At 32.5% G+C, this 72,089-nt stretch overlaps 1 pseudogene; it reads left to right on the top strand.

Moving 5' to 3' along the window:
• The first annotated feature begins 26,135 nt into the window (after window positions 1-26,135).
• Window positions 26,136-35,023, top strand: LOC109452397 (protein PET100 homolog, mitochondrial; annotated as a pseudogene).
• The last annotated feature ends 37,066 nt before the right edge of the window (window positions 35,024-72,089 follow it).

The raw sequence follows: 72,089 nt of genomic DNA, 5'->3' as shown, positions 1-72,089 counted from the left end.
TTCTCAAATTCACTACACCTCCTTACAAGGAAAAGAAAGTGAGCCTGCTTCACTCCACTCCCCGTGAGACCTGCATGGGACAGGCGGCTATGCCAGTGGTTAAAGAATTCCTTTTCGAATCATTTTATAGAGGGCAAAACAATGTTTAGAAAAAAAGCATAAAAATAATAATAATAATAATAGCATTATTTTCTATGCAATGTGCCTTCAATTGTGGCATTTTGATTTTAACAGGTTGATTTTTTTTTATGTAAGTTAAGATATAATAGGACAGGAACTGAGTTTTTGTCAGGAAGAGAAATCTCATGATCCTACAATAGCTAATGTATGAATTAGGCACTCAATACTTTATGTGCCCTTGAATAAATTAAAGAATGCATAGTGAAATTTATGTAAATTCTACATGTGGTCTTTAAAAGCAGTGTGCTTGGTTCTAATTTGAAAAGGTATATGCACCACTATGTTCATTACAGCATTATTTACAATTGCCAAGATATGGAAGCAAAGTAAGTGTTCACTGGTAGATAAATGAATAAAGAAAATGTGGCACCATATGCAATGGAATATTACTCAGGCATAAAAAGAATGAAATCTGGTCAGTTTTGACAACATGGATAGACCTAAGGGGTATTATGCTAAGTAAAATAAGTTAGACAGGGTGTTACTATAAGTGAAATAAATCAGATAGAGAAACACAAATATCACATGATTTCACTTATACTCATACTTGGAATCCAAAAAACAAAAGAAACAAATAAAATAGAAACAAACTCATAGATACAGAAAACAAATTGATGGTCACCAGATGGGAGGAGGGTTTGGGAGATGGGTGAAAAAGTGAAAGGGATTAAGAAGTACAAATTGCCAGTTATAAAAATAGTCATGGGGATGGAAAGTACAGCATAGGGAACATAGTCAAAAATATATATATATTTTTTTAATTTATTGGGGTGACAATTGTTAGTAAAATTACATAGATTTCAGGTGTACAATTCTGTATTACATCATCTATAAATTCCATTGTGTGTTCATCACCCAGAGTCAGTTATTTTAATACGTACATATGGTACCAGGTGGGTACTAGGTTTACTGGGGTGATCACTTTGTAAATTATATAAATGTCTAATCAATAGGTTGTACAACTGAAACTAATATAATATTGTATGTCAACTGTAATTGGAAAACAAATTAAGTTTTAAAAATCAATGGTTAAAAAAATATAAATAAATAAATAAATAAAATTGTGAGTTTGGTATTTATTAAACAGTATTCCTATTCAGCTGCCAGTTGTAAAATTTGAAGTTCAATTAGCTATGTTTTTAAAATTGCATTCCTACTAAACTTCTTACCTACCCATAAGATTCATCAATTAATGATTTCATCATGAATTTATTATTTATATAGTCTTGTAATTCATGTATTCTTTAGTACTCACTTTATTTAATTTAGCTTGTGAGTGTATTTGCATTTAAGAAATACATATTTCAAACAAGATGTTTGCCTTTTAAATTTGAAGACAAGATGTTTATTTAAAGCTCTAAGAAAGGAAAAAAATAAAACTTACACATGTTGTATCTGTACCCACATGATAGACCCGTCATAGATGTTTGGAATTTCATATATATATATATATATATATATATATATATATATATCCCCTAACATTATGGTTTATATTAACATATAATTATAATATTTGGCATTATTTTTTTCTTAGTATGTATTAAATATATTTGTGCACATTGGAAAAAGTTAGATTTTATTTATAAGGCCATTCTTATGTGTGTCTCAGTTAGTAATTGCCTTTAAATTTCCAGTGCTGTAGTATGAATCCCTTCATACTAAAGACTAATATGCCAAACATCTTATACTCTTCACAATCAATAAAGTCTGTATTTCAGATATCAGGTCAGCAACTGTCTGTACAACTTCTGCTTTGATGTCTGGCACAAGCTGCCGAAACCCGTATAGTGCAGTCATAGTTAGAACTTCTCAGCTTCTAAAAAAATCTCCCTCATTTATATTGTAATACTCTCTCTAGCTGTACTAATGCCAGGTGAAACAAAGATGAGTTTCAGTTTTTATAATTATTCGTTTAACTTTCCAAACACCTTTTCTATTAAAGTGCAGTTTGAAAATAGTTTCTTAAATGATTGCCTTTAATTTGATATTCATAGGCTTAGCATTCAAGTGAGCATTTTGCTTTAGATAACTGTAAATAAGTAAAGCAAATGTTAAAAAAAAATAAGAAAGAATTAGCTAATACACAATTGACTAATCATTGCATTCTGTAAATATATGCCAATCCACAGAATATTTTGAAAATACGAAATTCAGATGAATACATGATAAAAATCATTTGAGTTATTTCCCTTTGTTTTCTTTACTGCAGTAGCAATAATTATCTGCATGTCACAGGCATAGCATTTATTTCCTTTTTCTGCCATCATGGCAAACTTAAGGCTGAATTTCATAAATAAGAAATCAACCTGACAAGTGCAGGGCAGTCTCTTCTAAAGGTAGGTAAAGATGTAGGATGTAAGTGCCACATTCTTTCTAACACAAATAGTTGGTTCCATCTTCAGGGACACATATAACCATCAGAGGTTAGGGTGTATAAATTACTGTCACAAGGAAAAGCAGGAGAATATTAATTATTTCAAATAAACTGTGAGACAGATGGAATCATTAAAACTTCAAGAATTGGCCAAATATTATTAATCCATATGGTATTCATTATATCACAAATGATCATACCAGATTCCTTTTGGTATTATTAGATGTGTTGAGCAAAACTCTAAAGTTTTCAACAAATTTCCCTATGAAGAAATCTGTCAGAGTTGTAATGAAGTAACTTAAGTAACAAAGAGGTGATATAGTATCTGTAGCTGAGTTCAGAATTTGTTATCTGTCACTGTATTTTCGGAAAAGATATATATTGTCTTCCTATGTATGAAGTTCCACATCTAGGAGTAAAAGAGACAATAGAAATATTAATCCAGATAATACAGAAAAGGGTTTATTTCTTTCTCTTCTTCCAGTTTTATAGAGAGAGAGAGCCATTGTTTGGTTTCAAAAAAGTAATTGTTGTCATGTTGGTATGTTAGTGCTATAGGATAAGACAAATCAGAGTAATTAGAAGTAATTATTTCTATGGATTTTGTGTAGGTTGCCTAAGAAATGAAAGTTCCAGATATATTAGAGCTATAATATATTAGAGCTATAATATAATATATTATTGATAGTGGAAATGGTATTACTGCCCTTAGTATGATTTATTAAGTGTCTATTATGTATAAGGTATTGTTTAAATGTTTTACATATATCCAACTTAATCATCCCAACAAACCCAAAGACATACATTGCAATTGCTCTTTTATATAAGATACATATAATCAGATAATCAAGCAAAAGTTTTAGCTTCTAAAATACATGGAAATCAAACTTGCTGAAGCATTGAATTCTAAATTAATAGACATAGAAACATTTGATATAGCTATTTTTCTTAACCCAATGATTGTCATTTGACACGGACAATTAATACTGAACACATATTATATGACCCAATAATATTCATTCCTCGCCATTTTCTGAGAGACTTTCCCTTTAATTACACTTCCTTTCAACCAATGGGAAATATTTGGCATTAAAAATCATACTGAATGTCAATTTCTAAAGGCTTTCCCACCAGTATAAAGCAAACCAATATTTCTGACAGTAAAATGGATGTTACATTATTTTGTCTGTTATCAAAATACTTTTTTCTTAGTTTTGGTATTTAAGAAAAATGAGATTGTTTTTTACTTCAGATACCTTAAGTCATATATCTGTAGGCAAAGTGAGTTTGAACCAGAATAACTTTTTACAATCCGCTCTGATTTGCCTTCAGTAACACTAATGCTGATGATGTACCTAATTTATGAGCAGATGTCCTCAGCAAGTAGGTGAGCTATGTGGGGATTTTCCATGCGATATGGTTAGGGTCATTTCCATTATGGGATGTTCCTTTATTCTTTTACAATGTTAAGTACAAAATGATAAACCTTCAGAAACTGAAAGACTGGCTTGGAAATATATCTATGTATCTATATCTATATATCTATATCTATCTATCTATCTATCTATCTATCTATCTATCTATCTATCTATCTATCTATGAGGTCTGACAATTAGGTTCATGAACTTGTTGCAGTGATGTTGCTAACTTTTTTTGATATCAGAGAGATTATTCATTACGAATTTCTACCAATTGTACAAACAGTTAGGTTTACTATATGGAAGTGCTGAAAAGCTTTGTGAAAAAGGCGACCTGAACTTTTCACCAACAATTAATGGCTCTCGCATCACCACAATGCACCAGCTCACATCACACTGTCTGTAAGGGAGGTTTTAGCCAGTAAACAAATAACTGTCTTGGAATGCCCTCCTTACCTGATCTGACCCCCAATGACTTCTTTCTCTACCCAAAGATGAAGGAAATATTGAAAGGAAAACATTTTGATGACATTCTGAACATCAAGGGTAATACGACAGCTCTGATGATCATTCCCGAAAAAAAGTTCCAAAATTGCTTTGAAGGGTGGAGTAGGCACTGGTGTCAGTGCTCAGCTTCCCAGAGGGAGTTCTTTGAAGGTGACCGTAATGATATTCAGCAATGAAGTATGTAGCACTTTTTTTAGGATGAGTTTGCAAACTTAACTGTCTGACCTCGTGTGTATATAGTTATGTGTATTTCACCTAAAATTAACAAATACATTGATATACCATAAATATACCAATATTTAATATAACATTTGCCACCATTGCCCTCAGTGTCTCCAGGTGAACCGCCATCATGTATCACAATTCACGCAAGTCTCTGAGTACAAGTTCCACAATATGAAGCATCCTCACTTCTCTGTTTGCCTTTGAGTATTGCAATATGCCATACTGGGGGTGCCAAAAAACAAGTACACATTTTAAGAGAAGTTATCCATGTATTACTTTTTGAAGTTGAATTGAATTACGGTAGCAATGTGTAATATGACGTTTGCTCAAGAGATGGAGTTAATCAAATGAATACTAGCATCATTCATTGTATTACAATTTTAATACAGTTTATTTTTTTCTTTCTTAAAATGTTTATACATTTTTTGGCATTTTTTCGCACCCTCTGTATATGTGCCTGGGGGAGCATGTTTAAGGATTATTTTTACTAATATTAACTAACTCTCGCAAAATGGTCATGTGGATTAAAATTTTTTACAATGAAACCACAGATTGAAGATTACAGAAAATATGCAAACATGAGGAAATAAAAATGGATCAATTTACTATTTATCCTTATCCTACTACATGCTCTTTATCAGCTACATTACAGTGGCAAATAATACTAACAATCCATACTGCTACACCTAGAATTTTGCAAATATTTTTGAAATAATCATTTGGAATATGGATGATCCATTAGTATAAATAAAAACACCACATGTCATCAGTAAAGTTGAATTCCTAAAATCAAGATATTTAAATACAGAATTTTTAGAGAAATTTAATTATGAAATGGGAGTAACAATAAAAATTGTATGTAGTGGTAAACTGAATATTTCAAAGCAAAAATACTTAAAATAGTAATTAAACATAAAGATACTACTCATTTTCATTTCCTATAAAGAAATTTTCAAATTTTGTGGCGTCTTTTTTTATATGTGTTTATTAACATATTTATTAATCCTTTTGTAATGTTCTCAGCTGGAACACACTAGTATTTTAGAAAAAAAAGACATTTTACATAATGTTTTTCAATATAAAAATAATATATTCTCATCACATAAACACAGATATGCAGAAAAAAGAGCAATATGATAAAAAGTCTCATAATCTGTGGGAATTTCTTTTGATCTATTGATGAAAAGTTTGTAAGTAGACCATTATCTAGAAAATATAAAATTAAAAAAACATAAACCTAAACTGTTCCTTAAAGGTAAACAGGAAGTTCTGACACTGTTTGAGAAAAATAACAGCTTTTGAAAGAAACCCATGAAATGAAAAGTGTATTTTTTAAATGGATAATTTATACAAAGTTCTTTTGCCAACTACTCTGGCTGTCTGTAATTTAAGATTGTCTTTATTAATCCTAAAAGGGTTTTCTTCCATCCTTATTTGTAGTCTTTCTCTGTCTCACTCTGAATGTGGTTTTGGGGCTTGGATAGAGCTGTGTAAAGTCACTTTTCTATACCCTTCACTTTTTTTGTTTTCCTTTTTTCTTCAGAAAGATATCTGAAAGTTAGTTTTTCATGTCACTAGTAAAATTTTCTTCACAGTCAATTTTCTTTATAGGTAACAATATTGGTCATTCATTTCAGTTGCCCTACAACACTTCCTTTAATTTTTCTTCAATTTTTCAGCCAGTTTCCGTTGGTCCTTTTCTCTCACTTTTAATTTCTTATTTTACATGAATAATCTTTCTCTGAAATTTTAGAAATCACACATAACTTTTTTTTTTTTTCAAAATCACCTGTTTCCTGTAGAAAACGTTTCAAAGTAGGACTAGTTCTGACTCTTCAGTCAATGCTTACCTCTTTTTATACTGAAAAATATTTGAAATAAACCCATACCAGAAGCAATGTGTGACACGAAGCATTTTCCTGATGGAGGATGATTTATGGCACAGTTTAAAACACACCTTCTCTCAATCATAGTTCACATCTGACTGAATGCACCAAACAAATTGAAACTTGTCACACACTGTTACTAAGGTTCTACATGCCGCTTCCAGTATTGAAGATCCCTGCCTTTCCGTTGGAGGGCACTCAGCAACATCATTCACCATATTTTGTGATCACATTGGGAAGGCTCTGTGTCACACATCGCTTCGGTACACAGCAATTTCTGTCAAATAAAAACATTATGGTATGTCCTCATCCACCTTATTCATCAGATCTGGCACCACGAGACTTCTGGCTCTTCCTCAAAGGCAATGAAAAGGTCAACATTTTGAATAGATTCAGGACATCGTGGCAGCCATGACAGCACAACTAAAGACATATACAAAAAAGAACTTCCAGAACTGCTTTGGAAAATAGCAAGAACGATGGGATATATGTATTTAGAGAAATGGGGAGTATTTTGAGGGGAACCGATAACAATGTGTCTTTTACTGTAATACTTTTTTTTATTTAAACATTCACCATATTGTTGATCACACCTCATATTTATGTTAAAACCATAAAATTGATATCTATATTACTTAAATCTGTCCAATAAAAACATTGATAATTTTTTAAAATCTGAGGATTTTGTCTTTTCTTATTGCAGAATAGTATTCCATTGTGTATATATACCACATCTTCTTTATCTAATCATCTATGGAAGAACACTTTTGTTGCTTCTATGTGTTGGCCACCTTAAATAAAGCTGCAATGAACATTGGAGCACACTTGTCTTTATAGATAAATGTTTCCAGATTTTTTGGGTAGATACCCAGGAGAGGGATTGCTGGGTCATATGGCAATTCTATTCTTAATTTTTTGAGGAACCTCCACACTGCCTTCCATAGCAGCTGCACCAATCTGCATTCCCACCAACAGTGTATGAGGGTTCATTTTTCTCCACAGCCTTCCAACACTTGTTATTATTTATCTTGTTGATGACAGCCATTCTAACTGGTGTGAGGTGATATCTCATTGTGGTTTTTATTTGCATTTTTCTGATGATTAGTGATGTTGAGCATCTGTTCATATGTCTATTGGTCACCTATATGTCCTCTTTGGAGAAATGTCTATTCAGGTCCTCTGCCCATTTTTAAATTGGATTGTTTGTTTTTGTTGTTGTTCAGTTGTATGTGTTCCTTATATATTTGGGATATTAGCCCATTCTCAGAGACATTGGTTGCAAATATCTTTTTCCATTTAGTTGGTTGCTCCTTAAGACAGCATGCGTGAATCTTGAGATTATTATGCTAAGTGAAATAAGTCAGACAGAAAAAGTTGAGAATCATAAAATTTCACTGATATGTGGGATATAAAACTGAAAGCAACAAAGGAACAAGACAAAGAAACAAAACTCATAGACACAGACAATAGTTTAGTGATTACCAGAGAGTAAGGGGGCAGGGAGTAGTAGATGAAGATAAAGGGTATCAACTATATGGTGATGGAAGGAGAACTGACTCTGGGTGCTGAACACACAATATGATATGTAGATGATGTATTACAGAATTGTACACTTGAAACCTATGTAACTTTACTAACCATTGTCATTCCAATAAACTTTAATATAAAAAAATAATTGAGAATTTGCTGTCTCTGTCAAATGTTGGTATGCTCTGTCTTTTTTTTTTTTTTTTCCTCTTAAATGTGCTCTGGGAAAATTCCTATGTGTGATCCAAAGATAATCCCAGATGCCACATAAGGAGAAGAAAACTTGGGTACATAAACCTTTAAGAAGGATACACCCTTCTGTTCCTCTCCATAATTTTTTTAGAAGCTGACATATAATCTATCAGCAAAGTTCCATGAGCAAGAAAAGGCAATATCAAGAGAACATCTAGAATATAGATGGCAATAATAAAGATATGGTAACCACTCTGAAGTGTGTATTGTCCACATTAATTCCACATTCTGGAACTTTGAGGTATTTTACATATTCTGTGACTTTTTTTTTTCTATTTCAGCAATTTTACCTCGGGCATATGTATTCACTATGGTAGATTTCATTCTTTAAAACACATTTCATTGAAAAATGAACAGAAAAAACAAATCAGCTCATGACATAGTAACAGAATATTTAATTATTGAGAAATATAGTCTTCAAAATTATTAGCAGAAACTTATTTTTACACTTACCTAATAGCAGTGTTTCACATTCACTTATAGAAGAAATTAGTGCAAAAGAAACAATGTATAAACAATGTAATCATGGTGTGTTTAATTTTACAATGCTGTCTAGTGGAAAATATACAATTGCCAAATGTTTATTACTAAGAACTTTATGTGAACTAGTATATATATTTTTTAACACTGAGCTCTTTATATAAAATCATATCACAGGGGATACAAATAAATTGTTGGGTAAAGACAAAACTAGATTTTGATCATGAAATCACACATTATGTATACAGTTATAATGATTTACATATAAAAGCAGAAAAATCAGTAACATGCAAAATGAGGTATTTTTTCACTTTCACATATAGAGCCAGGAATACATGTTGTTGAATTTGATCTCCAGATAGGGAAAGGTATTTCTAAAACGTTAACTATTTAATCAATTAATGAACATAAAGATCCCAAACTTGGATTACAAAGATTAATTTGCCTCATATTAATTAACTATGTAATTAATTACACCAAAGACATTTTACCAAGTTCCTTCTTGATTGCAAATAATACCCAATAATCTAAACAAGTATATATTACAGAGAATCAAATTAATAAAGGCAAATTCTACCATTCCACCCATCATCACAAATACATACACAGTCTACAAAGAAGTGCACTCAAAACATTAAAACTCTTGTTTGGGGTCTTTACTATTTACTTTTTGGAATAATTACTGAACCTGTTTATCTTCCACACATCTTCTCTATTTCCTTGAGTTATACTTAAGCAAAATTTATTTTACCATCTTGATACTGTGATAGAGAAACTTCTAAATAATAATGTGCTTTGGTGAGGTTTGGAGGCTATTCTGTGTGAGGGAAGAAAGATATATTGAACATCTGACAACTAGAAGTAGATGTCATCTGTATATCATGTGGTAATTATTAGTGCTATTTATCAAATATTGGTTATTTCCCCCTTTGGGACAATTTATAGGATTTAATTTCATGGGCATTCTGTGACTATGTGGGGCACTATATATGAGTTCTGGTCACTGAGTTGTGGTGGCTGGAACATATAAAATTGCTATGAGACATTCTAGAGCTTTCTTTTACCTCTACCTAAGTAACTGATAAAGTTTCAGAGGATAATGGTTTTATTTTCTGGGGTTGTACTTCCATAAACCCTCATGAATGATAATTTGTCAAAATGTTTTTAACTTTTCCAACTTGATCAGTAGAAAATTGTATCTCATTGTAGTCTTAACTCGAATCTTTTATTATAAGGTTGATCATTTTTAGATGTTGTTCACATTTGTATTTATTCTGAAAGGGTTCATTCATATCACTTATCTACTCTTTTTACATGTTTCTGTCTGATCTGATAATTTGTATAAATTATATCTTCATCCAATATACTGCTAGCACATATTTTGTCCACATTTGTCATTTGTTATTTGACTTTATCTTGCTTACTTTTAAGTCATCTACTCATTTTAAGACTAATGGATAATGTTGTTGTTGTTGTTTTTCCTTAGAATGTCATCCCTTACTAAGATACTATAAAGGAAGTCTCTCAAGTTTACTTTTTGAATTATTATGACTCTGTACTAAATTTAAATTTTTAATGTCTCAGAAATTAATTTTAGAATAAATAATTAGGTACACATCATGCTGCATTTTTAATTTTTTTAAAATCTCATTTTAGTAGAATTATAAACACATTGAACATTTCTTGTTGAATTTTACTCCCATGTTATATAATACTTCCAATTGTAAATGGGATGGATTATATCATTTTATTTTCTATTTTATTCTGTATTTAAGAAGGATATTGTTTGGGTGTTCCACCAAAATGTGCATAACACTACTAATTGAAATGCCCCACAGGTTTTGCTATTAGGCAAAATACTAACTTTTGAGCAGTGACAGATGGGTAAAGAGATGAATGGATAGGTAAGTAAATAAGTTTATAGAATGATAATTAGAGAGATAGTACATACATAAAAAAAGGAGAGAAAGATGATAAAATTATCTTTTGATATTTGATACAATTGTGTGCTTAATGCAATATATTTTTACCCTAAACTATCCTTGCATTCCTGGTAGAAGCACTGCATCAATATGGTCCGTTATTGTTGTGAATATTTTATTTAGGGATTTATATCCTTTATCATAACTGATATCTGCCTATAACTTCTGTTTTTGTATGCACATATTTGTGTATGTGTGCATATGTATGTTTAAACAAGTGTTCTACTTACTTCATAGGAAGTATTCACATTGTTCTTTCCTTTCTTGCTACCAGTATTATTCATAAAGTACTGGTCCTACCTCTTCCTAAAAGAAATGGTAGAATTCACTTTGAAATTATATTTTTCACCCCCACCAGCAATGAATGTTTCTGTGTATCTTATCAGCATTTGCTATCGTCAGTGTTTTCTTTTTATATTTTAGTCATTCTATTAGGTGTGTGGTAGTACATTGTTGCTGTTTCAGTTTTCAATTTCCTAATAATAAGTGACATTAAGTAACATTTCACATGCTTGTTTGTCATCTGTATATCTTTTCTGGTGAAGTGTTTGTCCAGATATTTTGGCCATTTTTTTTTTTTTTTTTTTTAATTAGGTTGTTTGTCTTCCTGCTGTTGAGTTTTAAGAGTTCTTTAGATATTTTTGTTATAAGTTCTTTATCAGATACACATTTTTCACGTATTTTCTTAAAGATGGTAGTCTGTCTCTTTATCCTATGAGCTGATTTATACAGAAGATCTTAATTTTAACACAATCCACATTTCCAATCTTTTTTTCTTTCTTTGTTCATGTTTTTGGTGTTATATTGACAAATTCACACCAAAACCCAAGTCACCTAGACTTTTTTTAAAATACTTCTTTTAGAGCATTTTTATATTTACATTAAAACTGAGATGAAGGTACAGAGAACTCCCATGTACGACCTGCCTTTATACATGCATAACCTCCTCCATTATCAACATCACACTCCAGAATGGTACATTTTTTTTTCACCACATTATGTTTATTTTGTTTTGTTATTAGGGTAATGCTCGCTTCACAGAAAGAATTAAGCAGCATTCCCTCTGCTTTTTATGTCCTGAAATTGATTGCATAGATTTGGGATCATTTCTTTTTTAAATAGTATGCATAAAACTATCTTGGCTAGTGCTTCTTTTTTTGGATTAATTATTGGTCTAAATTTTTAATAGCTATGGAAATATTCAGATTGCCTATTTCTCCATGTGTGAATTTTATAGATTATATCTTTCAAAGACATGTTCCATTTTTTTTAGGCATAGAGTTGTCCATAATATTCCTTTATTATCCTTTTAATGATTATGAGATTAGTAGTGACTATCCCTCTTTAATGTCTGGTGTTAGTAATTCGTGCCTATTTTTATTTTTTATTTTATTTTTTTATCTTGCTTTGCCTAGCTAGAGGTTTATTGGTTCTGTTGATTTTTCCATAGAACAACTTTTTGTTTCATTGGTTTTCTCTATCAATTTTAAGGAATTTGCTGTCTTCTGTTATAAGCAACTGAACTACACACAGTATTATTTGAAAGTGAACTTATATTAGTTGCAATGGGGAACTATACCACGTTAACACTAATCAAAATAAATCTGGGGTAATGATATTAATTTCAGAAGAAGAAGAAGACTTCAGAGCAGCAGCAATTTTTAGGGATAAAGAGGAGTATCACATAATGGTAAATGAGTGGATATTCTACAAAGACATAATGATCCTTAATACACATGCAACTAACAACAGAACATCAAAATACAAATACACAAGGCAAAAGCTGATGGAACTGAAAAGAGAAACAGACAAAGACATTACTATAGTTGGAGAATTCATCACCTCTTTTTCAATAATTGACACATCCAATAGGTAAAACAAACAAACAAACAAAAAATCATTAAGGGTATAGTTGAGTTGAACATCACCTCAATTAATTGGAACTAACTGGAATACATAGGATAGTCCATTCAACAAGAGTTCACATTCTTCTTAAATTCAATGTAATATTCATGAAGACAAACCATAATCTGGACCACAAAACACCCCATCAAAAATTTAAGAATATAAATCATACAAAGTATATTCTTAGACCACAATGGAATTAAGCCAGAAATCAATAACACAAAGATAGGTGGAAAATCCCCAAATATTTGGAGATTAAACAATGCAGTCCTGAGATCAAAGCTGGTGGAGTAGATAAATAATGTGCCTGTGAACTTCCACACATTCAAATTACAACTAAATTATAGAACCAACCTGGGGAGCCATCTGAACTCTAACTGAACAGAAGTTTTATAACTAAGGATATAAAGAAGAAACGATGTCAAGACTTGGAGGCAGATGAAGAGACACACAGTGGGCCCCAAACCTCCCTGTGGCAGTTAAGAAATCAAGAGGGATATTTTGGCCACAGAGGTTCCCCCAGAGGAGCAAGGGACCCCAGCACCATGCCAGGCTCCCCAGCCTAGAGTACAAATGCTGGGAAGAGGAGACCCCCAACATCTGGCTGTGAGAAACAGTGGAGATTCTGACAGTCTAGGCAGGATGGAAGGCTGTGGTAAATCCAGATGTTCTCTTAAAGGGCATGTGCACAGATTCACTTGCTCATAGGCACTCACCTGGGGTTCCAGCATAGAAACAATGACTCTGGGGCATCGTAGGCATATGGGGTACAGACTGAAATGTGTGTCTTTGGAGAGAGGGCTAGAGGACAGTCGCCATTTTCCCTGTGTAGAATCCTTCTCCCATGCAGTCATCAGGCAGGCAGGCACCATCTTTCCTGTATTGAGTGCCCCCCTCCCCATGCTTAAGACCAAATCTGAATTTGATTAGTCTGGTGAATTCCACTCCCTCCACACTGCTGACTCAGCTGGGACCAAACCCAACCCAACTCCCTCAGCACTGGAGGCACTTTTTCTCAAGCAGACAATTCCACCCACATTGCACTCTTTCTTAAAAAACTATCAGAGTATACAGGCCCCAGAGTACACAGATCTAATTAACACATAGAAACAAACACAGGGAGGCATCCAAAATGAGGAAACAGAGAAATGTGTCCCAAATGAAAAACAAGAGAAAATTCCAGAAAAAGAACTAAACAAAACAGAGGCAAGCAATCTGCCAGAGACAAAGTTAAAAATAATAGTTATAGGATGCTCAAAGAACTTAGTGAGAACTTTGACAGAGAGATAGCAAGCCTAAAGAAAGGACATAGAAACCATAAAAAATAACTAGTCAGAAGTGAAGATTACAATAACTGAAATGAAGAATGCACTAGAAGGAATCACCAATAGATTAGATGAAGCAGAGGATTGAATCAGCAATTTGAAAGACAGGGTATAAGAAAAAACTCAATCAGAAGAGTGAAAAGAAAAAAAGAATACAAAAAATGAGGATAGTTTAAGAGACCTCTGGGACAACATCAAGCATAACAACATTTGAGTCATAGGGTAACAAAAGGAGAAAAGAAAGAGCAAGGGATTAAGAACTGATTTGAAAAAATAATAACTGAAAACTTCCCTATCCTGGGGAAGGAAATAGACATAGAAGCCCAAGAAGCACAGAGTCCCACACAAGATGAATCTAAAGAGGCCTACACCAAGACACATTATAATTAAAATGCCAAAGGTTAAAGAAAAACAGAGAATCCTGAAAGCAGCAAGAGAAAGACAACTAGTAACTTACAAGGGAGCTCCCATAAGATTGTCAGCTGGTTTCTCAACAGAAAGTTTGGAGGCAAAAAAAAAAAAAAAAAAAAAAAAAATGGCAGGAACCAAGACTATTCTATCCAGTAAGGCTATCATTTAAAATCGAAGGACAGATAAAGAGCTTCCCAGACAAGAAAAAGCTAAAGAAGTTCATTACCATGAAACCAGTATTATGAGGAATGTTAGAGGGACTAATTTAAGACAGAAAAAAAAAAAATCAATATTATAAATAAAACATCAATAGCTACATAGCCATTAACAATTACTTTCAATGTAAAAGGATTAAATATTCCAATCAAAAGACATAGGAGGACTGAATGGATATGAAAACAAAACCCTTATATATGCTGCCTACAAAAGACTCACTTCAGATTGAAAGACACACACAGAAAGTAAAGAGATGGAAAAACATACTTCATGAAAATGCAAATGAAACCAACAACAACAAAAGCTGTGGTTGGAATAATTTACCACACAAAGTAGACTTTAAAACAAAGGCTATGACAAGAGACAAAGAAGGACCCAGTAATCCCACTTGAGTGCATTTATCTGAAGACACCGAAACACTACTTTGAAGGGACATGTTCATCCATATATTCATTGTAGCACTGTTTACAATAACCAAGATGTGGAGGCAGCTTGGATATGCATCAGTGGAAGAATGGATAAAGAGTAGGGGGTACATATATACAATATATACAATAAAATATTGCTTGGCCATGGAAGGGAATGAGTTCTTACCATCTGCCACGTGGGTACTAGTCAGGGGGATCACTTTATAAATTATATAAATGTCTAACCACTATGCTGTACACCTGAAATTAATGTAAAATAACATTGAATGTCAAGTGTAACTGAAAAATTAAAAAAGGGGGGAAAATGACAGGGAATAATGAGTCCAAATTTCCAGGTGTAAAAGAAATAAGTTATGGGGATGTAACATATAGCATAAGGGATATAATCAATAATAGTGTGATAGCATAGTACAGTTGCTGGACTTATGGTGCTCACTTATGTAGGTATATAAACGTTGACTAACTATGGTGTACACCTGAATCTAATATAATATTTATGTTAGCTATATTTTTAATAAAAATATCCAAAAAATGCAGTTCTAAACAGTATATGGTCAAAGAGGAAGTTTCAAAAGAAATGAAAAAAAAAAGAACTAAATGAAACTAAAAATACAACTTTCAAAATGTCTGGGATGCAGCAAAAGCAGTGCTTACAAAGGAACTTACAGAATTCAATGTATATATTAGAAAAGAAAAATAATCTAAAATCAGTAATCTAAACCCCCATTTTAAGAATACAGAGAAAAAAGGAATATAAGCCTAACACAAATAATATAAAATAAATAATCAAAATTAGAGAAATATTTTTTCAATTGTTTACAAATTTTAGGATGACTATATAATTTATGTCCAAGCTTTTTGTTTCTTAACATATTTAAACTAATTAGTCAGTCTTTCTGAGCCTTCATTAAATTTTATTGATATTACCTGAATTGTTTATTATTCTATATTTTCATTTTCCATTTGATTGTGTCTATTCACAATAAATATCTAGAATTTTAAATCCAAGTTAAACCAAGTCTTTAAGATTGTAGCTACTTTCTTATTTCATTGTCATGACATCAGTTAATAAACAAATCTATATAGTTTTCTGTATTGGTTATTTGTATAGTTTTCCCTTAACAGCTATTACAGTTTCACATTTTAAGAAAATACTAGGGAAAATGTTGTTGTTGTTGTTTCCAGATATGTGACATTTCCTCATTATTGTATTATTAGGGGTTGGGGCAGGAACAGGGATTCCGGGTCCTGCCTCAGTGTTAGACAAGACCTGTGGGCTTAGGTCTCAGTAACAGGACCCTCTCAGTGACCCCCTCTTCAAGGGAGCAGAAATGTCCTTGCACATTTGGGGAGTTGTGAGTGGAGGGTCAGATTCTTCACAGTTTGGTGATAGCAGATCAGATTCTGATCTGAATCAGTGTAGGGCACTGTGTCCACGAATTTTGATCTTCCCCCAAAAGAAAAATAACTTTTTTATTTCTACTCCTTAAGAAGTGGGTCTTTGCCTGGGGTCACTGAGGCAAGAGGGTTCCTGCCTCTTCTCCAATGGCACAATCTTTCTTCTTTTAGAGAAAGGTCCAACAGGAGAGTTTTATCTACTATATTTACTATTTATATTTATACATTGTTTTCATTTTAATAACTTATAGCATTCACATACTGTTTCCAGATCACAACTACTGCATATGTTTAGTCTGAGACCCATAGCTCTCTGACAATTGCTGTGGGTCACACTTTCTTCACTCAGTACTTTAAAAATAGTGCTCTATTGCTTCTATTGTTTAATGTAACTGTGAAGAAGTATGAAACCAGCTTTGTGTTTCTCACTTTTAGGTGATTTTTTCCTTTATTTTTGAAGTCAATGTCTGTGTTAGGACATCTTTTAATATTGAGCCCTTTGCATTTTACCCCCTTCTAATGCACTGGATATTGTTCACGTTGAGCTTTAACTCTTTTGCTTTTGAAAATCCATCTTGCATTTTATTTTTGACTATTTTTGTTTCTGTCCTATTAGCTCAGTAATATACTTCTATGCACTGATGATTGATGTCCACAGCTGATCTAGTTAACCGTTTACATCATATTTGCTCTGATAAATGTAAAGTCACTAATCATTTTTAATTTACTTTCTCATTTTTTTCCTATTATCTCATCTGTTATGCAATGTCCATTACTATGTTTCAACAGTGTCTATTCTCACTTGTGCTTGTTACAAAAAGGCCTAATTTGGGGGATTTTTATTTTCTTTCCTGAATTCTGCCAGCCCATATTTTATCTCCTCTGTCTCACCATATTTTTCTTAGCCCTTGTAAATTTGATGAACTATTGTGTTCTACATGTAGTGAATTCAGTATAATTTCTCCCAAATGCATGCCCATCCGGAACTTCAGAATATGACCTTATTTGGAAATAAGGCCTGTGTGAATGTTGTTAAGATGAGGTCATATTGGATTAGAGGGGCCTTATTAGAGTGATGGGTCTGACAACACACTGAGACACACACAGAGAAGTCCATGTGAAGAAAGAGGCAGAGATTGGAATGAGGCAGCTATAACCCAGGAATGCAGGGACACACCAAAAGCTAGGAAAACACAAGGGAGGATTTATCTCTAGAGTCTTCTTAGAAACAGTGGCCCTGCCACCACATTGATTTCAGACTTCCATCCTCTGTCCTTTTGTACAAAATAAATTCCTATTGTTTTAACCAATCAAGTCTGTGGTAATTTGCTATTGCAGTCCTACAAAACTGAAATACTAGAAGTAATGCTTTTTCCTTTTTTTTTTTTTTTAATATGGACTATATTTTGGCATAATGCTTTTCATCTTTGTCTGATAATAATAATCTGCTGAGTTTTATATGTCTGCTCTTTGGGTTTTTGTCTCTTTAATTCTTTTTTTTAATCTATTAATTTAAAATACATTCTGATTTATTTTCAATTTATTAATCATCACTTAATGACGTGAGAGCCTGCATATTCAAGAATATCTCTCTTTTTACTTTTTAAATTAAATTGCAATTTATTTGGGTATAAAATTCCCTCTTTTTCCTCATAACATTTTTATTTTACTGTATTTCTAGCATTCATCATTTTCCATTCCAAGTTTATCTTAGTCCTTTCTGGGTTCTTCCTGTTCTAATAATAGCAGAAACTTTTCTTTTCCATGAAGCTAAATAAATTATCAAGTTATACCTTAATGTTAATTGTTTTCTGTTTACTTTAGAACATCACATACTTTTTTCCTCTACAATGTCAGTTCTTTTTTCATTTCAAAAATGTTTTTGTTTCCCTCATATATCTGTAAAGATACACTATTTTCAATGTGTCCTATGCTCTTCACAGGGCTAGTGATTATGTTTAGCTCGATCTTTTTTACCATTCATAGCTCCCAGTGAAATCCACTATAACACAGATAGCATATGGTGTCTTGACATCTATTGCAGAACAGGTAACTGTAATTAATAGTTTTAATTATGATTTCGGCTCCTTTTCTTCCACTTGTGATTCTAGCTGGTCTTTCAAGTAAGCAGGCTCATTTGTATCAAGTATAATATTTGCATATTTTCTTATAAATCTTTCCATCCTTTTATAGTGTAAAATCTGGTATATAACTATACATATATTAAAACATATATATATATATATATATATATATATATATATATATATATATGGCTATTCAGATATTAAAGATACATGTACATGAAAATATATTATATATAATAAATAATAATGTTTGGTATACAATATAATAATATATTATATATTATATCTATAAAGATATATATATATATATAAATATGTATATGGTTATCCAGATATTAAAGATATATATATAAATATATTATATATAATATGTAACAATATATTACATATATAATATATAATATAATATATAATTTTACATTATATTACACATATATATATACACACACAAAGACATATATATATGTGTGTGTGTGTATATATATATATATATATATATATATATATATATATATGGCTATCCAGATATTAAAGATATTATATATATATGGTGGTGTTGTACAAAATGGACATTATCTTTATCAAGATTATGGTCAATAGGGGACTGAGTACTTGATCCAAAGACTCTTTCAATAAGACAGTCAATGGAGTCCAAAATGACAAAAATAAATACTATTTCTAAGGAGGCAATGCAATAGTTTGTCACTAAAACTAAAGCACATGTTCTTATTTTCTGGTTGTTCACCAAGACTGTTTAGACTGTGTGCCATTCTTTCTTTTTCTTTCTTTTCTTTCTTTTTTTTTTAAATTTGCTCTCTTACCTTACAACAACCTCCAATGTCTTAAGATACTTAAGAGTTTCCCTGACATTTTCAATCTGAAAGAACATAATTTACTGATTACATGAAAAGCAACAAGAAGTTTAGTCTGAAAACTTGATTTGCTATGAAGAATTGTTTGCAGTAGATGTTGTTACAGTTAGCCAGGTGTGAGACTGACACTTTAAATTAGAGTGGCAGCATACAGGATAGAGAGATATGATTGAACCACCATGTTTGAGTGATTATTCCACTCATAAGGCAAGAGTTCAAATTATTAGACATAATTTTTAGACATTATTATTAGTTATTATTATTTGACATAATATGCCTAAGGTTGAAAGATAACACAGGTCTGTCTTTTAAAACACTGGAACTTTTTCTAAGAATACAGTGCCTGTTTTGGAATTTCACTCTTTATATTCTTGAAACCAGCACAACACTGAAGAAATTTACCACATCAACTGTGATCCATCAGTTTTGTTTATACACCAATTTATAACTGTTTCTGTACTGAGCATTTCTTACTCTGGTAATAGGAATTCCACTTCGCTTTGTGAACCTCCAGTTTATATATTTCTGATAGGACTGTCAATCATAGTTCTTTACTGCTAGATAGAGTAGTGGGCATGTGACTGAATAGTGGTTAATTATTTTTAAGTATCTTCCTGCCCACATAATTTGTTTAAATGGCAGCTACCTAATACAGAGATTATTAGAATATTTTCCTGGAAATTTAAACCAAATTCAGAAACTGCTCTCTCTTTGAGTTTGACCATTTACATTATATTTCTGGTCCAGTGTTCCTCATTCCTTCAGAGGAAATCCTCAAAAAAGGGAAGAAGGAGGGAGAAAAATTCAGAAATAGAGTAAAAAAGGTGGCAATGTGATGACTGAACAAGATGCTATGCTGATGGCTTTGAAGAAGGAAGAAGGTGTGTGATCCAAGAAATGCATGGAGTGCACCTGGAGAAGATGGGAATGGTCAGCAATGACTTCTTCCCAAGCTTCCAAAGGGAGGTAAAACTCTTGATATCTTGATTTTAGCATAGTGAAACTGATTTCATAGGTCTTCCTTCCAGAACTGTAAGAGTAATGATTTCTGTTGTTTTAGGCCACCATATTCATGGTAATGTTACAGCAGCCATAGGAATTAATACTGTATATGTATAGATAGGTGACAGATAGATAGCTTGATATTATTTAGTTTTGATAGCAAGCCTATGCTAAATTTTAATGACAAAGGCAAACTAGAATACTTCCCAATACTTTCACACTTTTGAAACTTTTGATTTTTAATGACTTAGGGATTTTCTATTCCTTGAAATTTTGTCCTATATCTTTAGAATGTTATAGAATGAAGGAAGTTAAATCTTCAATTTTTCTACCAATTTGAACTCTTCTGAATATACTTTGAAGAGTGCTACAAGTATGCACCTCTTAGGGTCTGAAACTGATTTTCTTTATTTTATAGAATATATTGTCCTCTTTCAACCATAGAACCAAACTGATCAGCCTTCCTGACTAGAATTCTAGAGAATACTCATTTTTTTTACTGAAGGCAATAAAATGATTCCATATGAGTTTGTATGTAAAAATTTTGAAGTTCAATTTCATAAAAAAGAAACAGATGAAGAGGTCAGGTAGTTTTAATCTAATGAGAAATAAATTGCTATAATCAGTGACCTAACATTGCCTGAAGGAATTCTTTCTACAGTAATGTATTCGGCTGGCGAAGGGTCTTAATATTGCTGTCTGAAAGTCTTGTTTGGCATTTGTAATATTATTCTAAAGCTTGATTACATCATAGACAAGTTAATCCATTACAAAGCACTTGCCTGAAGTGATTTGATTTTAATGTTTCATGAGTAGCCAGTTGTACGGGACTAGATGTATAATTGGCCTACTCCCTACCAGTAAGATGACTCTTCATTTTTTTATAAATCAGTTTTAGCTCTGGTCTTTTGGGCAATTCTTATCATATGTTTTCTGTTTTTCTTTCTTCTTTTTTTTTTTTTTTTGAGTTTTATTGTCTCTGTTTTCGTTTGTTTTGTTTTCTTCTTTGAGGAAATAATGTTTATAGCTTACAGATCTACTAGTTTAAACCAATTATTAACAATTATTTAGAGACGGTTTATTTCAAAACTTCAACATTGTTACCTAGAATCAATAATCACTCATCTTAAATATTTTTGTTGGGGCTAAGGGTGACAAAAACTAATAATTACTGTATAAATTAAAATTTAAAACAAATAAAAAATACCTTAAATCATGGGAGTTGTACACTTGAAACCTGTGAAACTTTACTAATCATTGTCATTCCAATAAACTTTAATTAAAAAAAAAAGGAAAGAAATTAGTTACTGTCCTCTCTGCAGAAGTTGGGGTAGTCAGTGGGGGGGCCATTTCTAACTCAAAGAAGAGTAACCTTAAAATACGATTCTGGCTGTCCTGGCTTGGATCATGTGGCAACTATTTGATACATAAATATTCCTTATTGAGCAATGTCAGTGGTGCTTCCAAGTCTATAGAACAGAATGAAATTCTATGTCCTTGGGGGTCTCCCCAGGTATCACTACTCCAGGTATCACTTCTGTAAAGAAAAACTGTATGTTTGTAAGCATACTGAGGGATAAAAATGTGAAACGAATGAAAAAACATGTCTACGAGACTGTTCTGCCCCTCCACTATATCTTTCAGTTTGTTTCTATTTGTTTTAGACAGATAGTCTAATTGCATTTTAATAAATTGTGATGAGGGTAAGTAATTCATTTTTAAAAAACATTTATTATTTTATTTTAAGGTTATTAATGCTTAAAAGCACATTTTTAAAGAATTTAACTAATACTTAACACAAGATTATATTTGAAATCTATGTTAGTAGATAATGTTTCATTAATTTTTACACACCCACTTCCAATTTTGCATATTTCCTTTTTGTCTAAAATGTCCTATATTAAAAATCGACCTCAGCAATAATTTTTTTGAAAATTTTTATTTGGTTAATTAAACCAGGCTTAATTCCTAATTTTTCTATTGCTTATTTCTAGACCACCATATTGCTTTTTCAGTGTTGTATGAGTAGACTTTTATTTTCTTCTCTAGTTGCTTATTTACATTAGTAATTTTCTTCACTAAATTCAAGAAGAAAAAAATGGGAAAACACATATTCCACTCAAATGATTTTTTTTTTTGGGTCTTTATTCTGTAAACTTTTGAAGATGTAGGCTGAGACTAGGGCATTATAAACGACAAGTAGATGGTGAATAATCAAGAAAATCATCCAGTTTATAGTGTCTGAAGTAAATTAATATTAAACTATATTTTTAAGTTAGAAACTAAAGAGGCTATTTCAATAACATTTATAATTAAGAACTGTTACTTGCTTCAAAGTCAGAGTAATTGCAAAACCAAAGCTAAAACTATTCTTCAATATACAGTATCAGTAATGAACTACATCATACAGGTTTTTTTTAAAATAAAGCATCTAAAATCTATATAAATGTTTGTGCATATGTGTGTACATGCATAGATATTTATGCGTGTATGCATATATGCACATATACACAATTACATACCAGACGAGGACTTATAAGACGAGCATGAAGTGGAGTAAGCTATACTTCAGTAGATCATGAAATTTATATGCTTATGTCCAATTCTGTCATCTGACAGTTCTTTATAACCCAAAGCACATGTATTTAAGAGGAGAGTCTGAAATGTAAATGAATTTCTGACAGCCTTAGATCAAAGAGGGAAGGAAGGATAGAAAACTTGTTCAGTAAGTCTCCAAGAAAGAAGTCAGAGTTATAATAAACAGCTAAAGTAAAATATTTCCACATCACAAATTGTGCTAAATTTGTCCTTGGTAAGAGAACCCTGAGTAGCCTTAAGCCAAGGCAGTAAATTGGTTAAGAGACTTGCATTTGGTGAATACATTTCACATTAGGATGTCCTACTTAGTACCCATGACAAATCTCCTGGATAATATATGGACTAAAATATATTGCCATCAAAAGGATTTTCACTCCTTGGGCCCAGGAGACAGGCTCCTTAAATGCTTACTTGAATTATTTACTGATTGCTAATTCAGAAGAAGTAAGTTCATACTTATATTAGTGAAAAGACCAAATTAGAGATGGTTGGTTGAGTAAAATTCATTAAAAAAGCAATCAACTTAGAAGTCTACTTTTCAAACCCTTGTTATCAAGAAAAGAGAAACAGAAAAATCATGATTTAATTATCTTTTTTGAAATTTAAAGTATAGTAACACATCCATTAAGAACCAGAGTGAAAGACACAGTCCTCTTAAGCACACTAATACATAAAATACCCTTGATTTACCCAATTGAAGAATATTTGAGTATTTGTGTATATTCCCATGCAGATAAAATGTATATTTATACTCTTCTGTAGTCTATTAAGTGTATAATAATAGTTAATAAAGTGTAGAATAGCATTATGTCTAAATATGTCTATACCTTAATTTTTAAATACTTTATTTGCTAAAAATGCTAACTATCATGAGGCATAACCTTTCTGTTGGTGGAGGGTCTTGCCCTGATGATGAAAATGAATTATCTGTGAAGCACAATAAAAAGAAGCACAATGCACCTGAAATCTATGTAATTTTACTAACAATTGTCACCCCAATAAGTTAAAAATAAAATAAATGAAGCACAATGAAATGAGGTATGCTTGTATCATAAAATTAAATAACAGAATAATTCCAAGTATCCATTTTGATCTCAGAAAGGAACATGGTTTAGCAACAAGAACTATTTTTTTTTTAATTTTACATTACAGCAATAAATAGTATTGTTGTCCAGAGATAGAAGAGCATTTTCTTTTCCAAGTCCATGCTAACTTCCAAGTTTCAAGATGGCTCGATGAACATAAGCTGCAGTCACACTAGTTTGTGCCAAACACAGAAGTGACTAAAAAGAAGGTTTACCTCAAAATAAAAGATAAAAATCATATCATCACATCAATAGATGCAGAAAAAGCATGTGACAAGATGTAACATCCATTTATGATTAAAATACTTAATAAAATATGTATAAAAGGAAAGCACCTCAATACAATAAAGGCCATATTAAATATGCGTGTGTGTGTGTGTGTGTGTGTGTGTGTGTGTGTATATATGCCAATAATTTTCAGTAACGGAGCCAAAAACATACATCGAGAAGAGAGAGCCTCTTCAATAAATGGTGCTGGAAAAACTGGAAAGCCATGTGCAAAAGAATGAAATTAGAGTGCTATCTGTCACCACATAACAAATTAACTCAAAATGGATCAAAGAACTAAACATAAGACTTGAAATAATAAATTGCTAAGAAGAAAGCATAGGTACTAAATTTAAGTACCTCAGGTTCAGAGAGGATTTTATGAATTTGACCTCAAAGATAAGGGAAGTAAAAGCAAAAATAAATGAATGGGACTATATCAAATTAAAAACTTCTGCACTGCAAAAGAAACCATCAACAAAACAATGAAGCAACCAATCAAATGGGAGAAGGTATTTGCAAATAATACCTATGATAAGGGGCTAATTATCCAAAATATATAACAAACTCATACAACAACAAAAAACAAACAATCCAATTAAAAAATAGGCAGAAGACCTGAACAGATATTTCTCCCAAGAAGACAAAAAAAATGGCCAGCACATATATGAAAAAATGTTCAACTTCATTAGCTATTTGGTAAATGTAAGTCAAAAGCAAAATGAGCTACCACCTCATACCTGTTAGAATGGCTTTGATCAGTAAGAAGGAATAGTAAGTATTGGAGAGGTTGTGGAGAAAAAGGAACCCTCATAAACTTTTAGTAGAGATGGAAATTGGTACAGCCACTATGGAAGACAGTATGGAAGTTCCTCAAAAAAAAAATGATAGAATTAGCACAAGACACAGTATTCCCTCTTCTGGGTATCTACCCCCCAAATCTGGAAACATTTATTCATAAATGTAAGCACACAGTGGAAAGTTCTCAAACTTAATTGTCTGACCTCATATGTACCCTGATGTTCATTGCAGCCTCATTTAAGGTAGCTAAGACATAGAAACAAAGTGTACTTTGATTAATGATTGGATAAAAAAGATGTACATATACGCAACAAACTACTATTCTGCCATAAGAAAAGATGAAATACTGCTATTTGCTACAACATGAATGATCCTGAGGTTATTATGCTAAAGTAAGTAAGACAGGAAAGTAGAGAACCATATGACTTGAGTGAAGTAAGTCAGACAGAAAAAGTAGAGAACCATATGGCTTGAGTCATACGTGGGATACAAAACTCAAAGCAACAAACAAGACAAATAAACAAACAAAAACTCATAGACATAGACAAGAGTATAGTGGTTACCACAGGGTAAAAGGATGTAGGGGGGATGGTAGAAGATGACAAAGGTGGTCAAATATATGGTGATGGAAGGAGAATTGACTCTGGGTGGTGAACACACAAGGCAATACCTAAATGATGTATTATAGAATTGTACACTGGAAACATATATAATTTTACTAACCAATGTCACCCCAATAAATTTAATAAAAATTAAAAGAAATAAAAAGTTTAGCCTAAGTGACTATTCACTTCCAAACCAGAATTCTCAGGTGGCAAGACAGTGTGGGATTTCAGCGGAGATGAAAGCAGGTAGAGGAGAGTGAAGCAGCCCTGAGGATAAGAGTCAGAGTTCATGGAAAAAACTATGGCCCATGATGGACACAGCACAGAGAGTTCATGTCTTGGTGAAGTGAGAGCTGAGAGCAGCAGTCTGAAACAGCAAGCAGAGGATTGCTTGGAAAAGCAAGATAGGGTTTGTAATCTCTCCTGAGGCAAGACAACTCTCAAAGGAGACCCTATTTGAAAACACAATGGAGATCAAGACCTTGGGCATTCTCAACTCCCTCTCATCTCACAACATTTTATGCAAAAACTTGGCACTTAGGATTTTTTTTTTTTCCATTAGAAGTTAGGAAGCAAACTATGAAGAGGTTCTTGGTGGCCTAAGTCATGCACAGTTTATTCGATACTGTATGGAGTTAGACTCCAGGGTGGCTATTCCATCCGCTTTGAAGTCTGCTCAAGACCCTGGCTCTCCATTCTGTCTTCCATATGTCAGCTTTGTATTGTATTTGGTGCCCTTCATGATTATGAGATAGCTGTGCATATCAACAAAGGCTATAGAATTCCTTGATGCATAAAAAAGAGAACAAATATGTCCTCCACTTAATACCTTCAGTCTAATATTGTCAAACATGGACCATGTGTCTACTTCTGAAAGAATAACAGTAACGCTTGTGTTAACTGACTTCTAGCATGATCTCAGACTCAGAGGATACACTTAATGTAAACTATTTAGAGAAGTCATACAAAATGAAGTGCTGCCTGTACTATATGTGTATTGAGATATTGGTTCCTCCACTCTCACAGAGGCGGAGCAGAGCCTAATCAATGCAGCTTCACCTGGTTCCTCCTACTGAGAGAAGCTTCAGCTATTTACCATAATAAATCCTGAAATTCCATCTTTTTGCATGTGCATGATAACTGAAAATTAAGACTTGGGAAGCTCTCAGCATTTAAAACAATTGAGACTCAACTCTGAAGCTAGAATGGGATTGTCCATCCTGAACCAAAATGACTATGTTTTAAAAAGTAAGTAACTGAATAAAATAAGAATTCTACAAGGACCATGGTAGGGGTATGGAGGGGACGGGGGCTGAGTAAGCAAACAGAAGTGTCCGTCACACCTTCAGAATGTTTTTCTTCCCCTAAATCAAGGAGGTTATATTATTCTATATCACCTAAAGAATAAAATCTATAAATCATTGTGACCTGATATTAACTGACTTTCCAACATACAGAATTGCTAAAATTTCCTAAAAGGGGGCCTGCTCCTTCTTGCCTCTATGCTATTTACACACTGATTTGGATTACAATCAGGGGCATCTTTTTCACTATTTTGGTTGGAAACTTTCTCCTTTGTTATTCATGACTCACATTTATTGGAACCACTTTTGAAAAGACCGTGGTTGGTACTTCACTGTTTTCCCATAATACCATTTATCAGATTTATAATTATGTAATCACAATTAATGTTGGGCTTATTTGATTATCTCTCCTGACTATGTGAATTCTTTGAGGATAAGAATAATGTCATTTACTTGTAACTCTCATCTACCAAGCTCAATTTTGTCATACATAGTAGGTTGTCATTTTTAGGGCAACAATTATTTCCTAACTCCTCTCTTGAAAGTAAAACTTACCTAGGGATTGAGAGCACAATGATATATAAGAAACAGCCCCTGCTCTCTTTAGTGAAAGAAATTATGAATTAATTCATTGGAACTCATTGATGACTGTCTCAGTTTGAAGTAGCAGCCTTTGAGTATTGTTGCTGTGGTTTTTGCTGTCTCTTAGATAACATGCAATTCCTTTCTCAATGAATAGGAATACCCTCCTGTAGTTGACCTTGCAGAAATGTGTACACATATTAGCATAGTTAGAAGCAGAGTGATATTTGAGTGTTAGCTTTCTAGAGCTTCTAAAATCTTTTATAAACCCTTTCTTTCACAGTGTTACAATCATAATAAATGAACTGCCAACATTTCAATCATTTCAGCATTACGTGAGAACAGCACAAGGTGATTTTTGTCAGTATAAAAACAGAATTGGGTTGAAGGCTGTCAATGGGAATACATGTTATATGATGTGCAAAATCCTTGCAAAAAGTAAATAAATGAGAGAGATCCTCAGGGATTCTTTTAGAACAGGAAAGAAAATATCCATGGGAAATACTAAAGCTATCTTAACAAATTCTTTTGAATCTATAGTTAAAAACAAGTACAACAACAAACTACATTTTCTATAAGATAAAATATGAGTGTGGCTTTAGGACATTTTACCTATCACTTCTAGATATGAGGCCAGGTAGCATTATACCGATTATGTTTTAATGGTTTGATTGCATGTGCCCCAAACCTAAGGACAAAGACAAAGCTCCTGTTTATCGCTGTGTTCATAACTAGTAAGTTATCTGGCATATGGGAGGTTTCATTTTGTTTGTTGAATGAACAGAATTATGAATGAGTGTAGACATTCAGCAATCTAAATTTTAATCTCCCTAAATTATAAAAGTAGTATTAAAAACTGCATTAGAATTTCACTTTCCCTATATCAAAAGTGCAAATCATAATTAGAAGACAGTGAGAAGTGGGTATTAGGAATAGGAAAGCCAGGCAAAGCAGATAGTGTTTATGTTACGTGCTATTGAGTCAGCTCTGAATCCTGGCAATCCTATGAATGAGTGAGGTCCACAATGCTTTGTCTTCAACAGCTCTGCTCAGCTCCTGTAGGCTCACGCCTATGGCTTCTTTTATGGAGTCAATCCATCTCATATGTGGTCCTCCTCTTTTCTTGTTGCCTTCTATTTTCCAGAGAAACCTTCCTTCTCATGATGTCCCTGAAGGACAGCTTGAGTTTTGTCATTTTTGCCTCCAGCAAAGTTTCAAGCTTAATTTGCTCTAGAACCCTGGTGGTCCAGGGTATATGTAGAGTTTTCCTTTAATACCATATTTCAAATGAATCATTTTTTTTTCCCTATCAACATTTTCCACTGCCTAACTCTCACATTAGTACATAGTAATTGGCACTATGAAGGTGTGGATGATTTTAGCCTTGGTCTCTAATGAAACTCTTTTGCTCTTGACGATTTTTCCTAATTTTTCCATTGCAGCCCTTCTGAATCTCAGTCTCCTCTTGATTTCTTGGCCGCAGTCTCCATTTGAACCAAGGTAAGCCAAATATTTAACAATTTCAGTGTCTTCACTGTCTATGTTAAAGTTGTTTATTTCTTCTGCAGTTATGCAGATGGGATATGAGAGAAAAAACATAGTAAATCAAAAACTTAGTTTACAATTTAATAAAATATGAAATAAAGGAGGACACCATGATCTTTGTAATAAATTGTTTCAAATAATGTATGGTTAAAAAAGAATTATGTAAAAATCAAATGGTTAAAAGAAGCTAGTCCTACATGAACATTAAAAATGAAAAGATCTGGTTAAAAAGTGGATCTCCCTTTGATGATTTATTTTTAACTGAATGATTCTTATAAATGACTAAAGTTAATCAGCAAATACAATTAATTAAGTTGAAGAGGAAATTAGTGGTTACACATCATAGCAGAATAGTTCCTATCAGGCCAGCCACCCCAAAGATAACAACTAATAACTCCGGAGAAAATATAAAATTAAATTACCTGAAGACAATATTGGATGACCAGAGGAAGGTAAATTTGAGAAGTTACACAACAATGAAAACAATGGGTGTGTTTACATATTTAAAGTTTCATGTATGAAAACTGATAGCAATCAGTATCATGTAGGAGAATAAAATAAAATTATGGATAGACACTGCCAGATAGGCACTATAACCACTGGCTTGAACAACCAGAGTAGAGTATTAGGATAACATATCAGCTGAAAATTAAGGTGGCAATATCAGAATAGATAAACAGCAAAGTACTGGGTAAAAACTCTGCTTAAATCTCCTACTTATCCCCAAATTCTGCATTTAAATTGGGTGAACAGCTCTGGCTGATCTCTGAACTATGTATGAGGCAAACAAAGTCCACGAAATCCAATTCAGCCTAGAGAAACAGATCAGAGATTTCCCTGCACTACAAGGGACAGAGTTTGAACTGAGTCCAGCCGGAGTAAGGATTACAAAAATAATATAAAACATTCTTTGGAGAAAGTGTGTTATTCAAAATACTCAACACACAACCCAAATATTACTAAAAATAAAGAAAAATATGGGGGAATATCAAACATAACTCAGGGAAACACCATATAAGAACAATTCTGAGATAACCCAGATATTATAATTAAAAGACAAATATTTTAAATCATATTGTATAACTTCATTCAAGGATACAAAGGAAGATGTGTTTGCAATAATTGAACAAGTAAGGATTCCCAAAGGAGAAATATAAATTATTTAAAAAAGAACCAAATTAGAATTCTAGATCTGAACAGGGAACTAATGTAGTACAAGACAGATAAGAAGACAATTCATGAACTAAAACATTAATGAAGCAAGAAGAAAAAAACTGAAAAAAAAATATATAAGATATATGGGGTAAATGAAAATATCTAATGTATGAGCAATTGGATTTCCATAAAGAATTAATAGGACACAAACAATATGTTAAGTGACCAAGACTGATTTTTTTTTCAAAAGTGGGAAAACAAATCAAGCCACAAATTTAAAGATTGTTTTTAGCAAAAATACAAAGAAACAACACCAAGGAATGTCAATTGATGCTATAATGCAAAGATAAATAACAATCTTTAAGAACAATTCTTAAGAACAATCACAGAACAAAGATTTATTATCACCTTCAGGAGACGATAAGATTGACAAATACCTTCTCAACATAAACAATGGAACCCCAAAATAAAAGAAAATGGAATAAAAAATTTAACTCATCAATTACTATAACTGCCAAACTCTAACATGTCAAATATTAAATGAAATATAAAAAGACTGAAGAGGAAGGCGATGTGTGTGTGGGGACAGAGACATATGGGAAATCTCTGTACCTTCCCTTCAATTTTGCTGTGTACCTTAAAATGCTCTAAAAAATTATAAAATCCAAATTAAAATATAATATTCTAAACATTCTACTTAAGAGACAGATATAAGACACAAAGAAATGGAAAGACATTCCATGTTCATGGATTGGAAGAATCAACATAGTTAAAATGGCCATATTACCCAAAACAATATGCAGATTTAATGTAATCCCCATCAAAATTCCAATGGCATTTTTCAAAGAAATAAAACAAAAAGTCATCAATACGCAACCACAAAAGACCCAAACAGCCAAAGCAGTCCCAAGAAGAAAGAACAATGCTGGAGGTATCATACTCCCTGACTTCAGCTTGTACTACAATAATCAAAATAGTATGGTATTAGCAGATAAACGGACACACGGACCAATGGAATAGAACTGAAAACCCAGAAATAAACCCACATAAATATGGCCAGATAATTTTCGACAAAGGAGCCAAAAACATACAACAGAGAAAAGAAAGCCTCTTCAATAAATGGTGCTCAGAGAATTGGAAAACCACATGAAAAAGAATGAAACTAGATTGCTATCTGTCACCATGGACAAAAATTAACTCAAAGACCTAAACATAAGACCTGAAAAAATAAACTGCATAGAAGAAAACATAGGTACTAAACTTATGGATTTGGGTTCAAAGATTTTATGAATTTGACCTCAAAGGCCAGGGAAGGAAAGCTAAAATAAAAGAATGGAACTATGTCAAATTAAAAAGCTTCTGCACAGTAAAAGAAGCCATCACCTATACAAAGAGGCAACCGATGGATGGGAGAAGATATTTGCAAACAGTGCCTCCAATAAGGAGCTAATATCCAAAATATATAAAGAACTCATACAATTCAATAACAACAACACAAAAACAAAAATCCAATTAAAAAATGGGCAGAGGACCTGAATAGACATTTCTCCAAAGAGGACATACAGATGGCCAATGGACATATGAAAAGATGCTCAACATCACTAATCATCAGAGAAACGCAAATAAAAACCACCATGAGATATCACCTCACACCAGTTAGAGTGGCTATCATCAACAAGACAAATAATAACAAGTGTTGGAGAGGCTGCGGAGAAAAATTAATCCTCATACAGTGTTGGTAGGAATACGAATTGGTGCAGCTGCTATGGAAGGCAGTGTGGAGGTTCCTCAAAATATTAAAAATAGAATTATCATATGACCCAGCAATCCCTCTCTTGGGTATCTACCAAAAAATTTTGAAACCACTTACCCATAAAGATACATGTGCTCCAATGTTCATTGCAGCTTTATTTACAGTGGCCAAGACATGGAAACAGTCAAAGTGTCCTTCCATAGATAACTGGATAAAGACGATGTAATATACATATATATATTCCATTATATATTCCATTATATATATATATATATATATATATATATATATATATATATACACACACACACACAATGGATATATACAATGGAATACTAGTCTGCCACAAGAAAGGATGAAATAGTGCCATTTGTGACAACATGGATGGGTCTTGAGATTATTATGCCAAGCGAAATAAGTCAGACAGAAAATGTCAAGAAACATATAGGTCACTGATGTGTGATACAAAACTGAAAGCAAGAAAGAAATAAGACAAACAAAGAAACAAAAACTCATAGACGCAGACAATAGTTTACTGGTTACCAGAGGGTAAGGAGGGAGGGGGGTGGTAGATGAGGATAAATGGGGTCAAATATATGGTGATGGATGGAGAACTGACTCTGGGTGGTGAGCACACAATGTGATATACATATGATGTATTACAGAATAGTACACTTGAAACATATGTGATTTTACTAACCACTGTCACCACAATAAGTTTCAATTAAAAAAAAAGAGAGGCAGAGATTTTCAGATTGGAAAAAACATTTATATACATACATACATATACAAACATATATGATACAATGATATTAAAAAAAACAATGTATTATTTAACTATCTAGAAACAAAATGAGAGGTATATACTAGACACTGGAATAGAATACATGTCAGAAATCTTGATTGAATCTCAATGCCTGTAATATTAGGACTTTATGAATCCTTTAATGATAATACATTTTTATTACTAGACCATGATATTTTGCTTCCTCTCAGCCAATGTTAGCATATTATAATTGTGATAGTATATTTTAATTAGTTGTTTATCTCCCCGGATCTTTGAAGTTAAGGGTTATACCTTCTTAACTTGTCTGAATCCCAGTGTGCTCTTAATAAAAGCTATGTAGAATTAACTTTCTAGAATTTACTAATACAACCCATACTTACTGAAATTCTACTACCATGTTTCCCTGAAAAGAAGACCTAACCAGAAAATAAGCCCTTACATGATTTTTCAGGATGACATCCCCTGAACATTAGCCCTAATGCATCTTTTGGAGCAAAAATTAACATAAGACCCGGTCTTATTTTGGGAGAAACACGGTATGTGGCAGATGTTCTTCTAGGTGCTGTTTACACAGCTATTAATAAAATAAATAAAGCCGATGTTCTCATAGAATGTGCATTTCTAGTGGTAGAAGACAGACAATAAATAAATAAATAAGCAAGTAAAAAAAAGAGTTATCGGTTGATAATAAGCACTCTAATTACATAATTAGGTAACGAGAGTCCTAGAGACTGAATGATGCCACAACGAAAATAGTTATGAAAGAAGTCTGTTAGAGATGACCTTTAAGAAGGGATTTAAATGTAATAAGACGATGCTTATGGAGACACGTATGTCAAGCAGGCTATAGGCAGAGGAAGCATTGAGGACAAGAGCACTAAGACTAGAGCTAAATAACGGAGGGAAAGAGTGAGAAGAAATGATTACAGATGGGGAAGAACAATAGATATTACTCTGTATGCGTTGGGAAATTACTGAATGATTCTGTGTAGAAAAGACCTTTTTTTTTGTTCCTTCTGTTTTTCAGCTATGAACACCCACCATCTATCTTGGGGGCTTGAGTAAGTTCAGAAACATGTAATCCATTTAGGATGCTATATGTATATTCTAGGTGAAAAAAGATGGTGGCTTGAACCAATAACACAGTACTGTGGATTTTAAGAATTAGTCAAATTGTAGCTGCATTTTGAACGTATAGCCAAATAAATTTATTGATGGTTTCAATGTGCCATATGAGGGAAAGAGACAAGTTAAAGGTGACACTAGGCTTTTATCTAACCAACTGGGAGAATAGAATTGCCATTTTACTGAGATAATCTAATATCTCAATCTGAATTTAGGCATGCCAAACATACACACACACACACACACACACACACACACACACACACGCTTACAGTCTCACACATAAATTAATCTCAGTAATTTTGAGAGAGGCATTATGAATTTTTACTAGATATGGCTTTGTACGTGGTAAACATCAAAATGCAAATAAAATATTGACACAATTGTCCAGTAATTTGTATATTTTTCCAGTTTTCATATGGATATTTGGAAAACAGACCCCACTTTTGCTACTCATTTGTTCAAGCATTGTACAGGCATACCTCAGAGAGACTGAGGGTTCAGTTCCAGACTACTGCAATAAAAAGTCACGCAGTTTTTTGTTTTTTTCCCCAATTCATACAAGAGTTATATTTACCCTATGCTATAGTCTATTAGTGTGCAATACATTATGTCTAAAAACAACAATGTACCTACCTTAGTATAAAATACTTTAGGTCCAGCAGGAAGGTTGGCTTTGGGCAAAAATAGTTTTGTAGCCTCAGAGAAGAGAAATTGGGGTGAAGATGTAGGTCTTTCAGATGACACTCTACCTCACCTTCCCTGTGGCTATGTTCTGGATTGTCAATCAGGCCGGGTGGTTTGTGGACTATGTCATACAGCACAAGAGGAAGCTGTGGCCACCTGAGAAGGAGGACCAGTGCTAAGAGCTAGGAGAATTCAAAAGGAGGATATGGAAACAGCAGAAGTTACTTCCCACTTCCCACAAGAGCTCCTGAGGCCTCCAGATGCTTGTATCCCAGCCCCTCTACCCATGAAATAACACACATTCAGTTCTTTGTTAAAAAATATATAATAATAATGATATAATAATAATAATAATAATAATAATAATGATTCCTTATTGCTAATAAATGCTAATCATCATTGAATTGTAATCTTTTTGATAGTGGAGGAGCTCAATGTTGATGGCCGTTCACTGTCAGGGTGGTAGTGCTGAAGGTTGGAGTGGCTGTGGCATTTTTCAAAATAAGACAAGGAAGTTTGATGTATCTACTAATTCTACCTTTCATAAACGATTTCTCTGTAACATGTGACACTGTTCGATAGCATTCAACACACAGAACTTCTTTCAAAATTGAAGTCTATTGTCTCAAACCCTGCCACTGCTTTATCAACTAAGTTTATGTCGTATTTGAAATCCTTTGTTGTCATTTCAACAATCTTCACAGCATTTTCACCAGGATATAGACACAGAGACACAAAGTGAGCAAATACTGTTGGGAAAATGATACCAATAGACTTGCTCAACACAGGGTTGCCACCATTTGTTTAAAAAAAAAAAAAAAAAAAAAAAGGCAGTATCTGTGAAGCACAATAAAGTCAGATATACCTGTGCAAATCAATTATATTATCTGTATTTCAGCTCTCTCTTTTGGAAAAAAAGCACAAAAGAATTCCACTTGGTAAAATTGTTGAGAGTAGTAGATATGTTGTTGTCCTGATTGTTAATTAACTGAATAATACCCTTTCAAATTTCTAAAAAACTATATATGATGATTAGACCAGGCATTCCATCATAAAAAGGAGCCAAATTATCAAACTGTATATTAAAAGCAGATAAGTATATATTAAAACTAAATAAACAGACACATGTGCTTCTAAATTAAATGGAGCAATTCACAATAGGTCAACATTTGTGATTCTAACCATCCAAAACTTCCACATAGAACAGCTTACAAAATCAAAGTAAATTCTTTAAAAACATGTTTTAAAGGTAGAAATAGTTGTGAAAGCAAAAAATAATAAAGGTACTAACATTCCATAGAGGAAAGGAGTTTTGGAAGGAAACCTTTATATTTTCAGCTGGTAATTCCCTGGGAATCACTTAGAAGCTAAGAATATGGAAGTCCAAGAATATAAAATCTGAAAATCAATCAATGTATATCAATATATAAGCACATAAAAAATCAGAAAAATCTCATAATGACTTTAAAAGATACAAAAAAGTTTGATAAAATTCAACATCCATTGATGAAGAAAGCTCACAGAAAACTTTACATAGAAAGAAACTTCATTTATCAATACTATCAAAACCCAGAACCTACAGAATCATCACACACAGTGATGAAATATTAGTAATTTCCTCCTGATATTGGGAACAAGAGAAGGGTGTATGCTATCACTGTGTCTATTCAACATTGTACCCTAGGGACCTAGTCAGAACCAAAAGGAAAATAAAATAAAATAACTAAAATTAACCAATCAAAAGGCACAGGATGGCTGAATGGACCCTCTGTCATCAAAAAGATTATGAATTGCTGAAGGCTCAAATGATAGTTAGCATGTATTAGCAATAAAGTATGTCTTAATTAAGACACCTTTATTGTTTTTCTTTAAACATAATGCTATTGCACACTCAATAGACTACAACATAGTGTAAACATGACTTTTAGATGCATTGGTAAATAAAAAAATTCATGACTCACTTTATTGAGCTATTTCCTTTATTGTTGTAGTATGGTACAGCACCTACAATATCTCCAAGTTATGGCTTAAAGCAATGGACCTAAAGGGAGAAATGACAGTAACACCATAACACTATGGGATTTTAACACCTTATTTTCATCAATGGATATATCATCAGACATAAAATCAATAAGAAAGAAAACATTCACTTGAATGACACATTAAACCAGATGGAATATATATATATATTAGACCCAAAAGCAGCAGAATACACACACATTCTTCTCAATTTCACATGAACACTCTTCAGAATAGATAATATGTTATAGCACAAAAGAAGTCTCAATAAATTTAAGAAGATTGAGATCACATCAAGTATCATCTTAGACAAAAATAGTATGAAACTGGAAATCAATCACAAAAGTAAAACTAGAAAAAACACAAATATGTTCAGAAATAGAAAAAATATTCTAAAATCTGTATGAAACCAAAAAAGACACCAAATAGCCAAAGAAATCTTCAGAATAAAGAACAAAGCTGGAAATACCACATTCCATGATTTCTAACTGTGCTACAAAGCTCTAGTAATTAAAACAGTATGATATTGGCACAAAAACAGACACAAATCAATGAAACAGAGTAGAAAGCCCAGAAATAAATCCATGCATATATTGACAATTAATTTATGATAAATGATCCAAGAACATAAAATGGGGAAATGACCGTCTTTTTAATAAATGGCATGGGGAATGTTTGACAGCCATGTGCAAAAGAATGAAACTAAATTAACTCAAACTGGATTAAAGACTTGAATGTAAGACCTGAAACCATGAGATTCTTAGAAGAAAATATAGGCGGTAAACTCCTTGACCTCCATCTTAATGTTAGCATTGTTTTATTTGGCTAGAAATTGAAAGGCAAAGTAATGAAAAACAAAAATAAACAAATGGAACTACATTAAATTACAAAGCTGCAGAGTGAAGGGAACCATCAATAAAAAGAAAAGGCAACCTACTGAATGGGAGAAGATATTTGTAAATCATATATCCCATCCGATAAGAGTTAATATCCAAACTATATAAAGAACTCATACTATTCAACAACTTAAAAACAAACAACCCAATTAAAAAATGGGCAAAGGATCTGAATAGACATTTTCCCTAAGAAGACACACAGACAACAAGCACATGAAAAGATGTTCAACATCACTAATTACAGGGAAATGAAAATAAAAACTACAATGTGTTATCACTCCACACATCTTAGAATGGCTATGTCATGCAGGGCGGCCTGCGGGGTCTCTGCTCCCGCACCCCACATAAGAATGCAGGATGTGGTGAGGCCAACAAGGAACACCCATGGAGCCATAAGTAGGGGAGTCATACCACTATAGTCTCACTGGAGGCTGGATTCACATGACGTGCAACCTGCTGTCCGCTTTTCTGCCAACCGACCGACTCTCCTCGACTCCCCTCCCCAGCGCAGCCATGGCAGTTCTACCAGTGGCCAACGGCTCAATGGTTACAGCTGACGGCCAACCAGCCACAGCCAACGGCCATCCACTACCCAAGCCAGCACCCTTCCACGTGAGGCCGAGAGCCTGGAAACTGCTCCCTAGGGCTCTGTCCCCACAGGCTATCATCAAAAAGAGAAAAAATAAGAAATGTTTTAGAGGCTATGGAGAAAAGGGAACACTCGTACACTGTTAGTGGAAATGTAAACAGGTGCAGGCACTATGGAAAACTGTAACAGAGATTCCTCAATTAATGAAGAATAGAACTACCAAATGATCCAGCAATTCCTCTTCTAGGTATATACCAAAAAGAAATAAAACTAAGATTCAAAGAATTATATGCACTCCCCTCCCATGTTTACCGTAGCATTATTCACAAAAGCCAAGATATGGAAATAGCCTAAGTGTCTAACAATAAAAAAATAAAAATAAATAAACACACACACACACACACACACACACACACACAGAACAAAAAGAATGCAAACATATTTTAAGAAAATAAAAAAACTATTAAAATTACGCTGATGGTAACCACTTTGATCATCTCTTGTAATTGCAGATGTTAAATGTGACTTGTATTCATCTTTGTTATCGCTATATATTGAGTATGACAATTTCAATACATTTTTTTTTCCTTTCTTAAAATGTGTACACATTTTTTGGCATTGTGTGTGTGTGTGTGTGCGTGTGTGTATTTCAGCCATGAAAAAGAAGAACATACAGCCATTTGGGACAACATGGATGGACCTTGAGCACATTATGCTAAGTGAGATAAGTCAAAAAGTACTATATAATGTCATATAAGTGGAATCTAAAAAAGCCACATTTTATAAAAACAGAGTAAAATGGTGGTTACCAGGGGATGGGGGTGGAGGAGATAGGACAGACATTGTTTAAGACACAAACTTGCAATGAGTAGTAGTAAAGTAGTAAAGTAGTATTGAAGTCTAATTTACAGTATAGTGAATACAGGCAAAAATATTTTATTATAATTCTCAAACTTGCTAAGACACTAGAACTTAATTATCCCAACCACTGAAAAGAAATAATAATTATGTTGTTCAATACAGGTGCTAATTATGACTACAATGGAAATCATGTTACAGTTTATAAATGTATCAAATTAACATATTTTTACATCTGAAATTTATAAAATATATATATTTCAATAAAAATAATAAGAGGAAAAATATACAAAACGCAGGAATCAGTAAAAGGTGGCATAAATTTGTATGAAGAGTATCTAAAATAATCTATATAAAACTATTAGAGTTGATAAGACTATTTAGCAAAGTCATTTGACATAAAGTCAGTATAAAAAGTCAATTTCATTTCTATATATAAATAATAAATGGGTAGAAACTGAAATAAAAATATGTCATTTATATAGCATCAGAAAACAACAAATACCAAGAAATAACTCTAACAAAAGATGTTGTCATTCTATTGAGAAATACAAAACATTAAGAGAAATTAAGGCATACTTTAACAAACGGAATGACATGTATTTGAGGTTATAAGAATTGATATTATAAAAAAATTCAGGTATAGATTCAAGGAAATTCCAATATAATATTCAACCATTTTTGTTTTTGTGGAAATTGACAGACTGATTCCAAAATTTATATAGAAACATGAAGAGCATGAAAATAGTCAAGTAAGACTTTAGGTACAAAGTTGACATTAAGACCCACTATAAATCTACAGAAATTAAGTCAGATGGCTTTGGTGCAAGAATAGAAAATAAAACAATGGGACAGTGTACAGTCCCGACACAGACCCATAATTCTGGGGCCATTTATCATAAGGTGGCACTGTAGGTAATGGAAAAAGGGTGGTCATTTTAATAAATATTTCTGGATACCATATAGGCAGAAAAACAAATCTTAAGGCTAACTTGTATCATGTACAAAAATCAATTCCAGATGGATTACAACCTAAATATAAAAGGTAAAACAGTATAGCTTTTAGAAGAAAACATAGGAGAACATCTTCATCACTGTGCAGTAGTAAAACATTGCCTAGACAGGAAAAAAAAGTGGTAATCATAAAGAAAAATAGTAAATTGGGCTGTGTTATAGTTAAGAAATTTTCATCAAAGTACACTATTAAAAAATCAAAAGGCAACCCCTAGAGTGGTGTATATGTGTGAGCGTGAAAGTATGCGCATATATTTGCATACTATATACACATATTTATACCCCAATCTATATGAATGTTATCTATATCTTTGTATATATGTTTTGTGCATGCGCGCGTGCACACACACATTCATATGCCAAACACATAGAGCACTCCTACATAAACACATGAAAATAGAGCTGCCCAATATAATATTATGGCAAAAACCATGAAAAGATACTACACAAAAGAGGACATTTAGATAGTGAATTATATAAAGAGGCTTAATTCCATTTGACTCTATGACTAAAATTTAACTTTATATTTACTTTAAAGTAACATTTTTAGTAAAACTTCTAAAGTTAATTGAACATTATATTTAAAACAAAATAAGGATACCAGTTTAAAACCAAAGTAAGATAGAGCTGATACACTTAACAGAATGATTAAAATGAAAGAAAAAAAAAAAGATAGTGAGTATGTAGATCAATCCTCATGGGAGAATACAATTGATAAATTAAAAACAGTTTGTCAGTGTCTACTAATGCAGAATATCCTACAACAAAGCAATTTCATTTTTAGGTCTACACCCAAAGTATGTATTGATAGATTCATGAAGTGATATATATATATATATAAAAAATCATGCTTATAACATCATTATTTGCAATGCAAGCAAACTGGAAAACACCCAAGTGCTAATCAATAGTAAGACATAAACAAATTGTGGTGAATTCAAACAACGGGATATTACAGAACAATGAGAATAAACAGACTACAATTACACACAGCAATATAGATGACTCTGAAAATTATAATATTGAGAAAAAATTTCAGACACAAGTGAAATTATATGAAGTTCAAAAATAGTAAAATTAATCTAGGGTGTTAGAAGTCAACATAGTGATTACTCTTTTATTTATAGTAAATAGATGGAAAGAGGGGTTAAGAGACACTTCTAGGGTGCTGAAAATGTCTATTCCTTGATTTGTTTGCTGATTACAAATGTGATCAATTGGTGAAAAATTCATCTAGTCTTACACTTCTTAGTTGTACTATTTTCTATATGTATGTTATAATTCAAATATTCAGTAAAGCAGATTAGCTTATTTTGGAAGTATTCAGTACATATGGACAAGTTTGTGAGAAGTAGGATTTCTGGTTCTAAAAAACTATCTAATGACACATCATTGTTCTTTGAGGGACAGGATTACAGAAAAACTGTTTGCATGCATAATCTTTCCAATTATAGATGGAATCTAGCAATTTTATGGAAACAAATACTCTTGCTTTCAAAAACATGCAAATGATAATGGGAGTTAAAAGCATATAATGAAGAGAATAAAGACTTCTTAGTATAACACTCTCTCTTGGCTTATGTAGAAGTTAAATAAAACATTGACTGAATTAATAGCTGAAGTTGCATTCCAGCTACATAGCTCCTTGTCTGTCAACATTGTGATTTCCATGGAGGCATCCAAGGGAAAGTTGAATGAATCATAGTGCGGTGACTTTCTCAAACTACACTCATTTGTCACTCCTTACCCTGGGTTCAACACTCAAGAATGTTCTAAAAGAGGTACAAAGGATAATATACCCTCTGACAACAACATTAATAGTAGATGACTATTGTATTTGTATGTGCCCTATTTTCAGGAAGTTTAAAATCACTGATTGAGCATCTCCACTAAGTTATCTTTTTTACATCAAATCTCCTAACAACGCTTCTTCTGCTCTTCCCCTATGTCTCCCGCTCTTCAAGTAGCTAGAGTACTGTATTTACTCTGGACTCACAAAGACAGCAAAACCTCCATATTTCAGTTTTTCCTAATATCAGGAAAGTTAACACTTAATTGAAGGTTTAGCAGTGGGGCCAATTTAATTACTGTGCTGTCTGAATATTTCTCAAATATTTTGGGGATAAGAGCAAACAAGGATCATAAACTTGTCATCTTTCAGGAAACAAATCACATTGTGAGAAATGAATAAAATATTTTAAATGTGATTACACAGTCTTGCCAACTAGCATCATTATTACCTCTGCAATTTTATACAAAATATATTCTTTGAAAAAGTAATTTTGATGTTAAGTTTTATAATAAAATATAATTTGTAGTTAAAACAGGTATTCAGGTTTCTTTAACAGATTATTGTTCAGAGTTTTAATGTGTATTATTAATCTGATATCTGGAATATGTCATGCAATATCTCTTGGAATTACTTGATCCCATTACGTTTTTGTGGGTTTTTTTTTGTTTGTTTTTTTTGTTTTTTTTTTTTAGTTTCCCATGAATTGTTTCCAGATTAAGTGTCCAGTGAAATGCTTTTGACTTTGGGAATTTCTCATATATTTTCCAATGATGTGTAGTTGATAATGAAAAATAAAGCTATTATACTATTATACTTATCTTAAATGTAAAGGTGGACAGTTCTTTTTTATTGAACTGATGCTAAATGTCATGGTAAATTAAGGAAGCACAGTCTGTACACATACTAAAAGAGTCGAAACTGCCAACACGCCATTATGTTACTAAAGTTTTTCTTCATAATAGAAAGCCAATAGGGAAAGCATATTAGATCTGTTTTGACAAAGCCAAATTATACATAAAATCTGTGTGTTATATGATTGTACATAATAGGAAAGCTGAACAGTTAAACATAGAGGCAATATACCCAGAAAAATGACTTGGATGTTTTCATCTGCATGCATGACTTTTTGAACAAATCTGCCAATAGTTTTCGGTTGGAAAATATGACATTTTTTCTATAAACTGATTGGATCCTTGACCTAAGATGCAGGTGATTGGTTAAGACAGAAAACTGGCAAAACACTATTTATGTCACTGCTCTTTTTGAGCCAGGTCATCAGACTAAAGATTTGACATACCACAAAACTGCTAACACTTGATCACATCTACTTATCTCACTTGTCAAAAAGTCAACCTGAAGAGAGGAGAAAAAGATTATACGAATTTTCTCAGATTTTCCTTAGAAAAACGTAGAGGTCAGCCACAGAAATGAAGCCCTATTAGATACTTTTTTTTTCTAAAATTAAACAACATCCAAATAGGAAACATATGATACACTCAAATTAAGATAATTCAAGAACTGTTAATAAACAGACTATTTACAGAAGTGTCGGTGGATGGAGAACCAGAAGGTATAATGCAATCACTCAGGCTAACTGCCTAGGTGTTCTCACCCCTAGGCCCACAGGAATAGGCACAGTACAATTATTGGAATAAATGAGGAAATAAGGTTACTGTGAAATGTGTATGATATGGGCAACAGATACAGCCTAAGGTGACACTACATGGATGTCACTACGGAAATAAAAACCTTAACCATACTCATTTTTTCCTCTGATCTCACATAGTAGCTACCCTTGGAAGAACCCAATGGGAAATTAGGGGGATAAGTAGGCTATTGATATTGCCCATTTACATCTGGGACAACTAGAATAAAAGCGTCAGGTGGATAAAGGTGGAACTAAAGGACCCTGTGGAAGATAACCTACAGTGACTGATCAGTCTTCTTTCAAAATTCATCACGTGTTCAATTAAATGAACCAAGGAAAATAACTTTGAATTCATCATTCTATAATTCCTTTACGTGTAGGAATGCTATTTTCTTTTCTCCTTTTTTCTTTATTTTTCTATTTCCCTTATTTGCTCATGGTTTCTCATGCTGTGTTGTGACTTCAAATGTTTAAATGTCTAATTATCATTTTTTTTATTTTTTTTTCTATTACCTCACTTGGATTGAAATAATCAGCTATGAAGTTAGAAAATTAGTTTGCAGACTATCTTAATCTAAGTCTCATCACCACATTTAACTGAGTTAGGTTAGGGCAATGAGTTAATGAGGTGCATAATCTGAAAAACCTCAGAATTTTAAGTATTCTTATCCTTCCACCTTCAAATCCCTTCATGAATGCTTCAGGCAAGTTAGGTTTTTATGATAATTATACATTTTGTGACCCTTTATTTATGTAATAAGTTTGTTGCTTATCTATTTCAAGAAATGATTGCCTTTGATTACATGTTATGTAAACATACATGTTATACACACATATTTAAAAGTGAAATTTAATTACATCTTGTGATAAGTAACATGCTAGCTTTCAAATTATGGAATTAATTTATCTTGATATCTGAGTCCTCCCTTTCTACTCCATTAACCACTCATTATTTCCTTTTGCATTAAAATCTTCCTGACTAAGTGTTCTATTTTATTAAATTTGTATCACGTATCTTCCCCAACTGACACTGTCCAGGCCAACTGCTTGCTAATAATAAATAAATAAATAAATAAATAAATAAATAAATAAATAAATAAAAACCTTAGCACCATATTCTCTCCCATTTTTTTTTACCATACTGCAACAGGAATGGTGACCTCTCTCTCTGTTAACACAATACGTGTGTGAGTGGGAACCAAATACATACTATCTAACTACTACTGGATAATTTTTATTGTATTTGTTCGGGCACTATATTCAATATTGACAGTCATTTAAAGAGGATTCAATAATCTGTGATTTATGTGAACAATATGTAGGGTGATCTTAATTTTAGGGTCACCCCAAAATGTTCTGGTTACCCAGAATAATACCCATTTATACTGTTCTGCCAGTTTAATTATTAATAATGATACAGTCCCCTCTCGCTTTCATGAGTATTCAGATTTGGATAATAAAATACATGATAATCATATTTACAGAATAGTATTTCTTGTGGATGTCAACAGATATTACATTAAAAATAAGTGATGATCATATATAGTCAAGGAATGCTAGGTTAAATAAATTTTGATAATTTAATTCATTTACAGTAACTCCCCACCCCCATCTGCAGTTTTGCTTTCTCTGGTTCATATGCTGCCTCCATTAGTCACTTAGCAGTCATCTTGGTTATCAGATAGACTGTCCCAGTATCATAGTGCCTGCATTCAACTAGTCATTATTTTACTTAATAATGGCCACAAAGCACAATAGTGACACTGGAATTTGCATATGACAAAGGGAAACCTTGAATGCTTCCTTTAAGTGAAAAGGTGAGTACCGTATAAGATATTTGGAGAGAGAGAAAAGCTATCTTCACATAATTTTTACTACAGTATAATTGTTCTATTTTATTATTAGCTATTGCTGTTAATCTCTTACTGTGCCTAATTTATAAATTAAACTTTACTATAGGTATGTATGTATAGGAAAAAACAGTTTAAATAGAGTTGAGCATTATTCATGGTTTCAGGTATCCACCTGGGGTTTTGAAACATACCCTGTGGATAAGGGGGAACTAGAGTACTTTTTTATTTTCTAAAGGTATTCTCTGAAAATTTACTATAATAATATACATTGTGATTTCTTTTCCCCACAATGGTTAATTTGACATGACATACTAGCCAACTGATTTAAGAAAGGATTTTTTTTTTTTCCATGTACTGTCTCTGGACCGATATAAAACACTTTGGGAAATAACGCTCTAATGGAAGTTTTGAAAGCATACTATCTGTTCTGTTCCCAAAAATGTCCCTTACTGTTCTGCTTTCTAACCCCTCTGCTATTTTTTTTTTTTTTTTTGGGGGGGGCGGCACTTCATTTCTCTACCGTCAGTTCCTATTGCATGTAGGTAGGGTGACCACATAATTTATCATTCAAGCAGGAAAACTTCTGAGAGTAAAAGGGACCACAATGAATAATTACAAAGAGACAACAAGCTCAACCCAGGATTGCCACAGGTAAACCTTGACCCATGGTCAGCTATCCGTGGAACATATTTAGGACACTAGTATCGTAATAGATGAGGGAGAAAAAGTATCTAAAATGAATTAACTGGTGTCTTATAATTGGCTCCTTCCAAATTGATTTTTTTTCCATTTAAGTGATTTTTGACAGATTCCCTTTAGGTGCTGTGAATTACAGCTAAATAGTGTGGAGAGTGTATTCCAATGTACAATGTATGTGCGTGACTATGTTGCTTCATTTAAAAATTCTTATTTAGAAAGGCTTTGTATAGGTTGCTCATGTAAGAATAAAATGTATTTTTGACACCAAGACTGATTAATATTCCAGAAGTTAAACAAAATAAATCAAATCAATATCATGGATAAGACTATATCTGTACTTGAATATACATATTTTTTTATTTTGTGTACATCACCACAAACATTTCTTAAAAATTTTAAATGAGATGAATATGTTAGGCATTTTCAGAGTTCATTATGCCAAGTAATCCTAGCCTGAACTTCACAGCGGATTAAATAAGGACACATGGGACTTAAGAGAATAAAAGTTATACTCACCTTAATGCCCATAGACTGTCCAAAATCAATAATAATAAATTCTGGCTTGGGAATGATGTTTACTTAACACAGAGATGCTATCTTTAGGATTGATCTGGCCTGAGGGAAACCTGATACACCTGTTAGGAATTTAACACATCACTTAACTTTAAAAAATGCCAATACTTTCAATTCATAAAATGAAAAATAAAAATATAAAATAAGTGTATACATTAACTACCATAATTTAACTCCCCAAGTTTTAAAACCTTTGCCCAGTTCTTGAACACATTAGTTCTGCCTAATTAGAGTACTCATGAAAAATCTAATATATCATTGCCAAATACAGATTTACTTCAAAATACGTTAGTAAACAGACAATAGTTTAGTGGTTGCCAGAGGGTAATGGGGGCGGGGGGTGGGGGGTGGGAGATGAGGGTAAGGGGGATCGAATATATGGTGATGGAAGGAGAACTGACTCTGGGTGATGAACACACAATGGGATTTATAGATGATGTAATACAGAATTGTACACCTGAAACCTATGTAATTTTACTAACAATTGTCACCCCAATAAATTTAATAAAATAAAATTAAAAAAAAAAAGAATAAAGGGGGATGCATTTTGCAGCTGAATATAGCTAACCCATGGAAAAACATAAGTCAGTCAAACAAGGAGCGCACAACTGGAATATAGAGAAACTCGACAATGCTTCAGGTGCATTAACCCTTTTAAAGTTTATTAAGGATGAAAACAGATTGTTTTTGAATGGTGACACTTTTTTTTTTCCTAACAAGCTTCCACTAACTAAAACACAATTAATAGGGAATCAAATTCCAGGCCTTTAAGTCAAACTGTCAATTTGTGCAAAGGCTATATACCTATTAAGGCAATACAAAATGTGGTGCTGCACTGATTACTGCTTTGCGGAATGTGAACTTCTGTGTATTGACAGTCTCTGGAAAAGGGCTACTGAGCCCGGGCTCATGAAAGATTAACTGCATAGCCTCTTCTAAGAATAGGGTTTGATACATGTCAGAAATAAAAACATACAAACACTAGCCTGAAATTTTACAACTCTCAATACAATTAAATATTTATTATAATTTGTATCAATTTCAATTGTTAAGGAACAATGTTTTAAATATGTTTTTAAAATACGTAGTTACAGATAGTGCTAGTGAAATAAATTCCAGGGTACACAGACCACCACACCAATATAAAGATGTAATGTGTGGTAAATATTTTTGAATAAGAAATTTAAATATATATATATATATATATATATATATATATATATATATATATAATGAAATAGTATGTATATGAATATTTAGCTAGCTAGCTACCTGCCTATCTACCTACTATAGAATATAAATTATTTCACAAATCCTAATTCTGTTTGACAGAAAGAAAGAGGAAGGGGAGGCAGACTATATGATGCTCAATATAGTTTTGCATGCTAACACCCCTAAATAGGTCTTCGGAATTCTGAATCTACAATTTCCTAATACTAACAATTAATTGCTAACAACTAAGACATATTTGAACTCTGCAAATATTGTATCCTTCAATCCCTATATAATTTTAGAGAAGAAACAAGGTCATATTTGCATTGGCTTAATAGTATTAATTTTATGTTTCTCCCTAACTGGCAAATAAAAAATAATTGTCTTTCTTTTCTTCACACATGATTAAAAGTGTCAACTACCAGAGAGAATGATGTCAAATTAAACATAATTGTCAAAAGAGAATAATTTTGAAGGATGTAATGATTAAGTAAGCTAATGATTCTGTGTATTCTTTAATCATTTGGATTTTATGTTTGCTACTTAATGTGGAGGGACGGACGTTGGATGTCTTCTGACAAGTGTTCTGCAGTATAGCAAATAAGATGTTTCATTTGACAAGTAAGAAGAAAAAACCCTTCAATGTACATGAGGCTTTGGAATCTATGAAATGAGAAAACTGCAAACGTTTAAAAGTCATTGAAAAGTTCTCTGAAACATTTGATTTGATAAGTGCAGAAAAGAAAGACTTACAGGGGGAAAGGCAACAAAAATTCACAATAGTATATATTCTTTGCAAGACATAGTTTTTCTATGAGAACAATACCTGCCCATGGTTGAAAGTTTGAAAATATAAATGCACTGAAAACCAAAAAATACCTCTACCTAGAAATAGAAATCATCCATCCAATAGAAATCAGCCAACAGCAATTTTGTACATTGATTATCAATTTATCATTTGTTTCTATAAAATTTTGCTAGCTACTTACTATGCCATACAAATAATATGTAATCAATTTATTTAATCTCTATCCTATTATAAAACAATCAAGTTATATTCATTTTTTACTTATTTTAAAGAAATGAGAAGTTTTTTTTTTTTTTTTTTAAATATATATGGACATCCATGAATACTTTTTGAAAACGCATTTCTAGACATGAGTAAATGTGGATTACATATTAAGAATTTTGACACATATTGTTACATTGACCTTCAAAAAGATTGTGCCAATTTACACTAATAGTGTATAAGAGTGTCCATCTCTTACACCTTTACAAGTATCAGGTATTTATTTAATAGGAAATAATCATGAGATAGGCAAAAAATGGAATCCTATTTTAATTTGCATCACAGATTCTTCATGACCATGAATATCTCTATCTTGTGTAACTATAGTTCTCTGCTTGAAATGATCTGCCTTTACCCTGTCAACTTATTTCACTTAGGAGGCTTTTTTTCTTATATATTTATAAGATTTGCTAACACAGTAATATAAGTAACCGCCCTTTTGCATGAATGTTGTAATTATATATTCCCAATTTGTTTTTCATATTTTACCTTGCATTTTATTATATCTCTAATCATATATATTATTTATAGATTTTTTTGTTAGTTTTATTCACTTTTCTGTCAAATACAGCATACATATGAGGTATGATCAATAAATATGGTGAATGCTTAAATTTTAAAAAAATGCATTAGAGTAAATGACACATTACCATTAATTTCCTTCAAAATACTCCCCCTCACTTTGAACACACTTATCCCATCGTTCTTGCCACTTTCTGATGCAGTTCGGGAAGTCCTCTTTCGTGAGTGTCTTTATTTATGCTGTTGTGGCTGCCTTGCTGTCCTGAATTGATTCAAAGGGTTTATCATTCATGGTCGTTTTGACTTTGAGAAACAGCCAGAAGTCACATGGTGCCAGATCCAGTGAATAAGGTATTTGAGGACACACCGATTTTTTTTTTTTTTTTTAAAGTTTGTTGGGGTGATAATGTGGTTAGTAAAGTTATGTAGGTTTCAAGTATACAAATCTGTAGTACATCATCTACATATCACATTGTGTGTTTTGACAGAAATTGCTGTAGCAGAATCGATATGTGAAATGGAGCATTGTCATGATGGAGGACAAAGTAATGACACTCACGAAAGAGGACTTCCAAAACTGCATCAGAAAGTGGCCAGAATGATGGGATAAGTGTGTTCGAAGTAAATGGGAGTAATTTGAGGGGGATTAATGGCAATGTGTCTTTCACTGCAATATTTTTTTTAATGTAAACATTCACACACACACACAATTTTATAAAGATAATAGCAAAATCCAAATTACTGTACTTAGCTTGAAAAATAGAATATTATAAATAGTGTTAAAACTCAATGTATACCCTTTCTCAATCATGCCCTTGTCTGTCCCTCACAGGTATAAACACTATCCTGAGTCATTGATAATCCTGAGATGACCATAAGATATAAGATATGAATCATATGGTAATCATTTCATTACTTCATTTTCCGTAACATTTTCTATATATGAATGTTTATTTAAATAATGCAATGACTGTCTTTAAAACATAACATAAATAGGACTCATAGTATTTATATAGGACCCAGTGAAATTGAAAATGATGTGTCTTTATTCAAAATTTAATAAGAATTCTAATGTATTGGCAGCAGAGCCTTAAACCAAGAGTGGGAGCTTCTGCATCTGCACAGGTCACACCCCCAAGCAGATGGCCCTGACTGAAGGTATGTTATGCATTTCCTACTTGGGGCTTGAAATTTTCGTTTCTATTATGTTGCTGAACTCAACTAGTGAAACTTTAATAAACTCATCAATAAACTCAAGCAGTTATTTTCACTGATACATAGTATGTAAGAATAGACCAAAGATTTTTTTTTTTTAAACCATTAAACTCTTAATGGAAATTTGGATTATTTTGTGGGTTTTTAGCTTGCCTCTACAGGTCTCCATTTATATATGCAAAAGTTTCTCCAATGTACATAATCAGGAACAGGCCAGCTCCTAACATTTAAGGGGCCTGGAGCAAGAGTAAAAATGGAAACCAAATTATCATATGTCCTAACTATTTCCAAGTTGCAAATGCAGCTCACAAATTATATATATATGGTATCTTCCTACCTTGGAAATATTTGTGCAACATCAGAGAATTCCCCTTTGTTTCCATGTATAACTCTTGAAAATATCACAATAAATTCTAAGTACTTCTGGAACCACAATTGGAACATGATAAGAGGAAGATGGTTGCCCAAAATTATTGGGAATTTACTGCATTAATGCAAGTAAAGTATTAAAGGATTTAACAAGTTAGTTGTCTTCTCTTTAACTTAATTACATCTGCTTCTCAAGCCACCCCACACTCAGAAGCAATGTCCATTTCCCAAGGTAGCTAATAGCACAGTACATAAACCATGCAGTTAACTTTTATTTTAAAGCGTAGGACAAGAGAGAAGGAAACAGACTTCTAAGTGTTGGTCACTGTCTGCCTGTGGATTTGGCTACTGAACAGTCTAACAATGTGATTTATTATGGGGGCTTTGGACTATGTGGTATAATTTCTGATCTCTCCATGAACTGGAGACTAAAGGTATTAACCTGACTTCAGGGAGTGACTAAAGACTAAAGATCAGCCACATTGGGGTGGGGGGGATGTGATTGAGCCCCAATAAAACCTATGGATACCAAAGACTCAAGTGAATTTCCCCAGCTAGCAATATGCACATATTGTTATACACTGTGTCCAAGAGGAGTTACTGCTGTCCATGTTTACATGGGGAGAAGGCAACTGGAATCTCCATGTTTGGACCCTGCCCTTTGTGTCTCTTCCTTAAGCTGATTTTAATATGCATCTTCTTCCCAGAATTAACTGCAACTATGAGTAAAGCAGCTTTCAGTGAATTCTGTGAGTCCTTCTAATGAATTATTGAACTTCAGGGTGGTTTTAGTAAGCTTTAAAACTTGCAGTTGATATTAGAAATGAGGAAAATCTTGAGTGGAGACTGTACCCTCAAATGTTGCTGTTTGTCTAAACTATTTCTAACAGCTTCTGTGATGTTCTCCAAAAAGTCATGACTCATAGATTCTGGTTTTATTTGCTACTAGTAGCCCTTAGCCAGGTATAGTCCTGTTGAGTACATTCAAAAAATAAGGTGTCTTTCTCCTATAAAATGTCATTGTTAGTTTACCCACAGGTTCAGTTGACAAGGAGATTAGACTGAGTCACCTGTCTTCTTTCCCTGGAGGTATCCCTGAAGTCAAGGAAGTAAATTCATGAGGAAAAGGAAAAATAAACTGTAGACCAGCTGCTTTAACACATGATTCCCATTAAGTAGCAAAAATGTAAAAATACCTGCTATAGCCATAAATTCTTGGCATCAGTAGCCAAGATGGCAACTACTGTTGCTTCACAAAATACAACCAATTAAATATATTTTGAGTCTTCTGTAAGATATAATCTACATGACTGGATGAACTACTGGTCTTTACAATGTTTTTACCTTATATCCATTATGTTAACCTCTCCACAGTACAGGCAATCAATATTCTTTTCATTCATAAATGACCACTATTGTCAACAGCATTGCTTGTCACTCTCAGCAATTTCCACATTATAAACTACTCTAAATGATAATATTTATATATTATATAGTAATAGAAAATCATTACTCATTAAGTAAAACAAAGAATGTTATAAATCAAGGTTGCTCATTATTACTCGTAGTGGTGTTAAGATGGGTTACAGAATGTTTCTCATAAACAGATGTCCACTGACTTGGGTTAACCTGAATTCTAAGAAGTATCTAACATTTGAATAATTTGTCTTCTTCTGTTTGTAAGTGAATAGTAATTAAGTACAAATTAGTCATCTGGTGCCTACAACATTTGAGATTTATTATTAGGTTGGTGCAAAAGTAATTGCGTTTTTTGCAATTATTTTTAACCTTTTAAACCATGCTTTCTTTTGCACCAACCTAATATCTAAAATACATTAGAATCATAGGATGAAAATATTTTATAGCAGCAATGCGAACCAATAAATTTGAAAACATAAAACTTTCTGAGGCTTTGATGAAGACCTTGTCTTTCCATGGTACATGATCGCTGGCTGGGATTGCCAAAATGACTAGAATTGTGGCCCACCTTCATGGTTAGGAGAGGAGCACCTCTGCCTTGAAAGGTCTTGGAGAGAACTGAGATCAGGAAGGATTACTTAGCATTTCTTGGCTTTGGACACATTATTCCTGACCCACTTGAACAAAACCTATACATACTGTTTCCACAACCCGCAAATTTATAAACACCTTGAAATATCTCAAAAGCTGTAAAGATGAGAGGATTTAATCAAACAAGCAAAAAAAAAAAAAAAAAAAAAAAAAAATTAACCAAACACACAAACATATCTATAAGTAAGTAATAAGGATTTAAAGCAATTAAAAAAGATGAATTAAACTTGAAACTACAATAGGTGCAGATAAAATATTGTTTGGTAAAAAAGGATTAAGAAGTACTATTCTTTTCATCTATTCCAATATAATCCTGGAGGAAGATATAAAACATAGGAAAAGAAATGTCAGTAATTAAAAACCCTATACTCATTCAAGGTATCATTCATATGGCAGGGTAAAAAAAGAGGATGTTCAAGGACTCAGAAAATTTAAAAACAATTATTTCTGTTTAATGAAAGCAAATGCAATAATAACTATCATATAATTAATAACATTAGATGATTCTGATGTTGTCTGTTAGGCCCTTAAGTGTTTTTTTATTTGTTGTTGTTGTTTTTCATATCCCAATTCATTTAATCCCAGCAATACTTTCAGTTAGATACAAATAATTTCCTCATTTTTTTAAATGAATAAACTTTCTGGTAATCTTACTCCAGTTTTCTGGTAATCTTACTCATACTTACAAAAAAAAAATCTACAGTAGCTAATTTTAACATATATTTCAATATAGGAAATAAATATAGGTAATATAAAAGAGTACAGGAGATTTGCATGGATCAAGTGTACTAAGTGTACAATTATAGTACATATAGTGAACACATAATAAATATGATTAATTTTATTGGATGATAATATGTGAATATATTATTAGAATGATTAAATATACATTTTGAAGTATGACTGGAAAAATCCAATAATAGTTTGAGATTAAAATATGTAAACTATTTCAGAAAACAGAAATTGTAAGGGAAGCAGTCAGTTGTGAAATTCAAAAAGGAAAATGTCTATAACGCCCTGTGTTGGTATGGAGAAATAAAAATGAGCAAATATGTCTTTGTAGAAGAGAATATCTGTTGTTTAATACTTACATGCTTAAAACATTTGTTTTGTTTCATTTTAATTGTTAGGGATGAGAACGAAATCACAAATAAATTCAAAATCAGAGTACAAATTTCAGTGTGCCCTAATCCAATATTAGTGGTATTCTTTTAAGAAGGGAAAATACAGACACAAACACAGATAAAGACACTGTAAGGAGACATAGGGAGAAGAGAGGCCTGGAATATATGCTTCCCTCACCGCCCTCAGAAGGAACCAAAGCTACCTATACTTTATATTGGACTTCTAGCGACCCTCCCGAACTGTGACACAAAAAATGTATGTTGTTTAAGGCACCCAGTTCGAGGTATTTTGTTACAGTTGCACTAGAAACCTACTACACACATCCAGTAATTCTTCCCTAAATGTATTACCCAAAAACAAAAGTTGATACATTGAGTTCTAAGGGCCAATAGGCACTCATTCATCTACTCCTGTCTGGCTCTTTCTCACCACAATGACAGGGTTGAGTGATAATGACAAAAAACATATGGCTGACAAAACTGAAAATACTTACTATCTTGACCTTTACAGACAAGTTTGACAACAGGAGCATGATTAATATTTTAGAATTCTAGAAAATAGAAAAAGAGTTGTAATAACCCAAATGTTCACTGACAATAGAATGGATAGATAATTGTTGTATGAGTATATATATACATATATATGTATATACATATATACATATATATTCCAATGCTGTATTCATAAATGATTAACAACTATCTCTCCCCCAAAAAAATAAGTACATATACGAACTTCATTATACATTGTATTGATATGAAGAGTATATGTATATCACAATCCATAATTAATAAAATATGGGAAATACTTTATTATAACTTTCACAGAGCTAATTAAATCTCACAGAATGCTTTCTTTGATTTTTACCATACTTTTTTTTAATCAGTATGTATACTTCAGTTGCAATCCATGAACAATTAGTTTCTACAAAAATATTGGTTGATGTTTACATTCACACTAACAAGTCAAGAGTAAAACAACGTTATGTTAGAGCTTCACCCATTCATCAGTGATATGAGTGATTTTCTTACTGAACTTCATAGTGTTTTACAAATACTGGAAATATATTTCCTCAACTTTTGTGCAATTCACAAAGTAATGGCTAAGTTTAATGTGTATTACTAACATTTTATCCATCATTTTCTTATGTCAAAACAATAAAGAAGAAAATAAATCAAGCTCTGATTTGTAACATATGCCAATTAAGTTGGTTAAGGCAGTTGCACCATGGCCGATTTCAACTCTACACGTGGGTGTGAAGTTTCCCCAGTATCTGTAATCCCAGGGATTCCATATTCTCTCACAAGGCTTTTTCAGTTAGTTGACAATATTAGCTGAATTCTTATGTATTTTTGGCTGCATCTGTCCCAGGTAAACAAGTGCCCATATCTATTTCTTGAAGGTCTTTGTTTTTCCTTTGATTGCAGATTAGTTGGTGGCTCTTTTACCTCAGTCTCTGATGGATTCAGGAAAGCTTGTGGATGTGCAGATTGTCCTGTTTGCTGCTGTTGTTGAGAGAGTGGGAGAGATGTTCTTCCCAGCTTATCAGAGCCCTAACAGAAACTGGAAACCTGGATAGGTTTTTTAAATAGTTTGCCCTATTAAGTAAAATTTTCTCTAACCCTGCCCCATCTTCACCCTGCTTCCAGAGATAAATCTTTCCATTTTCAACTAATATATGATAAATTTAATCGAGTCGAGATAATTTAATAAGTGAGGGGAATAAAGCTAATTTAATAAGTGAGGGGAGTAAAGCTCAGGGCATGAAATTGTTATTATAAATGTCTAACCTTTTTCTACAAAAAGTGGTTTCAAAATAGAACATGATGCATTTATTTTTAAAAACTTCAATATCTCCTACATGTTCTATGAGTCCTTTAGCATAAGTTATATTTTATATTTGAACCTGTGACCTGTATTTATTGTCAAACATACAATTAGAACACTGTTTGGTGCTGAGGGGGTTAAATAAATGAAAGTCACACAGCTCTGTTATCCAGAAAGTTGTATTAAATTTGATATTATAGTATTAATACATGTTGCTTCTAATGAGGCTCTTGAATGCAAGAATATCAATGTTATATATGTTCAATAATTTGGTTAAAATATCCACACTTTTATTTATTACATAATATCATGTAATTACGTTTTGTATTTAATGTACTTAGATTCGTCTAATTACTACATTAAATTACCATAAAATTATGTCGACCTCTATTGCAGAATTTCAAATGCAAACATCTACATTATTATTTTAATGCTATTTCATGCTATGCTAAACATGTCAAAATGATATTGTCTTTCTTCCACATATACTTCAGACTAGGATTTATTTCCATTTGCTACTTCTGTTTTGTTCTTTTCTTTCTTTCTTTTTCTTTTTTTTACATTACTGACACTATAATTAAAGTCACTTGTTTTCAAAGAAAGCAGTGGAATAGAATGATTGTCATGAGTGTAGTTTGAGGGTTAAATTTTATATTTCTTATTTCTCGATTAATGATTTTATTTTGAAAATTCTGTTAATAGCATCTCAAGGAGCAAATTAATCCTCCATGTTGCACAGTAATTTGCAGCTGCAAATGTCACCTTTGAAGTTTCTCCAGTCCTTCCACATCAGCACTTTCAAAGGTTTTCAGTAATGACAACATATCAAACCACCATGGCTGAATACTACAACAATGATAGATTAATTCTAGAATTTTTTATATGGTTTTGAATGTTTCACTAAATTTAAATAAATTGAGCTTAAAATTAGGTATATCTTTCAAAAACTTAATTCTACTTCTAATTAGTAAAATGATGGGAAAAAAAATCTACCCCTGGTTGTCACTGGAATAGAACCAGTGAAGAATTAATTTGTACCAGTTTGTAGCATCTGCATTTACTAAATTTTGAGTTAGAAAGTAGCTTAAATATTGTTTTCTGTTTAGAGGTCTTACATATCTTTTGGTGAGTGTATTACCTTTATGTGTTCATACTATTACAAATGGATTTTGTCAATTTAATATTCCAATCGTTTGCTACAGATATATAAACTTGATTGTTTTATTACTGTTGTTTCCCGAAACCTTGCTAAATTTGCTTATTAGATGCACTATTAGTTTTGTAGATTTCTTAAGATAATCTATATAAACAATTATGATATCTTCAAAAGGACATTATTACATCCTTTCCTATTAGTATGGTTTTTTGTTTTGTTTTGTTTTTTTCTTGCCTTATTTTAATGGCTAAGATTCATGATGCCGTGCTTAGCAGAAAAGGTGAAAGTGCACATCCTGCCTTTTCCTTAAACTCAGTGATAAAGTGGTTCATATTTCAGTATTATGGAGACAGATGTTGGTTTTGTAGATTTCTCTTATGAAATTAAGTTCTCTTCTATGCAAAGCTTGCTGAGTTTTTCTCATAGATGGGTGCCGAATTTCGTCAAATGCTTTTTCTGCAAGTCTTGAAAATTCATACTTTTCTCACCTTTATTCTGTTAATATGATGAATTACATTGTTTTTCTAGTGTTAAAGCAAGCTTGCAGTTTTGCAATGAATCTCACCAGGTAATGATGTACTATCATTTTATATATTGCTAAATTCCATTTGCTGTTTGATAAGGATGCTTGCATTTATGTTCATGATGAAAATTGGTCTATAATATTCTTTCCTCTCTTCTTTCTGTCCTTCCGTATTTATAATACATTTCCCAGGTTTTTGGTATTAGAATTATTCTGACCTTCTAAAAACTGATAGAAAATATTCACTCCTTCACTAGTTTCCAAAAGAGCTTGTATAAAGTTGCTATTCTTTATTTCTTAAGCGTCTTATAAAAAATCACCACTGAAAGCATCTGGGCCTGGCATTCACGTTTTTAATACAATCAAAAATTTAAATAGATATAGCATTCTTTATTGTCTTTCATATCGTGATCTTGTGTATTCAATCAGGTGTGAATTGTCTTTTGTTCATTTAAATTGCCAAATTGGTGCACATAAAAGTATCCATACTATTACCTTATTGTTATTTCTTTGTTTAAGATTTGTAGTGATAACATATTTCAGCTTTGATATTGGTAATTTGTCTTGTCTCCCTTTCATCTATATTAATTTAGCTAAATTTTACTATTTTGATGTTTTTTTCAAAGTGCCAGAATACTCTGTAATAATAAATATTTTGTGTGGTGGTCATTTAAGAATACGAGGTTTCACAATTATGTTCGCAAACTTGCCACCATGAACTTACATTGGCAGCACTGTACAAATAACTAGATAAGGTTTCATAACCTTGGTCTATCAGTGTCTCATAGCTGTGTTCAGTTGACGTGTAGTGGTGTCTTGATGAGTGGTGTTCATTATTGTTATTTTCCTGAAACAAAAACTTGTCAACTGTCAAATACTCCAGAAAAATAACAATTGTTAAACAAATGATTATCAAATGCATTGTTTCTGACAATGCTTTAAAATATCTCTTAACACCAGGGAAACATTTATGCAGCAATTCTTAAAAATCTTGGCTTGCTATAATGATCAGCCTTGTGACCCTAAGTGGCTAAGATTTTCCCTCTTCAAGCAAAAGAAAAAAATGTTATCTCCTGAGAGGAAGGAAAAATTAAGTGTTAAACCAGAGTATTTCAGGAGTGCACAAAGTTTCAATCTGACCAACGCTGAATCAAGTTTCAGCCAATTAAAGTATGATCAGAGAGCATAATGAATTTACTGAACGTACGTATATGAAGAGTAGTCTCTTTTTGCTAATTCCTTCTCATTTTCACTGAATATGAAAATGAGCTGCTTCAGTAGAACAGCTGTTATGTGAAATATTCGGGAGATTTGGTATGTGAAATGTTCTTAAAAACATAATTTGACAATCACTATTATTTTCTTAGAGTACCTTAAAGACATGAAATTAATGTCTGGAACGCAATTTTATGAAGCACACAGATGAATAGCATCACAGAAAAGCAAAGCAATGAAAAGAATCACAGCTCAAAAGTCCTTTTTGATCTGTACAATTAAGATGGCGGCTGCCTTGAAAAATACTCAACTCACAATGTCCTGGAATTAATAACATACTGATACCCTCTGAACTACCTGTTTCCATATACTAAAAACTCATGCAACCTCAGTACAATTTATCTCTAAGGCATTATCTCATATACAGTATCCAATGTGTGAGGTATAAGTCCACAATTAGTGACATTGTCTATAAGAACTAAGATAATATATTTGAAGTGTCTACTACAGTAGTTAGTATATTGTTATGATAAAAATAATGTATACTACCTATGTATACTTACTATACAGTAGGCACCTTCAGGAGTAAAGGTACACTCATCTAATCCACCCAGAAAAACTATATGGTAGAATCACTAACGTTACTATACTACAGATTTGAGAGTCATAACATTAACTAACTCATCCCAAAACTACATACATATCACATAGATATCCAAGCATACCTATGTATTTAAAAGTATTTAACCAAATGCCAGAGCTATAGTCATTAATATAATATAATATTATATATATATATATATATATATATATATATATATATGCTAGACAAAAATCACCCCTGCTGTTGTCCTTCCAGGAGATGTAGTATATACACTGTGGTTTCCACATACAACTACCTCCATCACTTGTGTGTGTGTGTGTGTGTGTGTGCAAGAGAGAGACAGACAGACAGAGAGAGAGAGAGAGAGAGAGAGAGGATTTCATTCCTTCTTATAGTCAAACTTCTAAGAAATATACTAGCAGACACATGCTAATATAGTTCAGCCTTTTGTCATTTACAATAGCAACAAAATAGAGTATTTACCTTAAATCTGTTTATTTCTATGAGATTTAATTTTTATTTCTCATAGAAAACAGTCAAGAATGAAAGACTAATTACTTAGAATTCGCATTTCATAAAGTTATTTTCCACCCATTTTGCTCATGTAGTTGTATAAGTATTCTCATTCCTCAGCTTCCTATTTATACACTTTGATCTTTATAACTGCATACAACTTTATTAACATTAATCAATTACGAAGTTACTTATTTTTAAATCTTTGTTCTTGAAGTGATTGTAAATTATGTTTACCAATGAGCTTAAGGATTATTAAAACACATATGTGTGTATGTAAGTTGATTAAGTCAAAATATAAAAATGTAATTTTACATGTGTCAATGTTTAATTCAGATATAAAATAAAATTACTGAAAAAAGATTGCATCCATCTTAAAATAAATTAACTACGGAATTTTTTTCTTTCAATGTATTTATAATACAGCAGTTTAATTACTCATAACAACTGTAATAACTTGTTGAAAGTGTTACATTAAGCATTATTTAGTAAATAAATTTCTGTCACTTCTTACCATGGGACATACTACATACGTAGTTGGCCATATATGCAACAGATCTCAACTGACTAAACCTGACATTTGAATGAGACTTGGAAGTTCTTCATATTAGGATTTAATTTCTACATGTATCATAAATTAAATGAATGACTTCTAGTAACAAATATGTTTCAATTATATAGGCAAAGAGCTCTTTATAAACAGGTGATTCCTTCGAAGCGTTGCTCTTTACCTACAAAACTTGTGTATATCACCTAAGATATAAGCACCTTGCTTTAAAAAATGTTAAAATGACATTTTGTACTAATGGTTTAATAGGGAATTTGTTTTTCCAGTGAAATATTCCAAGAAAACCATTTTGTATTATTTTTTTTTAATATTATACAATGTTTCCTTCTTTGGCATTCACAATGCATACAACAGAATAAACCATCTTCAAAATACCATATACCCCTCAAAATTTTATTTATTTTAAGCTAAAAAATTTTAAATTTAGATATTTTTAGTTTATTTAATAATAATTAACATAATGTAAGAGAAAATTTGCAAGATGGGAAATACACTCAATAGTTTCCTCTCAAATTTAAAGATGTAAAAGCATTAGAATAAATTTGAGGAACTGTTGTAGCCGTTAATAGAATTCAGAAAAAAAGTGAACTTAATGATTCAAAGGAAAATGAAGGCTATTTCTTATTTATAGAGTCCTTGAAATTATGCCAATGAAAACAATAATATTGAAGACAATTATCAAGTACCTCAAATTACATTTTTTAATTCGTTAATATATCTGCTAAGAACCTACTTTGGCAACATATATTGCTAAGAATAAATGTCAATTGAATGACTAAATGAGTGAAAATTAATTGAATAGCTAAACTATGAATAAATGAATGAGCATCCTCTCAAGAGACTTAAATTTGTAAGGAAAACAAAATTTAAAACCAACTACTGTTACCAGGAAGAATGACATATTTGAGTAATAGAATAATACATTTGTACAGTAAACCCATGTATTTTTGTAATCCCTAACTAGTTTGCCACCCATATGAAGACTATGCCTGGCCTGCTGGGTTTAGCATACAAGTGTTCATACAAAAAGGTAGATATTTTCAATCCAGAATTTTACGTAACATCCTATTGGAAAATTTGACCATTCTGGAAAAGTGGATAATGAGATATAGAAGAGACAGAGTGTAGGAGCAAAACAATAAATAATGTCACTGTTTCATCCCCTCCTTTATGACACAATGCAAATATAAACCTTCCCAAACACCTAGATGCCGTATGCAGGGCTGGGGTAGGATGATCAAAGCTAGAAAGCAGATGGGCTGAAGATTCACCTGAAAGACTAGACCATTCAAAAACAAGACATTTAAACCAAACAAGATTAAGGTACCATTAACTGTAAGTTAAACTTCCTCATAAAACACATCATGTGGTAGAGATTCGTGTAAAAGATAAAATCAGTTATAGAAAACTAAGAAGCACACACATTTCCTCAGAACTGTGAATTCCTTTATTACTGGGTTACATATTTTTAAAATCTAAAGATTTTAGTTTTAGATCAGTTTTAGGTTTACAGAAAAGTTGAACACAAAGCACAGAAAGTTGCCATATTCTCCTCACCCCCCCCCCCATAAACAAAATAGTTACTCAAATTAAACCTCACATGAATATGGTCCATTTGTTACAGGTGATGAACCAATAATGTATATTATTATCAAGTAAATTCCATGCTTTACGTTCGAGTTCACTCTCCTTGTGGTGTATTCTATGAATTTTAACAAAGGTACATGTCATTACATGTATCCATCATTACAGTATCATACAGAATAGTTTCACTGTCTTAAATATTTCTGTGTTCCACCCATTCATTCCTCCTCCCTCTCCGCTGCTCCTGGTAAGCACTGATCTTTGTACCATTTCCATAATTTTGCCTTTTTCATAGACATATGGTTAGATTCCTACAGCTTGTACCCTTATCAGATTGGCTTCTTCCACTTAGTAATGGACATTTAAGGTTCTCCCATGTCTTTTTGTGCTTGATAGATCATTTCTTTTATCAGTGAATATTTTATTGTATGAAGTACAGTAGGTCCTCAAATAACATCGTTTCTTTCAAAGTCATTCCATTATAAGGTTGATGAGATGTTGTAGAAACTTAAGTTTTGTTTATATCAATTAGCTATGGTAATACTGGTTTCATTATGTGTCTTTCACTTGAAGCTGCAGAACCTATCAACGATGACAGTAAGTCAGGATTTACTGTACCACAATTTGTTTATCCTTTCACCTATTGAAGAATATTATTATTGTTTCCAAGTTTGGGCAATTATAAATAAACCTGCTATAAACATCTGTGTATGAATAAATTTTCAACTCTTTTGGGAGTATAACTGCTAATCAGATGGTAAAATTATATTTTTATTAAAAAAGTCAAATATCTTCTAAATTGTCTGTACTACTTCCCATTCCCACCAGCAATGCATGAGAGTTCCTGTTGCTCCACATCCTTCTCAGCATTTATAATTGTCAGGGGTTTAGATATTAGCCATTCTAATAGATGTGTAGTGGTAGTACATGGTTGTTCTCATTTGCAATTCCTTGATAACATATGATGTTGAACATTTTCTTGCTTGCTTAGTTGCCATCTGCATATTTCCTTTGGTGAGGTCCAGGTCTTTTGTTCGTTTTTAAATTATGTGTGTCATGAACTGCATGTTTTGTGTCCTCTCAAAATGTATATGTTGAAACACCACCCACCAATGTGATGGTATTAGGAAGTAGGCCTTTGGGAGGTTCTTAGGGTTAGATTAGGTCTTAAAGGTGGAGTCTGAAAAAAAAATAAATCCAGAACTGAAATATATACCATAATAAAAGAAGAAACAGAGGGAAACATCATAGAATACCACCACACAGAACTAATAGACAACAACAAAAAGGCAAAGAAACAATGGAGACACAGCTTTACCAGAAAACTAAAGACAGAATGATAGGAAAACCTCACATATCAATAATTCACCCTAAATGTAAATGGACTGAACTCACCAATAAAAAGGCACAGAGTAGCAGATTGGGTCAAAAAACTAAACCCAACCATTGCTGTCTCCAAGAGACACATCTCAGCTACAAGGACAAGCTCAGACTCAAAGTGAAAGGGTGGACATTGACACTCCAAGCAAATGGTACCCAGAGAAAATCAGGTGTAGCTATAATGATATCAGATGAAACAGACTTCAGGGTGAAAAAGATAACAAGAGACAAAGATGGACATTTCATAATGGTAAAGGGGACTATACAACAAGAAGACATAACAGTCATCAATATTTATGCCCCCAATGAGGGAGCACCGAAATATACCAAGCAACTACTAACAGAAGTAAAGGGAGAAATTGACCAAAACACAATTATACTAGGGGACTTAAATACATCATTGACAGCTATGGATAGATCATCCAAACAGAAAATAAATAACGAAATAGTAGCCCTAAATGACACATTAGATGAAATGGACATAATTGACATATATAGAGCACTTCATCCTAAAACATCAGACTATACATTCTTTTCTAGTGTACATGGAACATTCTCAAGGATAGACCATATATTGGGACATAAAATCAGCCTCAGCAAATTTAAGAAGATTGAAATCATACCAAGCATATTCTCTGATCACAAGGCTTTGAAATTGGATATCAACTGCAAAAAGAAAGCAGGAAAAAACACAAATACATGGAGATTAAACAGCATACTTTCAAAGAATGATTGGGTCAAAGAAGAAATTAGAGGAGAGATCAAAAATACATATAAACAAATGACAATAAATATACATCCTACCAAAATTTTTGGGATGCAGCCAAAGCAGCTTTAAGAGAGAAATTTATATCATTACAGGCCTATCTCAAGAAACAAGAAAAATCCCAAATAAATAACCTCATGTTACAATTTAAAGAACTAGCAAAAGAAGAACAAGTGAAACTCAAAGGGAGCAGAAGAAAGGAAACAACAAAAATCAGAGCAGAACTAAATGAAATAGAGAACAAAAAGACAATAGAAAAAATTAATGTGACTAAGAGCTGGTTCTTTGAAAAGATTAACAAAATTGACAAACCCTTGACTAGACTCACTAAGACAAAAAGAGAAAAGACACTAATTAACAAAATCAGAAATAAAAAAGGGGAAGTTATCACGGACACCACAGAAATACAAAGGATCATCCAAGAATACTATGAAGGACTATATGCCACCAAATTCAATAACCTAGAAGAAATGGACAAGTTCTTAGAAACATATAGCCTTCTAAGGCTGAACCATGAAGAACTGGAAAATCTAAACAGACCGATCACCAGTAACAAAATTGAATCAGTCATCCAAAACCTTCCCAAAAGCAAAAGTCCGGGACCAGATGGCTTCACTAGTGAATTCTACCAAACCTTCAAAGAGGATCTAATACCAATCCTGCTCAAACTCTTCCAAAAAATTGAAGAAGAGACAGTACTCCCTAACTCATTTTATGAGGCCAACATTACCCTGATATCAAAACCTGGTAAAGACAACACAAAAAAAGAAAACTACAGACCAGTATCTCTGATGAATACAGATGCAGAAATCCTAAACAAAATTCTAGCAAATCGAACACAACAATGCATTAAAAAGATTATTCATCACAACCAAGTGGGGTTCATCCCCGGGGCACAAGGATGGTTCAACATCCGCATCCATCAATGTGTTACATCGCATAAACAAAATAAAGGACAAAAATCATATGATTATATCAACTGATGCAGAAAAAGCATTTGACAAGATACAACATCCATTTATGACTAAAATACTTAATAAAAAAGGTATAGAAGGAAAATACCTTAACATAATAAAGGCAATATATGACAAACCCTCAGCTAATCTCATAATTAATGGTGAAAAACTGAAGCCCTTCAGGAACACGACAGGGCTGTCCCCTATCACCTCTGCTTTTCAACATAGTGTTGGAAGTCCTTGCCAGAGCAATCAGGCAAGAGAAAGAAATAAAAGGCATCCAAATTGGGAATGAAGAAGTTAAATTGTCTCTCTTTGCAGATGACACGATGCTATATATAGAAAACCCTAAAGACTCCACCAAAAAGCTATTAGAAACAATAAACAAATAAAGTTGATGGCTACAAAATCAACATACAAAAGTCCATTGCATTCCTATATACTAACAATGAAATCTCAGAAAAAGAAATACAAAAAACAATTCCTTTTGCAATTGCAGCAAAAAGAATAAAATACCTAGGCATAAACTTAACCAAGGATGTAAAAGACCTATATGCTGAAAACTATAAGACATTTTTGAAAGAAATTGAAGAAGACACAAAGAAATGGAAAGACATTCCGTGCTCATGGATTGGAAGAATCAACATAGTTAAAATGGCCGTATTACCCAAAGCAATATACAGATTTAATGCAATCCCCATCAAAATCCCAATGGCATTTTTAAAAGAAATAGAACAAAAAATCATCAGATTTGTTTGGAACCACAAAAGACCCCGAATAGCCAAAGCAATCTTAAGGAAAAAGAACAATACTGGAGGTATCACACTCCCTGACTTTAGCTTGTACTACAGGGCTACAATAATCAAAACAGCATGGTATTGGCAGAAAAACAGACACATAGACCAATGGGATAGAATTGAGAACCCAGAAATAAAACCCCATAAATATGGACAGATAATTTTTGACAAAGAAGCAAAAAACATACAATGGAGAAAAGACAGCCTCTTCAATAAATGCTGCTGGCAGAATTGGATAGCCACGTGCAAAAGAATGAAAGTGGACTGCTTGCTATCTGTCACCATGTACCAAAATTAATTCAAAATGGATCAAAGACTTAAGCATAAGACCTGAAACAATAAACTGCATGGAAAAAAGCATAGGTACTAAACTTATGGACCTTGGATTCAAAGAGCATTTTATGAATTTGACTCCAAAGGCAATGGAAGTAAAAGCTAAAATAAACGAATGGGACTATATGAAACTTAAAAGCTTCTGCACAGCAAAAACAACCATCGACAAAATAAAGAGGCAATCAACTAAATGGGAGAAGATTTTTGCAAACAGTGCCTCCAATAAGGGGCTAATATCCAAAATATACAAGGAACTCATGAAACTCAACAACCAAAAAACAAACAACCCATTTGAAAAATGGACAGAGGACCTGAAGAGACATTTCTCCAAAGAGGACATACAAATGGCAAATAGACATATAAAAAAATGCTCAATGTCACTAATCATCAGAGAAATGCAAATAAAAACTACAGTGAGATATCACCTCACCCCAGTCAGGATGGCTACCATCAACAAGACAAATAGTAACAAGTGTTGGAGAGGCTGTGGAGAAAAAGGAACCCTCATACACTGTTGGTGGGAATGCAGATTGGTGCAGCCACCATGGAAGGCAGTGTGGAGGTTCCTCAAAAAATTAAGAATAGAATTACCATATGACCCAGGAATCCCTCACCCAGGTATCTACCCAAAAAATCTGAAAACATTTATGTATAAGACACATGTGCTCCAATGTTCATTGCAGCTTTATTTACGGTGGCCAATAAATGGAAACAACCAAAATGTCCTTCGATAGATGAATAGATTAAGTTGTGATATATATACACAATGGAATACTATTCGGAAGTAAGAAAAGATGAAATAGGACCATTTGTGACAACATAGATGGATCTTGAGAGTATAATGCTAAGCGAAATAAGTCAGACAGAAAAAGCAGAGCACTATATGATTTCACTGATATGTGGTATATTAACTAAAAACAACAAAAGAACAAGATAAACACATGAGAAACAAAAACTCATAGACAAACAATAGTTTAGTGGTTACCAGAGGGTAAGGGGGGTGGGAGGTGGGAGATGAGGGTAAGGGGGATCAAATATATGGTGATGCAAGGACAACTGACTCTGGGTGGTGAACACACAATGGGATTTATAGATGATATAATACAGAATTGTACACCTGAAATCTATATAAATTTACCAGGGTCCTAGTACCCAACTAGGATCATTGTCACCCCAATAAACTTTAAAAAAATAAAATAAATAAAATAAAATAAAATAAAATAAAATAAAATAAAATAAAATAAAATAAAATAAAGAGTCATGCAGGAGCTTATTTGCTCTGCTCTGCTCTCCTCTTCCTGAGAAAACAAAGAGAAGTCTGCCATCTACAACCTGGAAGAGAGCTTTCACCAGAACCCAACCACTTTGGTCTGATCTCAGATCAGCTGGCACACTGATCTCAGACTTCCAGTCTCTAGAACTGTGAGAAATAAATGTCTGTACTTTATAAGACACCTACTTTATGGCATTTTGTTATAGCAGTCCGAGTTGAAACAGTTTTCTTTTGTTTTTGTTTTCTCTTCTTGAGTTTTGAGAGCTCTTCGTATATTTTGGATAGCGGTCCTTTATCAGATATGTGTTTTGCAAATATTTTATCCCAGTCAGTGTCTTATCTTTTCATTCTCTTAACAGATTTTTTACAGAGCAGTTTTTAATTTTAGTGAAATCAAAATTATAAATTTTTCTTTCTATATTGCACTTTTTGAACTATATTGCACTTTCTATATTGAATTCTATTGCACTTTTAAGAGCTAAACCAAAATTTTATGCGAACAGAACTGGAAACAATAATTTGAACTGGATTGACCACAATTTTTTGTCAACAAGCAGGTGGCCTTACAATAAAGATTTGAGCATTCAGATGGCATATTAAAAAAGAATCAGAGACATAAAAAATAGGATCTAGCAAATGTGTTTTATGTTGTATTTATTGTGATACGATTGGAAAATTAAAAGCCCAGAAATATAGTAAGGAAAGATAAGAGGCATAAAAGACTTAATGCTAAAAATTGTCTTATAGAATATTGTTTGTGTGTCAAGTTCAAATTAAGAACTTTATACACTGCTTCAGTAAATTTTAACAAATTTATGAGGTCAAAATTCCCTATTCACACGAGTAATCTGAGATTTAGGCATTGTTTGTAAACCATTCAGCTAAATTAAACTTGTTTGAATACATGGTCCAGTCGGAATATTGTCACCATCTTGCCATCCACATAAAAATATTTGAACAGTATTCTATAGGTGATGTGGAAGTACTATATTACTTTTAAATGAGCAGAGATAGGAATTATATTATTTTTTCTCTACTTAGAGAAAATGGTTCTTTGGCAATAAGGATAATAAATTTGAGAGATAATTCAGAGTAATGGAGACCAGGTGAATACGCTTGACATGACTAGGGTGACAGAAGATGAAGTACCCAACTAGGACCATTGTCAAAGTGAAGAAATCTTATTGGTTTGGTGGGTTTTTGAGGATCTGAGAGCATGAAATCTTACTACTCCAATGTATTTCATGTGTGATACCTTTCTACGTCACAAGTCTACTAATCTCAGATGATCAGTGGAGAAGAACTTTATGCAACACAGATCCTAGATACATATCCATTTGGAAATTTTAGTCTTAGTTTGAAGTTTCTTCTTCGATTTAGCACGTGTGGGCTAAACGTTGAAATGTGATCTGCTATTTTGTTTAACTTTGTTTTTAACTCTCATGGTATGTATTCCTAAAACGTTTAAGGTTTCAATGTGAGGTATCATTAAGGTAGAAGCAAATGCAAATCTAGCACAGGAATGGAAATTGACATTGTCGCCAAAGGATCTATATTTAGAAACCTGGATGACTGTGCTATGATGCAGGGGCTATGAAAATAATTGTCAGATTGGCTGGGGAATATAAATTTCTATTTCTGTACTTTGCCATTAAATTGATAATACAATCTAGAGAAATTACAGCAATTAGATATAAATTTAGGCTTTCAGCTGGAAAGACATTAGATTTAGTAATATAGAATATAGATTAAAATTGTTGTCACTTAAAATGAGATTGTGTAATGCAGCCTAGGGTAGAAGTTTGAAATAAAATAGTTTCTGAAGCTGGAAACTTATCGAATGCTTAATTTACAGAAAGTGTGGAAGTTAGAACTTCCTAGGAATCAAAGATGAAGATAGAGATGTTTGCTGATTAGACCAAATGTTGCCCATAACTTATGTTGGCCAAAAAAAGGGATAGGCCATATTTAATTATAGTGATTTGAAGATGAGGTGATAATGTTTTAAGTGAATAATTTTCTTTAATAAAACGTGTTATGGGTTAGATTGTAGGAAAATATTGTGAATCCTGAGAACTATTATAGAATAAATATTAGCTATCATATGATCTTCACAGAAACATATCCGCTGGGTCTAGTTTGAAGGTAAAATATTGGGCTCTCCATTATTTCAACTAACACATTCACTGCCAAGAAATGACAAGATTATTAGAAGTGAATACCTGCAGGGAGCAGATGGTTTTAAAAAACCAAATGGTATTATCTACCGAATGTTCTAACTAACCTTTTTTTTTTTTTTTTTTTTTTAACATATGCACGTGAGTATGATACCACATTTTATTTAAGAATTATTCCAGATTGGCAAAGATTCCTGATATTTTTCAATCCCTTCAACGTGACACAATACTGTACAAATATTACTATGGAATTTTTTCTGATGGCTTAAATATCACTGAAGAATATAACCATATGGCAAAAAAAGGAGTACATCATCACTGATAATTTTAAAGAAAAAATTATGGGAAATTGACTTGTTTGTCGATGTTAGTGAAGTTAGTGCCCTGGCCTAACTCATGCAAGGGAAACTGAAAATACCCAAGGACTGTTGGGATATTTCTAGTCTTGCTGTCAGATACATTACTTTTATTCCATTTGTTTATTCTATTAACAAAACTTATTATAGGTATGTTGTTAATAGATGACCCCCTTTGAAAAACTTTTCATGTACCTGATTGAACCTCTAATTAAATAATTGGAAAATGATTTTCCATTGGCCACTTTTTCCTCCACCTTGATATTCACAACTACCTATCAGTAATTAATTTTAAAACAAGGACTGTAGAATAGATCTTGCTAAATATTTCAACATATAAATTTTTAAATAGAAAAAAAAAAAAAGCACATATAAAAAATACCCCTTCAGTCATGTTTTTATGCTATCTTCTAAAAAGTTTTAGCATAAATTATTTTACACAATTTCTATACCATTCTATATTTTTTTCCAATTTCTCTTAAAGATACCTTATTATAAATGATGGAATGCTTGATATGAAACAATCAATGTATACATGTGAGGTAAAAATAATTAAAGCATGCTTTTACTATTTTCATATGAAAGCTACATAACAGCTTCTAAAAATAGCAAGTATCTCCAATTTGGGAATTATAGATTGCATTTAAATGCATTGGTCTATCAAACATTTCCTAAAGAGTGACCCCCTACCACCTTTTCAACACTGAAATTTGATAAAAGAGTAATAAAGTAATTAATGATAAGGTGTTTATTAAAGCTAGGGACTTCCCTCTTTGTTTGATGTGTGTGTTTACTTTATCCTTGTGAGCATCAGTTAGATACCAACATTGCCTTTATTAGATATTTCTTAAAGTTCTTTTTGTTGTTAAATTATGAAGGATGGAATAAAGATAGTAAGCCAGGCATGAGCATCTGTACTAGAGGAAAATAGACATAAAAGTCACACAATTATTCAAGTCTCAGTTATGTCTTTATGTCAAATGTATAATGAATCGAAGATTAACTTTGTCCAGGACAACACACCAGAGCAGAGAAATATTTTATTTCTAATATTAATTACCTACCTCCCTAATTCTGTTAAAGTAGCAGAGTCAGTGGAATGCAGATGAAAAACACTCTGATAAGGCTTTAAGAATACATAAAGTAATGGAAATCCAGTTCTTTTCCTTCCCTCACAACTGATGTAACATCTTATGGAAAAGACGATAGTGAAATGTTTACCTGGATTTTTATGTGCAGTGAGATTTTTATGTACTAATTAATTGTGATTTTTATGTAAATAATAGGAAACTTTAGTTTCAAAAATTTTTAATAGATAAAAAATCCACGGTTGTGGTCAAATATAAGAATGTAAATGAGTTCACTGCGTTCTAGAAACAGTGACAGGTGGCAGCTGAAGTTCTAAAGTTTGAAAGAGTAGGAACAAAAGTGTGTCCCTAGTAGGTAAATAAAACGGATGAAGTAGCTAGAGATAAAAAAAAAAAAAAGAAAAACAGGTATTTCTTTTCAAATAAGGACATTATATAGAAAACATTTTTAAGAGGCATTGATAAAAGGAAAGGTTAATAGAAGGGAAAGTTTATCATCATTCACAAATTAAGTGATAAATGTATGTAAATCCATTAAACATCCCATTAAAAGTTTTTGTTGCTGAATTGGACAAGTCTAAAATTCATATGAAAAATATTTTAAATAAGTGTCAGAGAATAATAAGGTGTCTGGAAGATTTCCTTATCAACAATCAATCCAGAATATAAGTAAGGGTA

Source organism: Rhinolophus sinicus, linkage group LG01 (genome assembly GCF_036562045.2).
Source record: "Rhinolophus sinicus isolate RSC01 linkage group LG01, ASM3656204v1, whole genome shotgun sequence".
Classification (NCBI taxonomy): domain Eukaryota; kingdom Metazoa; phylum Chordata; class Mammalia; order Chiroptera; family Rhinolophidae; genus Rhinolophus; species Rhinolophus sinicus.
Note: the sequence above shows the minus strand (reverse complement) of the source record. Positions and strands in the feature narration are given on the sequence as shown.